The sequence below is a fragment of the Ammodytes marinus genome, assembly GCF_949987685.1.
Source record: "Ammodytes marinus genome assembly, chromosome: 19".
NCBI classification, from domain to species: domain Eukaryota; kingdom Metazoa; phylum Chordata; class Actinopteri; order Uranoscopiformes; family Ammodytidae; genus Ammodytes; species Ammodytes marinus.
In genome coordinates, this window is record NC_137223.1 from 21,124,967 (window position 1) to 21,197,055 (window position 72,089).

Genomic DNA, 72,089 nt, shown 5'->3' on the forward strand with positions numbered 1-72,089 from the left:
TTATTGTCTTACTGTATTGTTCTTCTATGGTGCTGGCAAGCAAGATATTCCATCCGGTGTACAATGAGGTAGATTTTTATGTTATTCCTTTAATGGTCACAACCAGAAGTGATTCATCATCTTTTTCTTTTTGTTTTGTAGGAACACAACAACATTTTTATTTATACTTGACCCCCTGCAATCTGGCAGCTCAGTTAGTGACTTCATATATTGGTCAGGTTTACACACATGAAACCTACACACACACTGGAATCAGAGCTGTCAGACCTTTAGTGCATGAGTCATTCCATTATGCTGGACTGTCATTCCCCCCCCCCCTCCCTCCTTCTTGTTGTGTTTTGTTTTTAGAAAGCGCTTAGTCATGCTCTACATATGAGTAATTGCACAGCCTTGTTTGATCCTGAGCTCTACAAACGGCCTGTGAACCTTTATTTGCTGTGGGGAAACCTCCTCATAACATAAAATATTATTAAACTCTTGGCAAACAATTGCCTTTTACCACCAGCATAAATTTAGCAACTTCATCATATAGTCGTGTCTCTGGTCACCTGTTGAATGTAATAGATACTCTTAGATTAGATAACCAAATTATCCCATGTTGTTAGCTATGGTGGGCCCCTTTGTTTACATACCCTTTGTTTACATACCATTTTACCTATGCTACCTAACACCAGACGTGTTGTTCTTATTCAGCACACACACAGTACGGACAGGTAGCAGATTGTGAGGAGATATTCACTGATAAAATGTTTTTGTCAAAAAACAATCTCCCGAATTGTTGACTTCACCTTTAAGTCTGTTAAGGGCTTTAGCAACTCCTGAGGGAAATATCTGGCTCTTCAGCTGCTACATGCTCCAATACTTTCACCAGTTAGTGGCTGGCTTTGTGGTGTGCTGTTTTTTTTCACTGGAAGTCTGGTGCAGAAAATGTAGCTGATGATTGAAGCGCTCACCAACAGCCTTAAGACAGAAAGTTGAAAGATGATGTGAGGAGCGTGCAATGCAATTTGTATTTTATTTTTGTACACCCCTCACTGGTTGCCTGGTAACATTGCCCATGATGACAGTTTCAGAGAAAACCAGATTTAGGCCAAGGTATATAGATCATAGCACATATTGATTGTATTACCTTTGTACTGAGCAAGCTGTCTTCCTCTGCTACGCTGAGTTGAGCTTACCGTCTCCTTTGCATCCATATTCTAGTTGCTCACACGGCATGCAGAACAGAAACTGCTCACATAGGCTATGCAGTTTATGGCCCACTTATATGGACCTATTTTGCCATGTAGATATAAGAAGGTGTTCCCAGTCCTGGACCACAATCCCCTGAGCCAGTCCTTCATCACGATATCGTGCACCAACTGTTGGATGGCCTCAGTCCTATATTTATGTGTCAGTGGAGCAAACATGGCGGCCTGTGCCAGCCACTCAGTCATCTGTTTCTGAGAAACCTGCTGTGGAGATACCCAGACAGAATGCGTGCAGTGATTTGGCCCGTCGGGCGGGCGGGCGGGCCGTTAGTAAACAGTCTGCATACACACAATGTGCCCCCCACCCTCAGACCTTACTGCAAATAGCAGCGGCCGATGAAAAGGCAGGAGCACCATCTGCCATGCACGTGGGGCGAATAAGAGTGGACACTGGGCAGGGAGTGTGTGTGTGTGGGGGGGGGGGAGAGGGGGGGTTTAAGGGATGAAACGTGTTGCGTTGCCTTTTTCTGAGCAGAAGTGGGTCAGTGACGCAGTCGGATGAAGGCAGAGGAAAAGCAAATCCACGCAAAGTTGGGAATTATCAAACAGCCCTCTGGGATGTTAGGCCGGGAGCGTCAGTTTTCATGCACATTTTGATGATTTATCAGGGGAAAACCTAGTCCACATGCACAGATTGAGATTTGTGTTGCTAATCTCCAAGTAGGATGTGGACACTGATCCTCTTATAATAAAAATCCTCTATTCAAAATCTTTAAAACCTCTGGTGCACATAGACTGAGAACGTACTGATTAGGGCAGGGGTGTCAAACTCATTTTGGTCCGAGGGCCACATACAGCCTCTCTGATCTCAAGTGGGCCGGACCAGTAAAATAATGGCAAAATAACGTACATATGTCAAATCCATATGTGCGGTTTTTTTTCAGAATTTATTCAAATCGGCCGAATTGATTCGCGGGCCACATCAAAACGTGTCGCGGGCCACATGTGGCCCGAGGGCCTTGAGTTTGACACATGTGGATTAGGGGATAGCATTTGTCCAGTAGCTGAAATTAAGAATAGTTGCCTATTACTAATTCTGGTTTGATGGACGAGGTAGAAGGAGTACGAGTATAGGAGAAGGTCATTCTAACCAGGCAGATAATTTAACTTTTATTCAAAGCAGAGTGTTCATTAGCAGGTTATCACGACCCTGGACGCTTTAGATTCTCAAAATAAGAACGAAGTTTAGAATGTCAAACTTAAAATGAAACCCGCTCATTCACTTTTAACCGTTTTGTGACCCCCGTCATGCTCACATTTAGGGCTTGTTGATGACACGTGTTCGAAGGCACATGCGTGTCCTTTGCATCTCGAGGCCAGAGAAGAAAAGCAGTACCTCCTGTTGTGGCATATTAATCTTCACGATTAATCGTCACTGTTGTGATCACAAAGCTCACTCAGCTTTTTTATGAAAAGGTGACCTCCATACCTGCTGATGTATCTGTGTTGAGAGAGATGGATGCTGCCATATGTTCATAAGAGTCATGCATTCTTAATGCTCCTTTATATCCACCAGTCTGCATCAACAAGTCACTATTTATGTACACATCCATAGTTGGACATTCGTTATGTTACTGGCAGATTATAACTTGTGCCACTTCCTCTTTTATTGCTTGAATCGTGGTGTAAAAGCATTATTATGGCCAAATGTTCATTCCCACACACACCTAAATGCAAAGCGACCACTCATGATGCATGTACAGAAGGATCTCTCAGACGCTCCCATCTGGATGGGAACTAAATGCTTCTGAAGACCTGTAGTAAAAGCTTGACATCCTCTCACAGAAAACCCCCTTGTCGTAAGTAAATATTGTGGCGTTTTCAAGGCTTCAGCAGCAGCTTCCGAGCAGTCAAGGCCTCTGCTAACTGACACATGTGTAGTGTCGTACAGATGAGGCCTGTCTCAAGGGAGACACTTCTGCTCATACAATGTGACCAATAGCACCATACTCTTTTTCAAAAATTGGTTCTTACTTAAGATGTTTTACATTTGGAATGACATGCACATCATGAGTTTACGTCTGCCAATTGGTTTATTACATAAACATTCTTGTCATGGTAGATATCGATCCGCTACCTATCCAAAGGGTGTGTGCGCTGAGAAACAATCCAATGTTGATAGACATACATAGGCTCTGGAAACTGGCATGTTGCTACAGTGGGCCCCCTTTGTTTACATACCAGTTAACAGAGCCTATGGCTGTATAATATCAACTGGTGTTTTTTCAGCAAACACACAGTACAGGTAGGAGACGGTGAGGAGATATTCACTGATTATGACTTAAATGATTTTGACGACAAGTATTCTCCAGAATTGCAGACTCTACCTTCAAAGAGTGAAATGTTACCATATGGTTGGTGAAATTATAAATGTCCATTGTTTGGACTGGGACCAATTACAACATATTCTTGTGAATACTAAACCTTTATACAATTTCAGTGGTTTAGCATTGAACTTCAAATGTGTCCTAACAACCGAGAGAGAAAACTTGTTGCTGAAGTTGACCACTTGTAACAGCTACGAGGTTAGCCTGCCCTCTATAGGACATACTTGGTTATTACAGCACCAAACTCATGACGATGGAAAAAGTTATTTGGATGTAAATGTTTAAAGCAGGATGTAATGCTTACAGGGCTCTATGCTGATTTTTTATTTTAGTTTTATTTTATTTATGTTATAAAAAGGCTTCACTATGTTGAGAATAAGAACAAACATGTTTATTTAAAAACAAATGTAAAGTAAATGTAGTGGTAGTGTAGTATGAATGCAGATGAATAGATAACGTAATGTAAAATATCATCCCCCTAAAATCCCCTGAACACGTTGCTTGGTTGAAATAGTTATCTGCATCTCCTCTTCTCATAAGCATAATTTAAAATGGTTAATTTTACAGTACAACAGTGTGAGTTTCAGCATTTGCACAGGGGTTCTCTTTTGCAGAACTTGCCTAATGGTTTTGGAGGTAATGTGTAGTTAACAGCTAACAGTGAAATACAGTCTATAAAGCAGGAGGACACCTGCACATTTTGCCCACAGGATGGCTCTAGATTCACAGTGCAAGCCATGTTACATTTAGCATTTTTTCATGATTTGTCTGAGAGCTCCCAGCACTATCATACCTGCTCATTATCACTGTTGGCCACAGACTGCCAAGCTACTGCACATGAGTTTACAGTAATAGAGCTATTCGTCCTGTTTTCTTGTCAACTAGCTTCTTATTGGATTTTTTTTCATATTTATGTATTTATTCTTACCAGTTAGCTTTAAGGAATTGATTTTGAAATTAAAACCCCATAAAACAAAGTATAACAAAAGGGAGACAAATTTGCAAATAGGGACTACAAAGTCTTCCAAAACAGAGATCACAGATGTTTGAATTAATGAACACAAATGAGGATTGGTCTGATACCTATATAAGCCACTTGGACAGCCAGCCTTCCACTTACTGTTATTCATATTGGCCACAACAATAAACCACACTCTGTGATGTGTTTGTTTGTGTGTGTGTGTGTGTGTGTGTGTGTGTGTGTGTGTGTGTGTGTGTGTGTGTGTGTGTGTGTGTGGCATGTGTGCGGTCAAAGACATTTGCATTGTTTACGCTGCCTTTGAAATTGTTGTTGACATTTTGCTTAAATGGATCCCGTCAGGGTGAGTTTGCCTTCAACTACTTCCCTTTTTAACATTTCATTCACTGGTGTGAAGAGAGATAAGCAGAGTGATTGAGGTCGGGCACCGTGCCCACTGCACGGTAGTTACTTGCTTTTTATGGGCCTCGTAGCAATCCCAGCTATTTTTGCTTTGTGATTTACATGAATTATAACAAAATCATCTAGATTTTCTTTAATTTTCTTTTTGTTACTCAACTGTATGCTGCAATTGAACATGGACAGCTGTTTTGGGTGTGTTAAAACTATATTTAACTTTAAATTTGAGTTCACAAAACAAACATTTTCATCAAACTTTACTGTACATACTTACCTCAATTGATGTTGACATAGCACATGGCTATCACCATCAGCCATATTGGATTAATGATGTCATCAAGCAGTGAATATGTGGAATACAAAATATTAACTGCTGATACAATATTAATAAACACAAATGTGGACACCATTCGTTAAAGGGAGAAGGTCAAAATCAAAATTCTCGTACAGAACATCAAACATGTTAATGACGCTTAATTTACCAAGACCAAGGGGCTTGAGAAAAAACATTAGGCTACTGTAAACTAGTGGAAGATCATGTCATAACAGTACAATACACTGCACATTGCATGGTGTGAAATGAATATGTTTTGATTTGGCAGACAGATTTTCCCACGGGCTCAGATGCGTTTCTGAATATGAAAACGTTTTTCACTTCACTTCCTTCCCTATGCCATCACTTCAATGTTGGGTGTGGTGGGAATGCTTCATAAGGCGTGCTGTCACTCAGCAGACAGGACACTTTTACACCCTTTGATGCCAAACAATTTATGACACAGCTAAAAGTCCTTGTGATCCAAACAGATATAAATCAGACATACAGGAAAAAGTCCCTCTGCGAGTCAAACTGGCCACAGAAATAGCCCCCATGCTGAGCCAGACTACAGGGAGACTTTGAATTATAGAATGAATGAAAAAATGGTTTTCACAGTTTGGTTTTCGGTCCACCACCTGAGAAAAATGTAATGCTTCGTATAAGCAGCTTTGTCACCCTGACCAACAACCCTGTCTGAGGTCAACCTCTTTACCCCATTAAAATATATATAGCTGCATCTCTACTTTCTTTATGATTCTGGTACTATTGTTACAACATTAGTACTATCCACTGTATCATAGTGTTCAATGGACTTATTTTGTATATACATTCAGTTATAATAGTCTGGGGTAATATAATGGCTATAGTATATTGTATGAAGCTTTCATTTACTCTTCAACCACCTATTTTATTTTGTGTTTATTTCATTCAAAGAGTGTTTAAGTAGTTTTTCCTCACATGTGAAGCTTTTCCCTGTGCTGCTGTAACAGGGGTTCCCTCTCTGAGATTGGGAAAGTCTTATCTTATCAAATCCGCATTCCACAAATCAACATTTCAGCTTTCCTTCCTTGTTCCTTAGTTATTTGGTTCCACACTTTTGGAAATATTTACCTGACAACATTAGAACTGCCTTTATTTTTCTCCTTTTTTCTCACATTAAAAACTGGAATTGAGACTGCGTGGTAAGTTGTTTACTCTTATGTGTATGTTAATGGCTATAACAAATTAAGTGTTTTTATTTTTATTAATTGACTTGAATGTTTTACATTCTCCTCCAACTGCACATGCCCTTTCACTCTCATGTTAACAAAAGCAGTAGCTTACTGTAGTCAATCATTCAGTGTCAAGTCTGTACAATGTAAGAACATAATCAGGTCATGAGTGCTATTAGGCCTATAGGCTTTTTGTACCCTAGGTTTTACTACAGAGGTTGTTTCCCAATGGCATATTATATCTGAATTCATAATGATTGGTGGCTCATAAAAAAAGGAAAAAAAAGCAACCCACATATTTGACAATAGTTGGGAGGAGCAGGAGTGTTTGAATGAAGTCTCGTTTGCACGCGCGCGCGTGCACGTGTAGGCTACTACAGTAGTTAGTTACTGTAGCCTACTTGCTGAGTGGGCCAATAAAACAAGGGGGGATCAACATTCCATTAAACATTCCCTCCCTCTCGCGCGACCGACTGTCCCGTCTGAAACATCGCGAATTTTCCTGCTATTTTGTATTTTGGTGGCAGAAAGACAGCAAGCCGCGGAGGCAAGTCCAAGAAAGGTGGAGACTGTCTCCTGGTTAACTTCCTGCACAATAATCTTGAAGCACCACCGAGAGAGAACTGGGGGAGGCTGCCGCTGCCTCTGCTGCTGCTGGGGCGAAGGACGAATGGATATACGGCACTGAATCGACCGAAAAAAAACGGGGGTTTACTGTACGCGTCTACCTGGCTAGTAGCTAGCTAGCGGCGAGGCTACTGGATAAGACATTCCCAGCGTTCGATAGCGAGGCGCTGCGAAGGACAGGAATGGGTGAGTTTTCCATGATGTGGCGCTTGTGTTGTGTGTGTTTCATACGTGAGCTGCATTTTTCTTCTCGACTCAACGCACGAATCAAGTCAAAGGCAAGCGAGTCAATAAAGCAAGTGTCGGTGACATACGTCTTGCTATCAGCTTTTTGACAGCAAAAGTGTCAAAGTCAGCAAGGCAGTTGGCTAGCTGTTTAGCCTAGCCAGCCAGCTAGCTACCCCTTGGTTAACTGGATAACGCCACCTCCATCCTTGGATTTGGTTGCCTCTCTGGCTAATGTTCATATGAGCTACCTCGAAGGGGCCTCTGCACAACCACTTACAGCCCCGAAACTGCTGTAATCACTCGAAATGCCCTTTTTATTCTCGCTGGACTTCTCTGTAGTCCAAAGTTAGGACTGTTTGGAGTTTATAGTATGTGTGAAAGTAACTCCACATACTGGAAACTCCAGACTTTAAGGTAGCGTCTGCTGAGACTGTAGGTGAACTTCCCTTTTTGACAGTTGGTTTTGGTCTGACGTAAGGAAAATGTCCTTTTACGTGTCGTGACTTTACATTCCTTCCATGACAGTGACAGTCTTACTGATATGTTCCCACACCCAAAGACATACATGTGATGCTGCGCTTTTCTCCACTTGAAAATGGACAAACGGTCAGTTCTTGCCTTCTAACGGCTGACAAGTTACACCATCAACGCTTTCCGAAAGTATACAGACCCCTTCACTCTATGTAGCCTACATTTGATTGTCTTGTAGGTGTCATTTTAAATGTATACTTAAATTGCCATTACGAGTTATTGAGTGTAGATTGATGGGCAGACATGTCAAGGTGAAATCTCTTATTTTACACAAGGATTCAGAGCTTTTGCTGTGTTGCTCCTCCAGAAAGTTGTTGTGGAGTGCATCCTGTTTGCTTTAATTTTCCATGAGAAATTTTCCACGACTTGATTGGACTCCACCCGTGGCAAATTAAAGGCACACACCTGTGTGTGTGTGTATATAGGTTCCATAATTCACAATGTATTACAGGACAATAACCCAAAGAAAACCTGCCCCAGGACACCAGTTTGTAAACACTGCTATACTGAGAAATACACATAAAGTTTTGTTGAGCTGATAAGGCTTAATCAACTTTGTGTCTACTCATTTGGCGATGGCATGAATGTAAAACAACATTCATTAATAAGAAAAAAAAGATACACACACTATATCTTTTAAAGTAACATCTACAAAACAATGTGTGCAAAAAGTGAAGGGGTCCCAAGAGCGATTTGCTATCTCTGACGCTGCGTTACAGAAGATTCAACACACAGCAGAAGTGGATGTTCCCATTGTTACTTAGTGACAGAGAGTGGTTGCTGTGATGGTCGTGCTGACTGAATGGAGAGGAAACGCTCTGATCTTTAGTGTTATGTTGCAAAACCTTCTGTACTGTCGTATGAAACCAGCCTCTGAATCTAGATATGCAGTCTGTGGTTAGTGTGGTTGAGTGCAGTAGGACTCGTTCAAGACCTTTTCGCTATGTTGTAAAACTGGTTTGAAGCTCGACCTCGCTCAGCTGCTCTCACATGTGTGGGCTTACAGAAAGTGGTTTCAGACATTCTGAGTCTTGAGATCTGCTTTAAGCAAAACTACTTTGCATATCACCTCAGTCTGTTGCTTCCACTTCGTATTGAATACAAGAGTGAGACGCCACAGTGAGAATGTAGCAGAAAACCTATTATTAAACTAACTCTCCGCTTAAATCACAAAGACAATAACAAAAAGAAAACAAGCTGGTTCTCAGGAGAAAAAACACTATGTCTTTTGTTTTGAGTTTTAGAATATCTGACTATCACACCAAAACAGACTTCTTGATTATTGTCCATTTCTAGAACAATCGCTGTACTCTTCTTTGGTATGTGTATTTCTTCAGGTAGCTTGTCGTCACTGAGAATATCTCAGCTGTGTTTGAACATGTCTGAGTGAGTGAGTGAGAGAGAGAGAGAGAGAGAGACCCTCACATTCTCTGTTTGAACACTACAGGCTACATGCTGCCTGCCACTGGTTGATCGATGTAAAATCCACTAACTGGAATAGTGTTTTTCGTAGGATTAATGGTGGAGTCGGCGACTCTGGAGAATGCTTGTTGTCAAAATCACTTTTGTCAAAACTAGTGACTATCTCCCTCACAACATATGGTGTGTTCCCCGCCTCCACCTTCTTATATTGATAGCAGATAGTAAGGAGGAGAGAGAGAATTATGTAACCAGGTGTCCAGCTAGACAAGAACTAAGAACATTGTGATTACATAGACAACTGCTTAAACCCATCCCATTAGCCATAACTCTGCAGGATTCCATTCAGCCCCCTAAACAAAGGCTGGGCATGTGCCAAGTTGGGTGATTGAATATTAACCTCACTGGCCTCAACCAATATTTACCAGCATGTGGTTGCTGTTGGTTTCCCACCCTGGTTATAATAACTGAACTGATGAAGGTCAGTTTATCTTGCCCGGTTAATGCACCACTTAAAAGTTCATTAATCTGTAAGAAAGGGTAACCTAATTTTGGTCCACTAACAAGGTCTATTATTATCATACTTTATGTGATAAACTAAGGATGATTTCAGTTATGCGGCAGATTATCATTTTCTTAATTGTTTGATCTATAAAACATTTAAAATACAGTGGGGGAAAAAAATGGCCATCAACGATTTCTAGAGCCCACAGTGACATTGCTATATGTCTTGTTTTGTCCTTCTAAAAGCCCAGAACCCAAATATGCCGATTGTCTTCTTGATGAATCATTACGTGTATAAAAATGCTGAAATATGTACATTTCTGAAGCAGTCTTTTCTGGTTCCTTATACTTGAAATATATATTAATCATGGAAAACGTTTAAATGTGGAAATAAATGAAGCAAGCCACGTTATCAAGCATCAGCCATTGTTTGCAGCTGGCTGGCTGTAGGCCTTTTGTTTGCCTATAGAACTAATGCTTATGTAATATGTGAAGCATGGACAGGCTTAATACCTTGAATGACGGTGATTAGATGATGTTTTTTTTGGTTTGATTGTCTAGTTGCCCAAACCTAGCTTCCAGGTATGTGTCAGGGCGTTGGTAAACAGTACACACACACGTTAAGGTATTTCCTTCACAGCATGCTGTCGGTGCATAAAGGTGGACTGGAGAATTTCTTTAGAAAAGCAACCGCACACTTGATTTGCCCTTCATATCAGCTACCTCTCAGATCAGTGGGAAGGAATGCAGTTATGGGTTTCCTCCTCTCTGATTGTGTGTGTGTGTGTGTGTGTGTGTGTGTGTGTGTGTGTGTGTGTGTGTGTGTGTGTGTGTGTGTGTGTGTGTGTGTGTGTGTGTGTGTGTGTGTGTGTGTGTGTGTGTGTGTGTGTGTGTGTGTGTGTGTGTGTGTGTGTGTGTGTGTGTGTGTGTGTGTGTGTGTGTGTGTGTGTGTGTGTGTGTGTGTGTGTGTGTGTGTGTGTGTGTGTACTTTAAAAGGCATCTTTCTGAGGACTTAAGCTTTTAACCATCGGAGTGAAGACATGTTTAGAAAGGGAGGACATTTTTTCTGGTCCTCACTTCTTCAAAGGCCTGTTTGAGTCTTAAGTCTTGGTTTTATGGTTCAGGTTAGAATTAGGTTTATTTTAGGGTTAGTGTAAGGGTTGGGATTAGACATTTAGTTGTGATGGTTAAGGTTAGGGCAAGATGTTACGCAAGACATTCTGTCAATGGTGGTCCTCACAAAGATAGAAGTACAAGGGTGTGTGGGTGTGTGAGTGATTGAATGAAGCACAGAGAGCTCACTGATTTAGACAGTCTGCCTGGCAGTCAGGTCGCCTGCGTGGCCTTGAGTATTTCCCCCCTTTTATTTCTTTTCCTTCCTCTCCCTCCCCTGTCACATCCTCCTGTCTGTCACGGGCTTATACAAGAACTATGGTGAACAAACTATTTTACCTGGAAGTATTGTGTGAAGAGAGGAAAGCCTGCCGAACCCAGACCTAGCAAACACACACACACAGGAAGTGAGATCCCGAATTTGCTGTGTGTGAAGAAGATAATGTATGAATTAATCAAATACATTGGATTGGAGACATGTTTAGTCAGAATGAAACTCTCATCTTAAATACAGGTCATAATAGTGAGCAGTGCTTTGAGTCACCATTGTTCCACTGTGCGGGTAGAGGGGAGTAAGGAACTGTAATAATTGTATCTGATAAGGACACAATTCCAAGCAAGGCTGGGCACGACAAAGGTATGCTACATACATAACACACACAAACCACGCCTACCAAGTAAGGGTACCCTCGGAGTCGGCAGTGGAAAAGCAAGCCAGACCTACGTGTACCGTGCTGAACCAAACTGTGCTGTCAAAATGAGGTATACATTTTCTGAATTGTACACTCTGTCTTTCGCACAAGAACATATGCAAATAAATGTAACATTCCGGACAAGTTTTGTCATAAAAAATTATGCACAGTAATTTTTACGTGTCAATGGAAGCCCCTGACAGGGTTGCCAGAAGACATGAGAATAAGATCCATAACCATAAGGGGGTGGGCTGTGTGTCCTGCAGCAGCCCCTTCTCCTCATGGCCATGTATCTCATCTCATGGCTCGTTCAGTCTTTTGACTCGCGCTCTTCTCTTATCATCTGCTTCACAGCACATCATTTAGTGGATGTGCTTTTGGCCATAGCTCTCAGCTTTTTGACCCAATTTCTGCATTTTCTACAGAGAAAACACAACAACTCTCGCTGTGTGTGTGTGTGTGTGTGTGTGTGTGTGTGTGTGTGTGTGTGTGTGTGTGTGTGTGTGTGTGTGTGTGTGTGTGTGTGTGTGTGTGTGTGTGTGTGTGTGTGTGTGTGTGTGTGTGTGTGTGTGTGTGTGTGTGTGTGTGTGTGTGTGTGTGTGTGTGTGTGTGTGTGTGTGTGTGTTTGTGTGCTGCTGTGGATTTGAATCATTTAGCATTCAACAATGTGCTGAGTTTCAAATGGAAAAAGTCATTATTGATTGATTTAAGGATATGATTAATTTCACATCATTGACTTTTTTTTAAAAAGTCCTTTTTATGTGTGACAGAAGTAACAGGATATTTAAGCATCTCATTCTGTTGTACATTGTGACATCATGTAGGCCAAGTATTACTAGCAGACCTGCTGACCCACATCCACACTGATACACAAAGCTAGCCAGTTAGCTTCCTGCCCTCAGCCATTGCACTTTTGACACATTCTTCATACATGCAATGTATTTTCCTTGGCTTGAAAAGCTTAATAATAAGCCACTATAAATGTTACAGTAATGGTCGTTTAGCTGTTCCTGGGACAGCGGCCAGCACCGGATGAACAAAGTCATTTTCCCCAAAGCTCAGGGTAAAGCCTGATTGAAGGCCCTTATGTTATCTGACCTTATACAGCTGTAGTCCGGGGTTACTCCTCTGTTGTCGTTAGAAAGCTTTTCTTCACTTTCATTACTCAAGAAATGGTCTCAGGTTTGCCTCCTGCTACACACGCACACACACACGCAGGGCACAAACCACCTGTACGCTGACTGTTTTTTGGCTGCGTTTAGTGTATTTAGAAAGGCATTTCCTCTGAGGAACAAACCAAGCTGACTCTGTCCACTGCCCCTCAGCTGGTATTTCACAGGCCAACACCCATCAGTCACTGCTCTCATTCAGCTGCAGCAGCCTGAGTTAGTGAGGAGAAGGCCTGAGGTGACCATCATCACATCACAGTACATCTATGTTGCTCTGTTATTAACCCAAACACCCCTGCTTTTACTATAAGGGTGAATGAATTTGGAAATGTCGCTGTAGAACACAACTCATGAACCAGTTGACTTCTAGTCTCTCTTTAGGTTATCCCTCTGCAACTTATTCTACATGGCATGATGTACATGGGTCTCTCTCTGCTTAAATGTGCACATTCAGATGTTTCAATGAATTGCATTTGTTTGCTGGTCATTAAATTAATTTTTCCCAAAGATTTAGCTTTGTGCTTTGTTGAGCTTTTCCATCAGAACCACATTCATTTAAAATATGATTTAATATGAATTGGATATGAAACCTACTTTGAGTAAAAAGCCTAGCAGTTATATAGTTTTGCTTTTCTTCCACTTAGGACCACAATAACAATAATTTAAGTAACACTATATCTTGTGGTATTTTAAAGACAAAGTAAGTGGGCACTATCCCACCCATAATGTTTTTAAGCAGTGTGTTTAGAAGGGATTTAATGTGCTAGCGGACTGGCTGCGTTCCTCAGGCTGTGTGTGTGTGTGTGTGTGTGTGTGTGTGTGTGTGTGTGTGTGTGTGTGTGTGTGTGTGTGTGTGTGTGTGTGTGTGTGTGTGTGTGTGTGTGTGTGTGTGTGTGTGTGTGTGTGTGTGTGTGTGTGTGTGTGTGTGTGTGTGTGTGTGTGTGTGTGTGTGTGTGTGTGTGTGTGTGTGTGTGTGTGTGTGTGTGGTTGCTGAGGCGCTGTAATCTGTGTGGTTGCAGAAAGTCCCTCTGCTCCAGGTCCAGTCATCTGGATGATGAGGACTGGCCAGCGGACTGTGAGTGTGTCTGTGTTGTTGTGTTTACTTCAGCAGACCCTATCTCTTCCTGTGGTTACATGCACAAATACTCCCAAATTACTGTCTGGGGCCTCGGCTCAGTTGTGTATTGCTCAGTGTGTGTTAATGTGATTTGTGGGCTTCCATGTTGCCCAGTGTACTGTTCAGTTTAATAAGCTTAACTATAGTCTAATCTACAGTTTCTTTGGAGTGCTGTTGGTAAAGAGTGCGTCCCTTGCATTTACATTTGTACAATGCAGTAGCATGAAATAATGGAGCCAGGTGGTCTGACTCAAAATAAAACGTTTGCTTTTATAAGATTCTTTTTTTGGACTTTTTTTTTTTTAGTCAGTCTTGTCAACACACTGTAAGTCAATTATAATTTGAGCAGTCGAGTGAACAATAATTTCACTTCTGCAGCTGCAAAATCAACAGACCTGTCAACTGCCAGAAAGGCTTGTTGGCAAGTCACCGTCCGACTGTTCCAGCTGCTCTGACATCATCTGGAGGGAGATCTTGCTGCTAGAGTTTACGAGAATGAAAAGGACTCCGGGTGCCAAATGTTCTGCAATACATTACAGCAAGATGTTAGGAGTTGATTTTGAAATGAGAAGATGAATGTTTTAGTGTTGTTTTCTAGTTTTGGGTCCAGCTTCAAAAATAACTTGGATAACACCTATCAATGTGTTGATTTGCAGGTTACCTTATACTTCATATGTGATATTATCTACAGAGCAGATGACATTTAAATTTTTTTTTTATAACTTTATTAGTACAATTGTCCAACCTGCTTCTACATGAACAACCCGAGACACAAATGTCAATCTGCTTTGTCTGTCCACTGAATGCACGACTCACAAACTCAGCATGTTGGCTCGGCACCTAAGGAGCTAATTGTTACAAACAAGCTACAAAGTAATCCGTCTGTATGTCATCTGGATGTGATTTCAGATGGATTCAAGCTGACTATATTAGCTGTGTTTTGTGGTGCTATAAATTGATTGATTTTAATAAGTTAAATTAATGTATGACTTATTTATGTATGTGTAACTGCTGCAGGCTGGCTGACACTTCTATGGTTCTGTTGGAGAATGTCTGTGGAAATCCCCCACAGTTCCAAGTCTTGGAGGCTGGTGATGTAAGAAGCAGCAGTCTTTCCGACTCGGTTCTGTGTAATTATGGTTTAAATGGCATGACTTGAACGTGACATCACCTAAACAAACTCACTGCAAGAACTGGGATAGCTTGGTTATTGCTATCTGCTCTGTTAGCCCTTTCTAATGATCAGTTTGTTATGTTATGGCTAGTGTGTGTGTGTGTGTGTGTGTGTGTGTGTGTGTGTGTGTGTGTGTGTGTGTTGCCGCCATGTTTGTTTTGTCCAGTCAGCAGTAAGACTCCCACCTTTGACTTGAACTGTTGCTGCTCTGATCCTCTTTTCAAAGGCTTACATACCGAGTGTTTGATGGTTGAAGGGAAAACTGGTCTGAGATCAGTGGCCATAGCCAGTTTCTCCTTGGAATATGGCCCAGGTGCACACACACACACACAATGGGGATGCAGATGACTTGTTTAAATGCCACTGCCTCACCATTCGGCACCAGAAATACTGGTCATTTAGCAATAATATAATAATAATAATGATAATAATTGTCCAGCACGTGGAAAAGTTAAAGTTTGGCGTATTTTGTTCAAGAGGGTGATGATGGAACAAGGTTGCTTACTACCTCTCGAGTGGAGCCATGCTGAACCACATTCTGCTTGGACATTTAGACATATACCTACAAGAAGAGCAAGCTATTTAATGGTGGAGTCAGTCAACAAGTCCTGCTTGTTGTCAATTTTTTTGTCAATCAGTGAATATATCCTCACGATCTGCCACCTGTACGTACTGCGTGCGCACTGTGAAAAATCCAGTGTTACACCACAGTCTAGGCTCTGTAAACTGGCATTACAACAAAGGGCATGCAAACAAAGGGGGCCCACTGTAGCTAGTAACATGTCTGTTTACAGAGCCTAGGCATTTTGGTTTTCAGGGCCGACGCAGTACCGACAGTTAGCAGACTTTGAGGAGATGTTCACTGATTTTGACATGTGATGTTGTCAACAAGCATTCTCCAGAATCGCTGACTCTACCTTTCATGGCCCAGGGTTGGTGATGTCACAGGGAGAGAGGAGCCAGACACACACACACACACACACACACACACACACACACACACACACACACACACACACACACACACACACACACACACACTGTGTGTTTGTTTTATAAGAGAGACACAGTTTGTGTCATAGGCCTATTATTTTGTTTTGGCTGTGCTCGGTGTGAACCCAGCCATAGCAGTGGAGTCTGTGTCTTGTTGTGAGTCATCATGTGTTTAAAGGGCCACTGCAGCACGTAGTAAAACAGCTCACTTATTTTTAGAGGCTGCTCAACCTGCTGCACTGGAAGCAGCCATTTACCGTTTGTGATCAGAAATGGATTCTAGCCAAACGCCAGATTACCCACGTTGTGTACTAACATTCTTAAATACCAGTTGTCCTTTATCTGTGTAGGTAATGGAAGAGGTTAATTTTTCTGTTCAGAAGTGTTGTTTTGGATGTTTCTTTGAAATCCTCACCACAGGATTTATTCCCAGCTGTTTGACAAGCAGCCAGCAAACCAAGACAGAAAGTTGGAGTTCCATGATTATTACAAATCTGCTATTTCACTTTGTACTGCAACAACAACTTTAAGTAGAGTGCAGTGTTTCCCCTAGAATTTTTTTTAGGCCCGGTGGTAAGAGCTGATAAAGAGTATGTGCGCCGCGTGCGTACCAAATTTCTAGAAGAAATTGACCAAAACTAACCCCATTTGGGATGAGCCTCTTTTGACAGCGCGTTAAAAATGAGGACATAGGGTTATGCTTTCACATTCAGTACATTTGTACATGTGGTGTTTCTCACAGGATTTTTAGATCCTGCTGGGTGAGAATGGACCTTCTGGGATCTGGGGGCATGCCCCTGCAGAAGAAAACCTTATCATTTTTAAAGTTAAATGCATCAATCTGGTGCACTTTGAGAGGTGAAATCTGTTTAATTATGTGCTCTGTAAACAGCTGTCATATGTCCTGCCTATAACTATTTTCTGTAATAATTTGGAGACACAAGCCATGTAAACTATTCAAGAAAAACACGTGGATTTCAATAAAAAACAATAAACACTAAGATCTAATATAGACAGCCCCTGTCTAGTACTTTCTGGAATAATCTGAATCACCTCACCTTGAAGCTAGCCTATTGATTTTTTTTTTAATGCAAATAGCCTTGTTGAAAATAAATGAATTAACATAGGCTACACATCATGATTAGCCTATCAACATGTGTGCTACATAAGGCAAATTCCCTATTCCGACCATTATATTTCATCTAGCCTATTTCTCAATTTAATACATAAAAATAAAGTAGCATTGAAAATACAAAGAAATAGGGCTACAATAGCCAGCTGTTTTCAAGATAACTTAACAGTTAAAACAATAAGTAAATGAATATGTCCCTTGAAAATAAATGAATGCTTTTCTGAGAATGGCAAAGGCAGTAGCAGTGTGGCACTTCTGTAAACTTACTGAAACGTGTGCATGCCGTTTTTTTCTGCGCCGTCTCTGCTGTTGATACAGATTGGGTGTGTTGCCACGGCGACGTAGCGATTTTAACTTTCTAAGTTTTGCTCAGCACTTTTTCCTGTTCAACGTCCCTGTTACTGAGTCCTTAATATCTCCATAGAGCAGGCGCTGGTTTTATTTTTGCCACTGGTTTTATTTTTGCCACTAGTTCAGCATTTGCTTGCTAGTCATGCTCCTGCTCATTGGCTTCCGTGTTTAACAAATGCGCACCGAATGCACACGCGCATCGCGCCCGCCGTGAGCAAACAGACACACACACATGCAGACACACAGATCAGCTGATGGGATGATCAAACGAGAGGTCGTAAAGACAGGCGCACACGAGGGGTAGACCGACAGTGCCGCGCAGACGCTCGCAAATGATTATTATGGAATCAATGAAAAATGTATTAAAAAAAAATAAAAAATAAAAAATTAAGTCAGGCTGTTGGCCTGGCGGGGGGTCCCGTTGGCCTGGCGGGGCCGCCAGGCCTGTATAATGGTAGGGGAAACACTGGAGTGTCTTGCAAAGCAGAAGCAACACTCTGGCTGTCATATTACCATCTTGACCATTCTTTAAAATAATTTGATGTTGATAATTGGTGATGAGCTCAAACAATAGTTTTACAATCAAGAGGAAAGTTTGTCTGTGTTGTTATATGTTCAACCAGCACTGTATTGTAATTGGCCAGGCATCTCCACTGACCGAGACAGTCATCAGTTCACGGAGCCCAGTCAATGGATTTTTCCTCCATATTTAGTCTAGGATTGTAAGATGTTATCGAGGGTCATTGTGTTGCTTCTGTGGCCTGGAAAACCACAGTGAAGCATTTGTGGCTGATTTGGGGAGGGATGGACATCGAACAATGTTTCAACAAAACACATTGTTTTGTGAACTGAAAAGCCGAAAAATGTATTTAAAATGTAGTGGAAGAAACTCTTGTACCATAAACTTGCTCTGTTTTAACTAGTTTAAAAAAAAATGTAGTCTTCAAATTAAAATTCCCTAAATGTCCTCATCTTATTGCTCCGGCCCCTTTATTCCATTCCTGAAACTGTCTTCTTTTCTTTCCTCCTGTCCGGAGCAGAGGTTGCCGTGGAGTTTGAGTACGAGGCTCTCCATGACGACGAGCTGACCCTGCGGCCGGGCGACATCATCAAGAACGTGCGCTACATAGAGGAGGATGGCTGGATGGAGGGAGACCTCAACGGCAAGAGAGGCCTCTTCCCAGACAACTTTGTCAAGGTGAGACTTTGTTTGTACAACGGAGTATGCATAAGGGCCATGTTTGAGAAAAAAATAAAATAAAGAATTACAAAAAATCCAAAATCCTGACCCATGCACTTTCCTCTGAGGTTTCCTATGTGGTTCCATTAGAGATAATCCTATTGAAGCGGTGAGCAGTATCTGACTGTAGCAGTCTTTAGCTAAGATTAGGTGGAGCCACATCTAGGCCTGTCACGATAACAAATTCTTCTGTGCGATTAATTGCACAAGAAATTATTGCGATAAGCGATAATATTGCCGTTTTGAGACCATTTTCAACTAATATAATGATAAAGGCATGATAATGCAAGTACACCCTTTAGAAGATCAATAAACTTTTATTTTTAAAGAACACTGGAACTGGACGTCTGGAAGACATTTAAAATGTCCAGAATAAATTAACAAAACAACCAAAAACAATAAATAAAATTGACTCAGTCTATTTGTTTTTACCCAAGCTGGGAAAACTGTATCGGGTGATTGTGTTTAAGGTGAAGATTCAGTGTGTGTTGTATTGGCGCGTTTGGTTGATATTAGAAAATGCTGTACTCTCAGCAAGCGCATCATAATTGCGCAGGTCTGAGCAAGACGGCTCCTACTCAAACAAGGCTATTGTTTTGAAATAAATGCGACATGTTGGCTCGCTCAGGTTAGTTGGTTCGCCCCGGCCGTTGGGTTTGAAGCCGATGTGCTATCACACGGCAGCTGTCTCGTTCGGCTTAGACACCAACTTTTTATTCCTCCACATTTTTGTTTTGTTGCTCTCCTCCTCACGGGGCTCTCATGCTGCACTGTCTGTGTAACGCCAGGGCTCTGCCTCCCACACAGAGACCATGCAAAAAGTGACTGACACGTGACAAGGTGGGTTACTCGTTGTGCCCTCAACTCGGCCTTAAAGGCAGCGCTGCAGGAAAGGCACCATTAAACAACACCGAATGCTCTAACCCTGCGCGCTGCCTTGAAGAATTCAGTTTGGGCAAAAAAAACACCAATCCCGGCGAGAGGGCAGATACACCGGAGTAAAAACGTTTGATATCCAGTGTCTTTGATAGAGAGAGACACGAGGAAAACAAACAAGCAAATTATCGCAGCTGGCAAAAAATTATCGCTCATTTTAATTTATCGCGCAATTAATTGATTTATTGCATATCGCGACAGGCCTAGCCACATCTGGGTATATACTATACTGTGTGCTTGGTTTCCAATAAAGTTTTTGAAAAAAGACCCAGAGAAAAAGAGCAGATGGGAGGGACTCACTTTTTACTAGTTTTTCCATTATTATATTCCATGCATTTTCCTCTAATGCTCAGGCTGTAGCAGAGTCTGTTGTTGTCATTCTTAGAGGGTGTGTGTCTGCTGACATCAACTGCGCCCTTTCTTACTTCATGTGCAAATCAACCTTCACCAGTTAAAAGCCCAAACTTGATCATTACACCTGTTCAACCTGCATAAACAGGGACATTTAGAATGCAAAAACAGCTGATTGTTTCAAACAAGCCAGAAAAGCTGTATGTCGTCTAACCGCTTAGCTTAGTTTGCCAGGAATCCCCTCCTCCCTCTAGCATTAGTAGGCTATGTCCAGGCAGGCTCTCAGATACAAGAGGAGGAAGTTACTTTAAAGGAAATAAAATAAATATAGAAAGATCACAGCTTGTTTGCTCACCCCGGTTCCCATCAGCGGCTACTATTTTTATTTTTTTCACCCAGCTGGACATTGTGCAATGCACCAGTAGAAAACACTGTCCGTAGCGTTGCTGCCCGGGCTGACACGCTGCTGTCGCTCTGTGTGTGTGTCGTTATGGAAAATTGTGAGCGTTAGTGAACGTGAATGCATCATACGTAAGTGCTGTACTATGACATTTATATCGAGATATGACACTTTTTTTTTAATCGTGTAAAAATGTTTACCCGATATTATTGTGGATTAAGCGTGCAAGCAAACCAGATGTGAAGAGGCTGTTTGACCTGTGCTTGTTTTGCTGATTTGGATGAAGTGGGTGAGTTGATGATGGATGGCAAAAAGTATTATAAATTTGATGTTGTTTAGATAAAAGCACTACATAAATGCAGTCATTTAACCCAGGTATTTAGAAGCAGCGCTAAGGTAGAGATGCACCTGCCCACTTTTTTTTTAAATTCGATCCGAGTCTGATGCCTAAGTACTGTATAAGTATATTCCCTTCTGTTTTTTTCTTGGCCGGTGCTGTGGTGTTGTGTTTGTCCAGGAGAGGTCCTCGTTGATGTGTACACACTGCTCACCTGCTCCACAGCAGTGTCTCAGATGTAGCACAGTTCACATGACTGCCATGGCTCCAGGTGTCTCCAGCCCTGTCCTTGGCTAGCTCACATATACACAATGAGCATAATAAGATCTGATCTTTGTTGATGAGATATAATCTGGTAATAATGAGGTGACGCCACGGAATTGTTTGCAGACTTTTCTCTATATTCTGTATAGCTGAAACTGATTATTAAAGTGGATACTTTTTTTTCTACTTTGTTTAAACAATCAAGAAATATCCCTAGCTGGGTAGATAAACTAGAGAAAACTATGATATGATTCTAAGAACTAATATTGTTTACCAAACATTGATTTAATCTTGACGTTACATTTTGAATTGAAGGTCACAGCAGTTAAGACTTCTGGCTTATGATGATTGCACCAATTCACCCGTATCAAAGTTGATTACTCAGACTTGATTTATTATGTGTCCTGTAATGAATCTACCATCAAAATTGAGTTTGCAGCTGATGTTACCACACTGTTAACTCTATGCGGCTGTACACCAGTGCGTATACACTGCGTTCGGTTTTGATAGTTAAGTCACAGTTATCTCTTGTTATAATTTGGTAGAAAACTTGAGTGCTCTACTGGGACATTTTCCTCTCTTCCTCTGTGCTTTTGATAATCCCAAAGATAGAACACACTGAAATAAGTGGGTAAAGTTCAGTTTGCTGCTCTCCTCTCTTGTCTTCTCCCCACGCTTGTCTCTCAGTCTCTCTCCTGTGTTTTAACCCCCGCTCAGTAATCCTCCGTAGTGGGATCTAGTGGGATGGCTAATGTGCTAAGCAGCCTGGCCCACTCACTGAGCCTGGAGAGTTAAGCCTCTAAAGGAGCCTGTTGGACTTTGCTCCTGACGCCGTAATTACTGCCGTCTGAGACGTCCTTTACTCCCTGCTTCCTTTTAATTACTGTCCTAGCAGAAGGAACCGGAGAACATGAAACATGATTGGGGGGGAGACGGTAAGAACTGTTTGGTTTGAAAGAAGGAATAAGGATTATCTGTCATATCTGTATCTTGTTGAATGAATGTATTCAATGGAGGATTGTCTTGAAGTTAGATCTTTTTGGCTTTTTGAATACTTTTGTGTCTGTGATCTGCCATAAACTATATCAGGACCGTGTGTATTGCTCTGGGAGAACCAGAGAAACTTCTATTAGTTTAATATGTGCAATTTAAGACTTTTTAAACATGAATATATTAAGACTAGGCCTGACTATAGTTTGAAAATGTTCTTGACTTTTGCCAGTGCGTCTATAATGACCAATATTGAATTTCTTAGGCTAATATCAATATGCAGTATATTACTATTTGTTTTGGATTAACACATACCTTCCGCAATGACCCCACACATTTGACATTCCTCTACTTCAGTCCCTTGTTAACCACACTAATAATATATACATGTGACACGTGCTACACTGTCAGATATTTTGGCCCCACTCTATCACTAAAGTATGATGGGCTCATTTTCCAACTCTAATTAAGACTGCCTTTTTAGTAACGCAGTGCACTCTCCTCCCCGCCTCTTGAATCCCCTGGTGATGATAGACGGTGATTTTCATGAGATGGAATCATTATAGGGATCATTGCTTTCTGATAGAGCCACTAGTAATGATTGATGAAGCTATACAACTGCCATGAGATCTTCCAGTCCAAGTACTTCAGTTCACACATTGACATAGTACATAACTAGAGATAAATAAGAACTCAAAGACATTTAGAGCTTTTAGATGTACCTCTTCATTATTACAACCAAGTTATGAATAGTGTTTCTTTGAAATATCGGGGGAGGGGGGGGGGGGGGAGAGAATTTTATACACTCACTATGACTGTAATCTGTTTAACACCACATTGAGTGGAAATCCATTTCTAAGCTCTCAGCAGAGAAGCCTTCATACTTTTTGCCATCGTCAGTGAACTACACACAGGTATCATGTGAGGGAAGTGTTGACATTGATCTCCTCTACTCTCTTTCATCTGTCTGAACTCTGAAGCTGCAAACCTTAATGTATCGCACTTTGCAGCAGCTTGTTATTATGCCTCTGCGATAGCCGAAGGTCGAAGGCATTATGTTTTTGGGTTGTCTGTCTGTCCATCGTTATGTACGGGCCATTCTAGGGATTTTTTCTTCCAACTTTGTACAGATGTCCACTCTTTCAAGGAAAAATGTATTTGATTTTAGAGGTCAAAGGTCAAATGTGTGACCTTGTACCATATTGTATTTTCTTAGGAACTTTACTGTACTTTCACCGTTCGGCAATAGCATACAGCTCACTGTTTTTTTTACTACTCTTCTTTTGCTCTCATCTCTCTCTCTCTGTCTCTCTCTCTCTGTCTCTCACACACACACACACACACACACACACACACACACACACACACACACACACACACACACACACACACACACACACACACACACACACACACACACACACACACGTACAAACTCACAATCATACTCACACAGCAGGACATCCTCTCAAGTGAAATTGCAAACTCAGCGTGTGTAAACCGGGAAGTGGATGGTGAACTGGGTCATTGTCCAGCCCCACACACACACACACACTGTTAATTACCCCTTCCCTGTGCTCCCAGTGTGGCATTCTTTTATTTATGATGGAAACTGCTGAGCACCAGTAAAAACCTTCTTTATAAGGTCATGATCATTTCTTTATACAGCATTTTTGTTTTGAGATTGAACTAGATCTACCACTTGGCAGTTATTTGCCTTGGTGTTCAGTTGCATACAGTTGCAGAATGGTGAAAGTACAGTGCTGGTAGTCAATGCTTTAAAGAAGGTAAAGCTCCTTGGAAGCTACAATATGGTACAAGGTAACTGCGACCTCACAATATGTAAGGATGCAGTTACCTTTGACCTCCAACTTTGGTCCTCACTTATCAAATGGAGTTAGCTTGTGTCTGTGAGTTTCTTCCTACAGCACAATCACATGCAGGCTAGGTTCACTGACTTTTAAGTTACCCGTAAGTGTTGATGCGAAGTGTGAATGTGGCTGTCAGTATCTATCTGTTTTTTAAAATGGCCTAAAACACACACACACACACACACACACACACACACACACACACACACACACACACACACACACACACACACACACACACACACACACACACACACACACACACACACACACACACACACACACACACACACACACACACACACACACACACACACACACACACACACACACACACACACACACACACACACACACACACACACACACACACACACACACACACACACACACACACACACACACACACACACACAGACAGAGTGGTGTTCTCCATCTGTAAACTCCTGACAGTGTTTAGTGAAGGCGTGATGTTGTGGACTTTGTGCTGTTGTCAGGGAGTATCCGGGGCTGGGAGACGGTGGCAGCTGCTATACTGCCTGACTGGCTGTGTGTGACACGGTTGGGTTCATTAGCCATGGCTACATTTAGCATGAGTGGGCTGTGTGTAATACAATGCTTAATTGAGCTCTGAAGCAGGTTGCCATAGCTATGTTTTACTTTGTGTGTCTTTGACTCAGCAGAATGCATATGTCCACACACATTCCCTATGGCTTACGTTATGTGATATTTTACGTTAACCTGATGCACCTTGTCTTACATGTCCACTTTCTTGATAATGTCGTGATAATCCTTTTTGAGAAAATGTTTACTTTTTCAGCTGACTACCACCATTTGTTTTGTACATGTAGCTGTAGCTCCTGTGTGTAGAATGCATTGTTTTTGTCTTTGATGTGACAGAAGGTTTGCCTCACCGCGTCCAGAAGTGACTGCACTGTGTGTTTTGGCTGCACTGTGTGTTTTGGCTGCATATCTGAGGGAAAGAAGTGGATTTTTGGGTTTATATCCTCAGCTCCTTAATGGGTTCATTTGGGTTATAGGGTTGGGGTAAGACAGTTAGCTTTATGGTCAGTGGTCAGGAAATGGGTCACTCCACTGTTAAAAATATACCATTTATCTTCTGTCTGCTAACAGTCAAACATGTTTCTGTTCTAAATACAAGTTATGCATTAGGGCTATGCCCTTGTTAAAGAGCTGGCTGTGTTGTGTTTTCTAAGAAGATTACTTGTGTGTATGTTTACTGCTGTAGTGAAAACTCTGTTCAGAGCAGTATTTCCTCTCCTTGACCTTTGCCTCAACAGTCTGCAAGAAAATAATCTACAAAATAAAAGTAAAATATTTCATAATAGTAACACAATCCACTTTCTTGGTTGCAGTTATGTGTTTGTTATGCCTTTGCACTGGTGATATCCGAAGGCAGGAGGCATTATATTTTCGGGTTATCCACATACGTACGTCCATACAATTGCCTAGCAGGAATATGGAAAGTATATTATTAGTAGCATGAAGCCATGTTGTTGAATGCTCTCTTTGTAAAATCTTTGGATAAAATCATCCGCTGAATTATTTTTCTTCACAAAACTAAAGTATGATGTCTCATTTGACTGAAAAACAAGAATGGAATAAATTATTGACATGACATTTTTTTTTAGGAATTGAAGAAGGATTCCAAAGAGGTGAAGGAGACAAAGAGCGAGCCCAAAGAGGAGACGGCCCAGCCTCAGAGGAGAGAGAAGAGTGCGGGGAACGTGGCCAACCTGGTCCAGAGGATGAGCACCATCGGCATCCCAACAGGCGGCTTCCAGCCTCAGCCTCCAGCCGCTGCCAGGAGTAAGAGGCGCTGTCGCGTGTGTGTGTGTGTGTTTCTGAGAGTTTAGGTGAAATTATACTTAGAAATGAATGTCAAAGTTTGCTCAGTTTACTGGATGAGTTAGGCTCTCTTAACTGATATAAAAACAAAAGGCATGTAAACAAAGGGGCCCACCATAGCGTTATCAATACTGCCTATATCAGATTGTGAGGAGAAATTCACTGATTTAGAAAAAAATATTTCGACAGCAAGCGTTCTCCAGAATCGCTGACTTCTGCTTTAAGAGACTTACAACTGGCAGTAGGCAATAGGCAGTTAGCAATAAGGTTCTTGCCTACTGACCTTCACTGGACCGATCGAAATCAAACCATGCTTTCCTGTTCCAGTGGTGTTACCTACTGAGCTATCCAGCAGTTATATTGACTGGAACACAAAGGCCTTGAGAGACTTAAAGCCTGTGCAGCAGCTCTGCTAGTTGTTTAGGGCGTGCCTGTTTCCTGCTGCTGGATCACCTTGTAGACTTCCTTGTGGGGGGTGAGGGCTTCTTCTCCAAAGCCCTCCCACTTCCTGGATCTATAGACACCTTAATGCTTTCTCTCTCTCTTTATGTCCCACGCAGCATCCCGCCCCCTTTGACACTGTACAGTAGACACAGAGACATAACGCAGACACGCTCCAAAGCTTTTTATCAATTTCAAAACAAAGGTGACAGGTGAAGCCACACAACAGGTTTGTGGACTAACTGGTGTTTTTCTGTCCTGCCTTTTACCAGAGCCGAAGAAGAGGCAGTGCAGGGCGCTGTTTGATTACCAGCCACAGAACGAAGATGAGCTGGAGCTGAAAATCGGGGACGTCGTAGAATTCATTGAAGAGGTGAATGACTTGATACATTGTAAATATCCATGCAATCTTACAAACTGCACATTCTGATCCAAATGTTTTCCCTTTGGAACGGGTGAGAAAAAGCAAGTGGGGGAATGCAATGTCCTGCGATATCCACATTGACCTTTTAAGTGTTTAGCATTGAAAAAAAACTCCAGGCTTCAGTTTTGGATTGTAATTTAAGACCTGCAGGTGTGTCTACTATTCGAAGCACTTAATGCACTTAACAACTGTAGATACAGCAAGTGTGTTGAGGGCAAGACACAACAAGTGTGAGACGTGGCTGACTGTGCCTCAGCACTGTGAGTTGACTGACTCTGTTTGCAACAAGAAGCGCTAATAGTTTGTTATAGGGAAACTGTGTATGTGTGTGATGGCCAACAATAGACGCATCACATTTATATTGCAATGTAGACATTGATCTTAAACATATTAAATTATACTACTAATTGCAACATGTACAAAACAGTTTTTATTGTGAATTTAGTATTATTTCCCTGACTGCTCAAATTAGTTTTTGTAATTGAAGAATAATTTGATGATGTAGGCCTATGTGTCGATCATATTTCTGTAGCACCTTACGTTATATGTAGCATGAACAGCATCATTAGTTGAGCTACCTACGAGTTCACTCCCCGAGGAACACAGGACTTTATTTTTTTTACTTTTATAAAATTTAGGGGAGAAAAAGCAACATTTCTGTGTGTGACTGGTTGATGAATTTTGTCTCCGTGCAGGTTGAAGAAGGCTGGTGGAGCGGCACCTTCAACGGCAAGTCCGGTCTGTTCCCCTCCAACTTTGTCAAAGAGTTTGATGCTATGGGAGACGACGGGGAGACCAACGACACGGCAACAGCAGACGAGACTGGTGAGAGAGAAACAGCCAGCACACACACACACACACACACACACACACACACACACACACACACACACACACACACACACACACACACACACACAGCCTCTTTAATGTGAAGGGTTCAGCTCGGTTTGAAAAAAACACAGGGCAAGGTTAACTGCAATTGTATGTTTGGTTAGACCGTCACACGCTGTCAGAGCAAAAGCTCAACGCAGCTGCATTCACTGTGATTGTTTTTCTTGTTCTTCATAGACTCAAATGTGGCTGTCAACCTGTGTGGTGTGATTTTAAAATGCTCCTAATGTCCAGGAACACTGTACATTTCAGAAATGAATGGCAACAAAGCAAAGACAAATATAGTAATGGAGCGGTTCAGGTGTGTTTGTAGCCCAGCTGGAACAAGCCTCAACATGAAGTTTGGTTGAAGTTTGCAGTTTGCAGTTGAATGTTTAAAGAGATACAGCAGCTCTTCAAACAGCTATGTGTTTGTGTGGTGGGTGTGCCAATATGAGCTCGAGGATGGATATTGTTTGAACCATTTGAACTTTAAAGAGAGGAACTGTTTTGTTACATCAATTATTATACGAGCTCTTTCAAGTTATTAATATTGTGCAAGTTCTCAGTCTTGCAATGTTTTTCACCAGTGTTTTGGTATACTGTTGACATTCACAAGAACTGCTACTGATGTTTTTAATGAACACATTTTTTAAAGGTGGAATCAGCGACACTATGTGCGCTAAAATAAATTTAGTGTTAACACAAAGCCTAGGTGCTGTAAACTGGCATGTAAACAAAGGTGCCCACCGTAGCGTGCCCGTTTACAGAGCATATGCTGTGTATTAACACCAGGCCTTTTTTCCCAGCGTGCATACATTCCGTACAGCTCATCGTGAAGAGATATCCCCTCCATTTGAGTGATTTTGACAACAATCATTCTCCAGAATCACTGACTCTTTGTTTTTAGCACCCTCTGCAGGACGAAAGGATAATAGAGCGTGTATTTTAAAGGACCAATCATGTATTGTGTACATTGTTGCAGCAGGAGGTGAAGCAGTTAATAGTGATAACCCCCCACCTGTCTCACCCTGTATTATTTTGTCCCCAGATGCCAGTGCAGTGGAGAGCAGCGCCACGCCCACCTCGCCTCTGCCCGCCTCGGGGAACGGAGTGATCGCTCAGCCCAAGAAGATCCGCGGCATCGGCTTCGGAGACATTTTCAAAGAAGGCTCGGTGAAGCTAAAGCCCCGACTGCCCAGCCCCGAGGTAGAGGAGCGGAAGGAGAAAGTAAGTGTGATACGGAGTTCAGTGTATACAATATACACAAGAAATGTTGTTAGCTAATAAACTAGCAGTCCACATCATATTTAAACACTCCCTTTGTCGAACTGATTTCAGGCTTGTTCCATAGCGTTTCTCACACGGGATTAGTTCATGCACAACACCTGTCCAAACAGCCCCGGCCTCACATCTGATTTAGCAAAAACTAATGCAAATCAGATTCACTGCTGCTCTAAGGAAATCAAATTCATTGTTTAAAAAAATTAAAAGGAAAGAAAAGAATGTTACTCTTCTGTGTAAATGTCAATTTAATTTGTGGCAGGCTGAAAAAGCCCCCCCCCCCCCCACAGTCCCATTCACATGTCTTTACTTCATTCACAAATGACATGGAATAGCTCTGTTGTTAATTGTCTACCTCGAGGTAACGCCCAGATTTGTGTGAAGTTTCTGTTTGTTGTGAAAACACTTGTTTTGCTGTCATCAGCACACGCTAATGTGTTAAAGTGTGTATGAGGTCAAAGGGGGAGAGGCCAGTCCCCCTCGTTACCAAATGAACATGGCACTGCCTCTACCTGTGATATGCACACACCCACAGATACCCTGCAGAAAAACCAAATACAATTTTGAATCTGAAATAGCAGCGCAATATTTGGCCTTTAAAGATGATAAGGAAATACCATCCGTACTGACTCACAGTTTGAGGTTGGATTTTGTTCCGTGAAGGATTTAAGTGCGAAAACGGTATGAATTTTAAAATGTGAAATAATTGATTAACCATTTTGGAATGACCAAAGTAAACACAAGGCAGGATGCACTGTGGTTAATAGCGTGCTGATGATAACATACTGACATAGAGGTGTAAGCATTAACACCAGGCTGGCCGCTCCATTTAGTTAAGCATGTACCTGCGTTCTGAAACTCTCCCCTCTTTTCCCTCTCTCTCTCTCTCCTCTTCACAACAGCCCTCACTCTCTCCTTCACCACTAACCTGGCCTCATTCACTCTCCTCCACTCCTCACATACCACCACATGCCCCATGCTCTCACAGCCAACTCTATCTTGATTTGGCTTGGAGCAGACACATAATCCACTCACCACTGCCCTTTGTCTGCAGTTGTTATTGTAGCGCTTGTGACATTTTCAATTATCGTACTACTTTGAGCAGCTTAAGGCGAGACACTGTAGGTGAATTGGGTAAAATTATAGATTTATTAATGAAACTTTGCCAGGTCATTACCTACATTAAAACAATTATTTTTTGTGTGAACATTTTCAGAAATCTTTTGAAAAAATATAATGTTCAAGTCTTCAAATTGCATTTTAAGGCCCGTTTTTAAGGACAAAATGTGTCATAATCAAACAATTAACAACATGTGGACAAATCCTTCAGTAATAACATTCAGTTGATCTTTGGTGCTTTAAAACTAATCTTGAGATAATAGCTGTTAAAAATGGTGTTGTATTGGAGAAATATACAGACAAGGTTTAGTCATATAAAAGACCACAAGCAACATTGACCAGTGCTTGAAACAACTATGTTCTAACCTGCCATGTCTTGCCTTAAACCTGACATGCTACATTTATTCTATTAGTGCCCCAACATAATCACACTTGTGTTTCTTTATTTATTTCCATGTAGTCTTTTTCTTTGCCTGCATTCAAGTTGTAACATCATATATTCCTTCTTTAGCAGAGAAAAAATATACAAGCTGTCCTTTCACTTTTTTTTCCAGTAACCTCTACAATCCCTTCCTACTAACCCCATAATTAACATTCATACTCGGCAGTGCAGACTCGAGACCCAATTATTCCATGTTCAGAAACCTGACCGTCTCACAGACAGGTCTCACATCCACTCATACGCGATAAATCATTTCCATCTGTATGGTTTTGCTTCATTTTAGCCAATCCCATCATTACCATCCGCCGCAAAGCCCGCCCATCCCAACATGACAGACTCGCCGAGAGTCGACGGAGACGGCAGATCAAAAGGTAAAAAAAAACGTATTCATCGGAAAAGAACACTTTTCCTGTTTGACCTTGTTAGCATTATTTGCATCTGTCAATAGTTACAGCTCCACTGTTTGGTTTGGATAGGATTAAAACATAGCTTTCGCAGGCTAAAAAACTACTGTAGAATTTGACCACTTTGACAAAAAGATTAAAGCCTCCCCCCCCCCAAGTAGGTGAATTTTAAGCATTTGGAAGTGTGTGTGTTTATGTCCCGAAAAATATATCGACAGTCAGAAATACCAGCTTGAACGTGTGCTTTCAGCTGTATACATTGTCCCCAATCAGAAGCCATTGTTTCTGTCCCCTCAGCTAAAGAGTACTGCAAGGTCACCTTTGCTTTCGAGGCTACGAACGAGGACGAGCTGACCATGAAGGAGGGCGACGTCGTCCACATCCTCAGCAAGGTCAGTGTTTCACCGTGCGATATTAGCCTAAATAGCCTTCTACATCGATTGGCTTTTGTCACTGTGCATTCCTGCTCACAACTGCACCACTGATATTACGGTTTATCTCATAGCCCCAGAATCATCACCATCAGCCTGTCCTAGCCTCTTCTGTCACTGTGTGAAGCCCAAATGGGAAATGTAGGCTCCTCTTTTCTATGACATTGGCCTCTTTTTAACATTAGCATACTTTAAGCTTGTTGAAATACAGTAGGTGCAGGCAGCCCAAAAGTTTTGCCAGTTGAAGCAAGGCTGGATAGTTTGTGTGTTGGGCTATTTTATTTGTTTATTTCTGGATGTATCTATTCAGGAGGAGTATTTAAATTTGACAGGCAAGTTGGATCAAAGCCTGTCCTCCTGTGACTTTTGCTGCATGTCGAGAGCTGATAGTATCCTGCTCGGGACTTTGATATTTTTTGCTGCTTTTCAGACGGATGGGGTCGACGTAACTCTATTTATAATTTATTAGTTAGCTTTTGGACTTTTTGGACTTTGACATAACACGTGTAGTTCTTTCCTCTCCTCTGTTCCGCCGTGTGTGTGTGTGTGTGTGTGTGTGTGTGTGTGTGTGTGTATGTGTCTGTCTGGAGTGGTGCGCAGCCCTTCACAAAACAGGAGAGACTATAAATGCACAAAACAATTCAGTAGACACTGAAACATAAATAACATTAGCGTTGATTAGGCATTATCGGCTATATAGAATTTTTAAAAAAAACTTCTTGAATTTCAGGGAGGGTGTAGGGCTCCGCTGCTTTCATGTGTAGACGGCTGTTTGTGTGCACTCTGCGAGAGAAATACGGCTTTTTGCTTTTCATTTAGAATCAACCGAAATAACCTGTTTTCGTCGTTGAGTCTTAAACAGTTTACAACATGTGTGGTCGCTGTAAAGCAATGAAGGGCCTTGTTTTAATTTAGAAGTTTTTCTCACTGTAAAAGACCTTAATAAGTCACTTTTTGTCTGTAGTTTAGCATCTTTCTTTCTGTGACCGCTCAGCTGTTGTTAGGCCTGCCTTAGTCTTGGAATTGACCCAGAAAGTTGGCCTTGAGATTTCACGTCAATCCGTCTGCACACAGAGATACTCGCACTCGGCTGCCTCAGACATGTTGTTATGGTATGATGACTGTGACTCAGGGCTTGAGCCAGTCATAAGGACAATGTTTACACAGAACCATGACTCCGTCGGCTGCCCTGACCAGACTGTTTTATAAGAGCTGCCACCATCTAGTGGAGAGAACCGAGAAGTGCTTGTTCAGTGACCACACGGGCTGTTATTGTTATTCTGCTTGGTGGGGTTATATTCTCTTCTGAATGTTCCCTTTTGCTGCAAAATGAAGGAAATCACAGGCCCATTATTAGACAGAAAGAGATAAGGCAGATATGATACAATTTAAGTAGAGAATTATTGTCCCCATTCACTCTTTTCTTTTCATAACGCTATCTCACAGGACACAGGAGAGCCCGGCTGGTGGCGAGGGGAGATCGGGGGCAAAGACGGCGTCTTCCCTGACAACTTTGTCATCATGCTGCCCGAAGCGGAGAAAGAGGTGATACGATATGACCATTCACACAAATGCAGAATGTCAATGTCAAATTGTTTTTTTGTTTTTTTTCATTGATGTAGGTTTTATTTTTGAATCACTCATTGTTTAAAAAGCTCTAAAAAAAATTCCTTCAGCGTGGAATATAAATTTGGAGCCTGGAAATATTTCATCCTTAAGTCCTTGCACCAAAATATCTCGGCAGATATGAATGATTCTGAGAGAAAAAAACTTGTAAAATGAAACAAAACGTGGAGTGGGCAATAATGAGTCCATTTCTCGCCCTGCTCATTTGATCTCAGCTCTTGACATATGTCGTGCTGGACCTTCCATCATCTTAATTAATATGATGGAGCATTAGGAAGGGCTTTTTCCTGAATGAGTCACCGGGGGCCTCTTGATAATCGTCACTCTCTGTAAGTGTGTCTCTTCTGATGGAGGCCACCTGAGTTCTGATCCCTTCTGTTCTGCATGTTCACCTCAAGAACCCTTGGGGTGTCATCACAGAAAGTGAATTGAGATTTACATTTTTTTTTATTCACTCTCTACAGATCTCATTCCACAATTAATTACATTCTGTGTAATGTCCTTATGTTCATATTTTAGACGCCCACGCCGAGAGGGTCAGTGAGGTCATCGGCCAGGCAGGAGTCGGAAGAGGTAAGCCGTCAATTCCTCTGATTGAAAAGACACCACATGACAGGATGTTACTGTAGGTCTGCGACACACACAGGCAATGACCACACACCACTAGTCTAGTCTTTATCAGTGAAATTACATTTTGTTTTTGCCATGCATTTCTATAATTTATGTTGAATTATGCCATCTTTGTTGCGGGTACATTTACCACGGTTACAGCCAGGTGACAACAAGTGTGTGTGTGCGCGCACCAGGGATGGAAATTAACACCCGCCACACGCCAAATGCGGGTAGATTTGCGTGCTGGCGTGTAAATTGTGTCACTTCACCCGCCACTGTGTCGGGTAATACTTTCCAGTCAGGTCCGATCTAATTTGCATATTTAATACATTCGTCATGAACATGATGACAGGGCGCTACACAGTTCAACAGTTTCTTTTTGCCTTTCTAGTCGAACTGAACTACGGCGCGATCCGCTCCGCTAGGAAATACTATCTGCGAGTTAACGTGTGGAGGCATAAGTCGACAAATCAATCGACTTACTTTGCCCCCTTTTTTTCTTCCCACAGCAGAGGTTGAGGTGCTGAAAATAAAGTGAAAACTGCGCTTTTCCTTTAAGCAGCAGAGCTGCCGCCGTAATGTTACAGTAGCCTATTTACATCAAATCCCTAATGGTCATACAAATGAGAGGCTTTATTTAAACGCTGTCCGTGCTTAGAGGTGATTTTAATTGTGTCGGCTGAAACAGAAACTAACGGAGGGATTCAGCTCACATACAGTCCCTTGAGTCGCGCAGTCAGTTTGTCGACATGGCTTTGTGTTTTAAGGCTCGAGACATACAATCAGATCGCATACAAACAGGGAAGCCTTTCCCATCGGTATCGCTAACGGGGAGAATATCCCCGGTTATTATTTGAGCCTCAAACCACAGAGTTCTTCCACGTGCGGTGGCTCGCGCACTCACTAGTGATCTCACGGTGAAACGCTGCTTTGCTCGGACGAAGGCATCGTGTGTTTCTAGATGATTTAACGTCATAGTCTCAGACGAGCGTTTAACATTATGCTGCATCTTTTGCACTGCGCTGTTTTTTATCAACAGTGAAAACATGGTCCCACAGCGGACTCTTATGTGTAGCTGATTACTTCATGCACGCACCTTGCAGAAGTGACGCTCCTGCAGCGCGCTCACGACCAGACGTGACACGGTGACATCTCCCATTAATAAAACGGCATAACTCCCTGATTTTCATATTTCTATTTTTAAATTCGACTTGAGCGCAAGTGGAAAACCGGTCATTGTGTCGACACATTCACATCCCTAATGCATATGGAGAAAGTGATAAACACTACCACACCACAAAGACTGATCAGACCTGCATCTCTTATTAGTTAATTATATGAAATGTTGATATTGTGCACAAAATCAACATTTCATATCATTAACTAAAAAGAAAAAAGAAATCTAAAGGTAACTTCAATACTGTATTATAATTATTGACTAAATGATGAAAAAAAGGTGTCTGCAGGGCCAGTGAAAATATACAAGGGGCCAGTAAAACTCGGATCTATTGGCTAAGCGGGCCAGTTGGGAAAAAAAGTTGCATTGAACCCAGAGTATATATGGAGTTCAATTATACAATGTTTTGAAATAAAGATGGCGTGTATTGTGTATCATATAGTAAGAGTGTACCATTTAATTTGCAACTCAGTTCCTTGGTAGCACCTACTTACAGTACAAATTACTTCTGATGGAAAACATTTGTATGAAAAACACTTTCATTAGCTATTCTTACTATTGTATTGTTTAACATTAACGCATATATAAAAAAAGATATTGCGTATAAAAAGTGTCTGGTAAAAAAGATGAGTGGCTGGTAGGCAAAAAAGTTAATTTCCATCCCTGGCGCGCACACACAGACACACACACTCAGACTTAGACTCAGACTCACACACACACACACACACACACACACACACACACACACACACACACACACACACACACACACACACACACAGTGTTCATGTCAATCACCTATGCAGTGATACAACAGACTGATTGCATCAGTAAATCCCAGTTATTTCCAAACTGTAGCTGTTAAAGTGGAGATTTAATTATCAGATAAAATCAAATCAGTTTTGAGACGTGTCTTATTAAGTGCACCATCTCTGCAATAATGACTGTTAATGTTGACACTTTGTAGATTCAACTTGTAGTCAACTGGAATAATGTTGCTCAGCCAATATATGTTTGCCCCTAAAAGGGAAATAATAATTCTGCTGTTGTGAGTACGTGACCACACTCTACAGCCCATAAAGCCTGTCAGAAGTTTGTTAGCTCACTCATACATCACATTATATTCCTCAGCCTCCAACCAGGCATATAGAAAGCACCAACATACTGTTTAACTGAAGGCAAGGCAGGGTTATTTGTTAATAACTGTTTAGCATATAGTCAATAAAAAAGAAGAGGTAACACTTTATATTAATGGAACAATAATCATCATGAATTCATGTCTGAATTAAAGTGTAACTAAAAAAGATGCTCAGGTTTTTAAAAAGTCAAATAAAAACTAAGGTAAGGTAAGATAGAATAGTGGAATGCAAATGACAGCATGGAGACAGTGCTGTGCGAGATATTATCTTAGGTGAAAGGCACTGCTTTTATCTGCTGGTCCCAGAAAACCTGAGGTGTTCACGCTTTCCGGGAGATTGTATCAGATACGTAGCACATACAAAGTGAATGCAGATTCTCCGTGTGTAGTTTTAATCATGGTAACAGCAAGAGGTCCCAGACTATCTGAGAACTGGATGGTTTATAATGCATTAGCACATCAGAAATGTACTTTGTAACTTAACCATTTAGTGCCCAAAAACCAACAGCGGCCTACTAATAACGTCCACATATTTTCTGTAAACTCTTAGAATCCCACCCTGTTTTGAAGTCATCCTATCAACATGTTGTCATCGACCATTTTCAATCACTGAAATATAACAGTCTGTGCATAAATACAGTACAGTTTGGTTTGCACGAGATGCTCATTCAATCACAATATAACGCGATCTTCGTTTTATTGGGGAATTATCTGCATTCCAGCCTTATATATAGATTTACTGAACTTGCTAACCCTTCCAATTCTCCAACCATCACATGTTTGAGATCTAGGCCATAACCTTGGGTAACATTAGTTTTTCCCGGGTAAGACCAAACCTAATATGTTGTCCCAATCTCCTTCGCTCTGGGACATGCGCTCTGTAAATTGAGATAATGAATGTCAGTATGTGTTTGTGAGTCATCATACACTTTGACTCTGACCTCCCTTTTTCCCTCTGTCAGAAGCCGAAGAAGCCTCCTCCGCCATCAAAAAGCATAGGTAAGTGCAATGTTGAATATGTTTTACCTCCTGCTGATACAAGAGTCAGGAATCTGTAATTGTAGAATTAAATAAAATTTAAGTCACAGCACATTTCACGGTCAAATATTCCTTCATTTTGAATGATTGAAGTTCCACTCACATCCTAATATGTATGAAAGGAAGAGCTGGATGTTAGGAGTTTAAATAAATAAATAAACATTGGTTACTCCCTGAAGGCAACAGTACAGGAAAACTATAAATATTCCTTTTTTTATCTCATCCGGGACAAAGTTTGCCAATTAAAACTCAGCCGAAGGCAATTTGAGCTGGAAAAAATAAAAACCTGGATGGTCTAACTTCTTAGGTAATTGATTTTGAAAGCCTTAATGATGCTTGGAAATATTCTGAAATTATGAGGAAAACAGGAGATGCAGCAATATATATATATATGTATATATATATTTTTTTAACACTACACAATGAAAGCAGTTTCTACTAGAAAACCAACTTAAAATTTTGAACCTGAAAATAATCACAATATTTGCCCTTTAATACTTGGTTAGATGCCAAGGATAGCCCGGTTCTGATATGCTGTTTTCTACTTACCGTACTTTTCGGACTATAAGCCGCGACTTTTTCCCCATTTTTCGACCCTGTTATTACACAGCACAGTATATGTTCTGTAGCTACTAGGGATGGGCGTTAGTAATCGAGTACTCCTCGTTTCAAATGAACTCGATTGGTGGATGAGGAAAATCGTTTTTTTTTTATATATTTTTTTGTCTGTAGCCTTTAGGCTGGCGGGCTGCGGCCGCCCCTATTTTAAAATGTTATATACGTGTACAAAACGGCACAAAACGGATAAAATAAAGTTTAACAAAATTCAATATTTTGATGTAAGTGCAATAAACTGAGCATTGTGTCAAACATCAACTGCAAATAACTGCAAATAACTGCCACCTCCGTGCCACCGCAGCGCAGCCTGTGTTCTCCACAGCACCGCGGAGCTGAACACGGTCTCTTCTTTCTTCTCCAGAACATTTTCAGGAATATAACTGTCCAATTATTTCAAAGCAGATGATAAAGTTACGTTTATAAAATGGGGAGATGACACCTGTTACTCAGTTAGTAATGAGTAGACTCCATGTGAGCATGCAAGGTGCTCTCCGCTTGGAAAGAAAAGAAGAAGCAAGGCTTACTTCAGACACATTCGCTCCGAGCCAACAACAGTTAAGAAGCCTTCAATAGGGAATATGGGGATAAGATTCAAAAACCGACCGGTGCAACGTTCCGTTAATGAGGAATTAGTCGCGCTAATTATTCACGGACCCGGAGTGAGCATTACGCGGTTGGATATAGGCCTACAACTATCTGCTTTGGTGAGTTATTTATATGTATTTAAATTGTAGGACAATCATTTTATATTATCTGCTGCCCTTCTTATTTTAAATGGTGACTTAGGCAATTTTTTTTGTTACAACTACAGCCCATGCTTTTTTTCTCTTTTTTTCTCCCCATCGCAGACCTACTGGATCGGTTTAAATTGTGGCCCGTCTATTTAATTACTTTCAGTGAGGAAAATGTGTTTTAAACGTGGAAAAAAATCCTTAATATCATATGGCAACTGTGACTGTTAGACATAAGCATTGAGCGCTTTATTGCGGTCAACCGTTGTTCTGTAGACAGATGCGTTGCGTTCTAAAAATAGAAAAAAGTTTAACGAGGAATCAATTGATCCTCGAGGAATGCAAGCGATAACACGAGTAGCGAAAACACTCGTGCCCATCCCTAGTAGCTACTATTGCAGTAAATGGTAACACTTACGTATGTTATGCAAATATGCAACTTGTTTGTTGAAATGTTAATAAATGGGAGCTTCCTCAAGCAGCCATCTCTTTCCCGACAATCCCCTCTGTGCACAAACTCTTACATATGGTAATCAAACATTATAACACCTGCGGCTTATATTGCGGAAAATACGGTAGAACATGAAAGTCAAATGCAGACTATTTTCGTTGTGGTTGAGTCTTACTGTAAAAGAAGCGATGGTGTTCCCTATCAGCACCAAGGTCTACAGTTTGCAAAATGCACACTTGCACAATTGTTTTCCTGTCTGCGCAGGAAGCAAGAGTCTGCCTTCATATGCTCTACCGCTGCATTGTGTTGCAGTTTGGTGTGTGTTTTGTGTTGTGTGTTTGGAGACATCAGTTAATATGCGTCTATACATGACTTCCTGTCAGTGTTTAGATATTTTTTGAAAAGTGTACACAAATACGTGCATGTAACTTAGCGATACATAACCAGTGATTATCAGCCATCATGTGTATCTGTTTGTTTCTGAATGTCTGGGAGAAGTTGTTCTGTGTGTGTGTGTGTGTGTGTGTGTGTGTGTGTGTGTGTGTGTGTGTGTGTGTGTGTGTGTGTGTGTGTGTGTGTGTGTGTGTGTGTGTGTGTGTGTGTGTGTGTGTGTGTGTGTGTGTGTGTGTGTGTGTGTGTGTGTGTGTGTGTGTGTGTGTGTGTGTGTGTGTGTGTGAGAGCATTGGTTTACTTTGTGGTTTTACATATGAAAGTGTGTCTGTGTGTGTGTGTTCCTTTTCATTGTCTGGTGAGTCTTGAATCAGTCGGGTCGGTGACTTACCGTGGACCATGTTCCGTTTTTCAGCTCTCAAGCCAGAGGTTCCCAGCGCCGACAAGAAGCCTCATCCCATCAGGCCAGAGGACAGAGGTAGGACCCTCCCCCATATGTTTTAGGGCCCGACCAATATGAATTTTTGAGTGCCGATGCCGATTATTTTCAGAGAAAAATTACGATAACGATTAAATCGGACGATTATTATTATATTTAAATCCCCAAAATATATATTGAAAAAAATAACTTTTTTGAACCTTTACATATATATATAAATACTTGTTACTGTCGATAGGTGTACAGGAACTTTTTATTTATTGAAATATGCATTATCTAAAAAAAAAGATAGTGTTACAAATATGTCTAAAGTGACATGACGCATTTTTAAACTCAGACATTAAGCATTTTATGTAACTGCACCCAACCCTCTGGAACTCCCTCCCTCCAAACATCAGCATCTCAGACTAGATAAACTCATTCAAAAGTCAACTCAAAACTAACCTCTTTAAGAAAGCATAATTACACCTGACTCCATTCCAAACCTTATCTTTAATGTGTCTGTATTTTATTTTTCTATAAGTATGATTTTCTATATGTATGATATAAAGTGTCTTTGAATGACCTCCAATAAAGCACTATATAAATTCTATCAATTACTATTAACAGTCAAAAGATGACCAATGACTCTGCTATTGGTGTCAGGGGGAACTGTCAAGTGTGAATTAATCCAATGTATTACAACCAGTGTTGGGAATAACGCCGTTTAAAATAACGGCGTTAGGTAACGCCGTTCTTTTTTCAGTAACGGGGTAATCTAACTAATTACTTTTTCCGTCGTTACAACGCCGTTATCGTTACTGAACGTTAAATGCGGTGCGTTACTATGAATTGATTGAATAAACTGTGTAATCCGAACGCACCCCTGGCTCCATACTACACAAACTGCTAGTGAGGAGACTGGTGTGTTTTAAGGCCAGGACACACCAGTCCGACTTGTTTCTACTTGTTCCGACTACGCAAAAAATGGGGTCGGCCGTTTCAGGAAGCTCCAGGCTTCCCGTCGCGGCCAGAGAACACACCAAACTGACTGCTGACTTTCCGTACGCTCTGTTGCTTGCGCGGGACGTAATGTCTCCATAACAGCAGGCGGCGCTAATCTGTATTGTGGCCCGAAAAAATACGAAAGCCGGAAATGATGGGACAACTCTCTAGAGCATAAACATAGATAGAAATACGTATTTATATTTATGGACCATAAGAGCACAATTTTTAGCAGAGAGTGTCGAGCATGGTGTCGAGCAGTCAACAAGGGTTGATGCATGTGAGTACTCTCAAAACGAAACGAACAAACACATTAAAACGATGGCTAGCTGTTGTTAGCTGTTTGTGCTACCCGCCTCACTTCCGGGCTTCACTGATTCGCTAGCCCTCCACCAATCAAATTGCTCCAAATGAAAGACGGTCGGCCAGCCTGTCGCCGCCGATTGAACATGTTCAATCGGCGGCGACAGGCTCAAAACAAGCCCGACGACCTCTACGTCGGCCGACGTTACGGCACACACCAAACAGATTCGTCTCCCGACCCCCTATCGACTCTACGACGGCGATTTTCGGGCTGGTGTGTCCTGGCCTTTATTCAGTGTGGATGACATTATAACTGTCAGTTAGCGCCGTCACGTCAGTCAGCCGGAGCGCCTGTTAAGTGAAGTTTCTTTTTCTTTCTCTCTCTGTTGTGTGAGCTTGCACGTTGCCGCACTAACCACCTATCAATCCACGGTTGAAACGTGCTCTCCCTGAGTTTGTTTGCATCGCCCTTGTGAGTAAGTGCATGGAGTTTCCCGATCTCTATAAATTGTAATTTATGCACGTTATTAAACGGCCGCGATTCGCCGGTTGCATCAGCTGTTTAGCGTGTCATCACGAGCCGAATATTGCTATTGTTCTTTTCCTGGGATCTGTATGCTGCTGTGCATGTTAAAGAAGGAAATAAACAGGATAAATCCTCTCCTCCTCTCATCGTCTCATGCTTCATAGTCTGACGTTTTTGGCTGTTTTAGCCGACACCCCTGAAGTGAATCCAGTGATATTAGCAGATCAGCACGGTACATCCAGCAGTTTCCTCTACTACTTTTGTTGAGAACAAAATAGGCCTACTTGAAGTGCAGGATAGGCCTAAACCTCTTGCTGTCTGTTGATGTGCAATAAATATTGAAGGTTATGTAGCCTACAAGTAGGCCTACCTGTATGTTCTACTCATTTCAACTGACCTGTGAAAACTGCTCAGAAAAATCCAAATTGAATACTTTTTTTTTTTTTTTTTTACACTAGGCTAACGCAAATAGTTACTTTCCCTGGTAACTAATTACTTCTATTGTAAAGTAATTCAGTTACTAACTCAGTTACTTTTTGGAACAAGTAGTGAGTAACTATAACTAATTACTTTTTCAAAGTAACGTTCCCAACACTGATTACAACACACCTGCTGCTGCTGTTAATAGGCTATAACTTTAATGCTATGCATGTAGGCTACTTCCGGGGGAGCAATGCATCTCACTCAACATGATTGCTTAAAAAAAAAAAAACAGCCATTTTTTGCCGATTGCCGATTTTTCGGAGATGTGCTATAATCGATATATCGACATATGTTCCCATGTCCAACTTAACACTCGACATCTCATTCTAGACTTACAGCTCCACAAAACAAAATCTTGGGCTTAACTGCCGTTAACGTGAGAAGTTGACATACAAGGTTTTATTTTTATTTATTTTTTCCTATTTTGCTGTTCTTTGAACAAGTGAACGCTCCATATTTTTTGGTTGAATTTTTTTTTGTATCTACTGAAACACTTTTTAAAAAAAGCAATCACGTGTTGTGAAGTGCTACTCATTTCCAACATGGTAGTTTGTAAGTAGAAAATAGCAGTGGTTGTTCATTGATTGCAGGAAGCTTCAATAGCTGTGGTCAGTTTATTAAGATATGTAATCACATCACATGTTGTCAGGTCTGGTCTGTTAAGTCATTGTTGGTGGCATGCTGTCAATGCAGTTTCTATCTTACTGAGCCACACACAGGCAGGAAGTGTGTGTGTGTGTGTGTGCGTGCACGTGTGCATAAACGTGTCTGCAAGATGTTGCCAAATACTGCTGAATCGTAGTCACATCCTTTGCACCTTGCAAGAATTCCAGGCCTGTTTAATTGTCTATTAAAAAAAAATGTATATAGCTTTTTAGTAACATATTATTAATAATAATTGAAACCATAGTAAATAATTCATGTTACGTTATGAAATGCTTATGGGTAAAATATGCCAGAAAAGGTCTTGACTACGGCTGTCAAGCGATTAAAAAAATTAATCTAATTAATTACAGGCTCTGTGATTAATTAATCTAAATTAATCGCATACTTATATGACACTTTTATGCCTGTTTATAAACAACTGTAGGCTACCGTTCATCTCTCTCTCTCTCTCTCTCTCTCTCTCTCGCTCTCTCTCTCCCCCCCTCCCCCCCTCCCCCCCTCCCCCCCGTCTCTCGTAACTTCTGTCTCCTCCTCTCAGCAAGGTTTCTACATGAAATAAATTTAGGAACTACCAGTGCCGAGAAAAAAAACACACAAAAAAACAAGCTTGCTAAATGACGACTGTCTATCTCCCACAACAGACAACGCTGCACTGCCACAGGTGCGGTGCGCATAGCCTATGCCGATTCATTCACCGTCCTACTCATAGCCAAAAATATTGACACAGACACACACACACACACACACAAAGGAGGAAAAAAGACAGGCATATGCTAGGAAGAGTGAGAGGGGGCGGGTGTCGATCGTAGATAGCAAACAAAAGTTTGGAGGAAGATTGAGAGATACTGTTTTAAACCTACATTGTTAATTAGGCACCCACTAAATCAATAATGCACAGACACTGCGGAGAATAATATAAGACGTATTCCTACCTTCATGCTTATGTGCCCGGAGCAGCCCATAACACATCCATAGAGCCCTCAGCCCCTTTCCCCTGCTTCTTTATTTACTCTTTAATCCCGTGCGGGCCGTGTCAGCAAGCTACAGGTGCAGCTCCGCTATCGCCTCACCTCTTTTGCACCGGGTCAAAGGGCAATATAGAAGTGCGATTTCAATCAGCGTTAATTTTTTTAATTTTTCTGTGATTAATTAATCGAAATTAACGCGTTAATTTGACAGCCCTAGTCTTGACACAACATATAAAAAAACATTACCAACTTAATATTACATTTTGAAAAGGTCATACAAAGATGAGTGAAATACTGTGAGTTTTTTTTATTTATCTCACCCAATCGCAGTTAAGTAATTCTGACTACATGTTTCAGTCTTCTGTGGGGTTCGCTGCTTTAGCCCAGTAGTCATTAGGCCAGTGACGCTTATCACTCTTGATTTTTTTAAATGTCAGTATATGCTAAGAATCCCTTAGGGATGCAAATTAGATGGAGCATTTAGAGCATACAAATCACACAATCATCTAATGTGACAGTTAATAACTGTGGGCTAAAGCAAGATTAATTCAGCTAACTATCTTCCCTCTTAAGTTTGAGTGATAGAAACTCTGTTCATATCAAATGTAGGAAGAAGTAGAAATGCTGCATATTTCTTCCATGTCGCATTTGACAGCCCTTCAAGGGGTTCCGCTAGCTTCAAATAAATGATCAACAGTCCGATTTGTTACATCATACGGTGCAACTAGGTTGGCCTGGTAGTGTGAGGCAGCATCCACACTTACCCGACCAGTCTTAAAATGCATCTTTTCACACCAACGCTGCTCATTTTACCCTCTAAAAGGAGTTTTTTTTAAGGCCCCTGTTTAGCTGAACAGTTAAGGCACATGCCACTGAATAGTTAAGTCGCAGCATGTTATGTATGTATGCTATGTATGCATTAACTTGTTAACAGCATGCAACGTGTCACTCTGACAAGTATAGCTGGCTAATGATGAGCAATACCATTATAAAATCTCTATCGACTACAGACATTATTACGTTGTTATTTGGTTTGTAGAAAGTCCTGCACTCGTTCATTGGGAACGTTTTTTAGCCTGTAATCTTCAGCTCGTCCACATTTGCTGTCACCATGGAGACCTATTAGAGGAAAAAAATAAATGTCAACAGTAGGTAAACAAGATAATAGACTAGACTGTTGACTAAATGAACAGCTATATCAGCAGACAAGCTGATAAAAAATTAATTTGCCCACGCCTGCACTAAAAAATAAATAAAATAAAATTTGTGACCTATAATTTATAGTAATTGTACCATGGACCTTTCCATTGTCTCCTGAATAAAGTCATTATTATCAATATTATAATAGCAGTTCGTCTGAGCTATAGTGTAATTGTGTTTGTTCCACTCAGCAGATAAACACACCACCACACATTCATGTGGGGCAGAAGTCATCATTGAGAGGGATAATTTTTTGTGTAACTATAATTTCTTTTTTCATTACAATGTTGCATAGTATGCCTTTTTTAAAGAGAAAGACACTAAAATGGAGCGTTTCAGGCAGAGACTGAGAAGAGGAGATTCAGCAAGGGTACTATGAGAAATATAAAGGTTTTTTTATGATACTCAACCAGGAAAACTGTCTCTAGTAGAAACCCAAATAACAATTTTGTACCTGAAAATTAGCACAATATGTGACCTTTAATGCATGGGTATAAGGACCTGTTGGTGCATATTTGTCTAACTCTATTCGACTCTTTGCTCCCTGTTTCAGTGGAGAGGTCGACGCCGGATCACAAACCCTCCAAGCCTGCAGCTCCGGTGGTGCCGCCCAAGAAGCCGGTCCCTCCTCCCGGGAAAGGCAGACTGGGAAGCCTTCCACCAAAGAGGCCAGACAAGCCCCTCGCTCCTTCGCCAATCCTCAAGTAAGTCTATTTATTCTCTAATCTATTCGTCTCTCAGTCAAACACAGGTTCATTCATGGACAACACTCATGTTTTAAACTAGCAGCTCAATACTTCAGTTCTTTTCTATCCATACAGCACCAGTGCAAGTCTAACAGACACTTGTATGAAGGTATTCAGAAGAAATAGCATTCTATTGAAAGGATTTAGTAAAATGTATTATATATGCAATAGGAACGTATGACTGATGACGTGGCTTTTGTAGTGCAGTTTGTATTTTCCTGTAATTTCCATTTTTTTTTCTTCTTGTATTTACACTGAATGTTTTCCCTCTCATCTGCAGACACAATGGGGAGGTGCCTTCGACACGACCAAAGTCCGATTTGGAGCCCTTGGTGCCCACCAAACCCAAAACACTGTCTGGGGAATGGGGGGAGAAGTCCTCGGAAATGGGTATGCATGCACACAGTAATGGCTGTGACCTTACCTTAACTTCACACACTATGTAAAACTACAGTAAAAATTCTAAACAATTTGGTGATTATTTTGTTAGTTAGTTTTACAGATTGAGTTTTTTAAAGACATTGAGGATGAAATAGAATGTCTGAAGTCTGAATTCAGATACCACATTTATTAATCATTATGTATTAACAATTAATTAATTAATTAATTATTTTTTTTGCCACAGGCAATTTAAATATGTTTGCCGTCTCGTCTGTCTCTGTTTATAAACACAGTCATAAAACTAATTGTCATTAATAGTGGTCTAGGAATAATCAAATATTTTAATAACTTTAGAATTTGCTCGACAAAGCTAAAATATTTTGCTAATACTTATTGCACACCAGCTGACCAGCACACACTGCAGCACATTACGAAACCTCAGGCGACTCTGGTCGTCATTAAATATTCTCAATGCTTCTAGTGTCGCAGCAGAGTGGCTGTTTTTTTTAACTGCTTGAGACAACGACATTGACTGACTATTGTTAAAAGTTGGAGGAAATATTCGGCAATAACTTTTTCCATCAAAATTCCGCACATCAACCCACAGAACATTGCCAATCATAAGTCTGCTTCTGTCAACTTTTGGTGTTGCATATCTCAGCCATTATTGTGAGTTTGGGAGAATATGACAATCTTCAAAACAAAATACAAATGCACCTTCAAAACATGGTGGAAGAATTTTAATTGGCGTCGCCTCCGATAAAGAAAGCAGAGCTCAGCGTAGGTCAAAGGGAAGTCAAAAAGAGACACGAGAGGGTAATAAAACTGTGGAACAGACTTTGAGAAGATGAATGGTTTAAGAAGTTGATGGTTCAAGAGTTGTTCGAGAAGAGTTTAGTTTTAAATGGAGGCACATAGGAAGAGATAGGGAGGTAGAAAGGTCACAGTGAAGAGACATCAGAGATTAAATTAGTAGAGCAGACAGAGCTGAAGGTCGACCACTGGACAGCTTTCTGTTTGTGACAGACGCTACAGAGAGGCGATAAGGTGCTGTTTAAAGACCACACTACTCACGGAAGGCACTTGACACATTGTGCCACGGAACACGACAATTCAATCATTCTGCACAACAGGCAATGTCTTCTCTCTGCAACAGTTTACCACCGGAGCTGCAAAGTGCTGTTGCATAAGGGCAGTGGGGAATGACGTATCCTTTTTCTCCGTTCAAGTTTGTTGCCAAAAAACTTTTATTAAGTCAAGTTACCATGTTATTATTACATGCACATAGTAAACAGGTGCATTTCAAAAAATAATTATTAACTATTGTTTTAATTTAGCTAATTACGGTTTACAGCTCATGATGTTCCAAAATCCAATCCAGTATCCGCCTTCCAAAAAGCCCAGTCTAAATCAAATTAAATCATTTTTATTTGTATAGCCCAATATCACAAATAGACATTTGCTTCAGTGGGCTTTACATTCCATACATTATGATACCCTGCCCTTACACCCTTAGCTCGGCTGAGAAAAAACTCCCAGTAAAAAACCCTTTACCGGGATTACTCTGATTGGCCCTGAATCTAACTGCCGGTTTGAATCCAACTGCCAGTTAGCCTCAGGGGTGTCTTGCGTAGACGTGCAGAAAAAGAGAGAGGGTTGTTATTTCTTCCTTTGGGAGTCTCTAGTCACACAGCCAGGGACCCAGTGTTGCCAACCATTAAAAAAGTGCATTTTGCATAATCTGACTATTTTAAAATATGAGCTTTATAAATGTATATATTGCTCTGCTGCTCTGTTTACCGACATCATCTGGGCCTGAGCTGTTTACCACGCATGATCTTGCATTCAAATTGAATGGAATTAAATTGAAGTTTTGGTTCACCCATGGTCGTTCCCTTAGACACGGCTGACATATTTAAGTTATGAATTTAAATGGACAATTTTCTCCCTCCCCTTATCCACAGATCTGATGAGTTTTGATGAGCTGTCATCTACCTCGGAGAAACTCTCTCACCCCACTGTTAACAGACCAAAGATGCCTGGCAGGAGGCTGCCTGCCCAGTTTGGCGGAGGACATTCGGTGAGCACACACGCAAGCATTCACAGCTGTATCGCACACAGATTATCACGACACAATTAGTAGGGCTGAATACATAACAGATAGCCTGTGCAAATCGTCAAAGTATGACGACTGTGTGTACATGATGGGATGTTCTCAATACGCAAAGTGAAATCCTTAAAGTTTCTTTCCTACTGGCTTTTTAGTGCGCTGGAGATTTATTGTCGGTGTGTCAGTTTGTTCTGGTGTATAGCCCAGTATCACAGCCAATTTAGCCCTACTGTATAAAAAACAGTGTTTTTTGTATTAACAAAAAACAAACGTTTATCAGTTTAAACAACCCATATGATGTATTTGTACTGTTTTAAATGCACTTCAAAAAGGATTAGGAAATTCTGTTCTATTCACATATTTTACATTATGTCCCAATTATTTTCAGAATTGGGGTTGTAGAAACAATTTAATCAAATAATATTTGGTTAGATGGCATAACTTCAGACTCATTTCAGTTGCCTCCAAAAAGGCATAGCAACACCAAATTCTCCACGTTTTCTCCAACGTGGTTTGTTTGTTTATGCCTCTGTCCCTTTTTTTAATATCACTCTCTTCTCCAATGGATGTGCCTTCGCATGGACTTCCTTTGTTTGCGATGGCCCCCCGCCTGTCACCTCCCTGCACTCACTCAGCAGTTGCACATTATCGAAACATGGATCCACACTTTGCACTTTGACACATCCTGTCCATATGAGACGTGGTGAAAAGGCCACTTTAGGTCTCTGCCTTACTCTCCTCTATTCATCCTACACAGCCATGACCTGTCACGTTGTCATTGAGATTTACTCCTCAGATGTCCTTGCGGATGGGCAGAGGATGTTATTTGTATTATTATATTTGTATATATATATATATTTTTTAAGTTTGTCAAAAAATAAAAAGAATGTTTCCCCTTTCAGCCCACCAAGGATGTGAGCGTGGAGAAAGTCTTCAAGGTGGATGAAGAGGATGCACCCAAGCCAAAGCTAACAGACACCAGAAAGGTAAATCACATACTTGCAGATGCACAGGACATGATTTTAGTGTTTGAGCAACAACCTACATATTCGTGTACAATATTTTGAAGAGTCATGAAAGCCATTTGGTAATTAAATAATTACTTTACCTTATCAGCGGTAGGTTCCACCTTCATTAAACGAAAAAACTAGTTTGTAAAATAATAGAATCAAACGTAGACAATAAATAATAATGATAATAATAATGATACAATTATTATAAATATAGTAATTGTTGTAGCGCAATAGTAAAAAAGTAGAGAGAGACGGACACAGAGGACCCGCCATCTGCTGTTGGGTCTTACCGTTCATAATTTCACTAATTGCTTTAGATTGTATCTATTCCGGATTGGTCATGGTCAACCCTGAATGATTGGACCAGTCTGCTCAGCTCGGGGGTACACATCTGGCATCAGGCGACTCCATTGTTTAAGAACACACACAAACATACATGTAGACATGCAGACAGAGCAATCAGAACAAAGCTTACCTTTTGAGATTTTGTAACCCAGGGGCTCAGGCATCCAGAGGTCAAATTGAACTCTGAATTTCCTTTTTTTTTATTGTTTTAAAATGAGATTGTGACCTCTGTAACATCTCCTGTGGTGACGGTGGGGGGTGAGAGAGGAAAGAGAGTGTGTGAGACCTCGGGGCGGGAGAAGTTCAATACATTGAATTATTTATGGGAACTGAATAACTGGAGCTGAAAATGAGCTGTATCATCAAGTAAAAAAGAACCAATACAGAACAAGCGACAGATATTACAAGCATTACGTTCTTTCCCTCAGCCAGCAAACAGTATTAACCACATCCAATGTTAGCCTTCGGCAGACTCTCATTGTGCCAGTATTTTTTACTAGCCCGTCAGCCCAAGACTACCCCATATTTCATCAAATGTTTGTTCAAATTATAGTGAGGGAAAGTATATCAATACTTAGTTTTAACATTTTAATTGCCCATCCCTACTTTGCACTGTAACTGCAATATAGCAGACGAGTGACGATATCCACAGTCCTCTGTCCCGAAAGGCTATTAAAGTCAATGTAACATACCCTCGGGTGTTACACAAAGCTGGAGCAAATGTCAAGCTCAAAGTAGTAGTAGCCAATTAAAATAGCTATAGTGATCCAGGTATTCTTGTAGTGATTTTTTTATGTCCCAGCAATAGACCTGCGTTCCCTTTTCAAACTCTAGCCCTAAAGACTACGGCTTACTTGGGGACATACCAACTCAATATGATGACTGCTCATTAAAGCTGCAGCTGAATCTTGGTATCCTGCCTAGAACAAGCTTGTGGTTTTTTTTCCTTCCTGTTTTAACGGGAGGCGATTGCTTTCTGGCCAGTACCAGGGATTTAACATCAAGGCAGTACATATAGCATAAGGATATGATATCAGACCTGTTCTCGAAGCAACTAACATCCTATTATGCTCTGTCCTTTCCTCAATTGATGGGCCACTTTTTTTTAATAATTTTTCTTATTTTATTGTGTTTTGAGCATTTTATGCTTATAAGTGAAGAGCATTCATAAACTATAGTAAATCTAAAATGATAAGCAGGCCCAGTTGACATTGATATTTTTAATGAAGATGGCAAAAGAAAACACTTCTAGTGAAGAGGGTCATTGTTAGGGAACGGATGGCAGGCTTCTCCACTGTCAAATAATACATTTAAAAAATCTGCACACTGTCTCATTACTCGCTGATCACATAGAAAGGAACCAAGGTTTCTGTCAACAGACCTGCCTGATGGTCTGTTGACCGAAAATATTTTTTTCTCGTTTAATGTTAAATTATTAAACGAGACAGTGTGTGGGAGTTTTTGCCAATAGTTTTGCTGCACTTTCCTTCAACACACCTGTCATCCACTCAGATGTGCAGAGATTGCACTTCCATTGTGGATACAGGCGCACAATGCCCTGCACAAATGATCACTGAATTATTTGCACTGTATCATAATGCTATCGCCTTCAGTTACACAATCTGTGAACCAAAAATACTATTGATCTCTCCAGGTTGTCTGACTCTATCAATTTGTTATCCTCCCTTGTGTCATCTCCACAGCCTTCCTCGAGCAGCATCACCAGCTCGCCGTCCTTCCACAAGCCGGCAGAGGCCAAGCCGAGCCACGTGCCGGCTCCTAGCCCCGTGGCAGCAGTGGCCCCCAGCCCGGACGGCCCCTCACACGGCAGCAGCAGCAGCAGCAGGGCCCGACTGGAGCCTGAAGACCAAGGCTCCCAACTGGACGAGATGAGGAGCCAGATGAAGGAGCTGCTGATGTCTGTGGAGCTGCTCAAGGCACAGCAAATGTAAGGAGACTCAGTGTGGAGGAGAAACGGGCTGTGAAATGTGCAAGCCCTTAAAAAAAAAAACAAGAAAACGTAAAGCTAAATGTGTCATGCAAGAATACCAGCTTAAAGAAGTGTGCTCTTACTCTAATCTGTCATTCGTTTTGCACAGAATGCAGACTGTTCATTTGGTTAGGACAGCTGGTTACAGGAATGATTTGAGTGACTTTATGAGATCTGACAGAAGATTCAAGCCTTAGCTTTTTCTGTTTAGACTACGGGTGCACACGTGTACACGTGTAGCCGGTTAGTAAATCATAACCGTTTAGGAAAAATCAAAAACGAAAACCCTTTTTTTTTTTTTTTTTTTTTTTAGTTTGGAAAATTACTTCATTTATTTCCAGGAGTGGGGGGCGATATTAGCTACTGTAGGCTACTAAAGCAGATAACACAACTCATTATTGTGTTAGTTTACAATATTTATTCATTTAACTATTTAACTGCTCCACCTTCAGTTTCACTTTTGTTTTCATCTCCGGCTCAAACAGCTGGTCCGATCAGCTGTTCGGCTCAACGTCCCAACAGCGGGAGTCAGTCTCAAAACAGATGATCACTAGGCAGTTATGATCACTTTTAAGTCAAAAAGCAAAATTATGAAATAAAGACCTCTCTGTCTATCTTTCAGCCGGTCTTTCTCACAGCACACTGTCACTCCAACGGCATCGGTAAAAACTATTTAAAAAAGCTCCCCCCCCCATATTAAATGGTTAAACGTGTACACGGAAAATTGCAGCCGTGTGACCGTTTAGAAATTTTTGTAACATGAACCATTAATTGAGTTTTGGGATTTAGCTTCATGCTGATAGTATTGGAATTTTAGTTTGTCAGTTTTTTTTATTTGTTATATCTGCTGCAAGGGTGTAGACGTGCTAATGTGTGTGTGTGTTTGTTTATCTCCAGGAAAGAGATTGCGGAGCTACGGGGGGAGCTGGATGAGGAAAAGTTGAAGCGCATGGCTCTGCAGGTAACTTTGATCCCCACAGTAACTGCTGTCTACACTCATTACTGTCATTAGTTTAGCTGATTATTGATGCAACCTGAAGACCAAAAGTCACGTTATCTCAGCAACTGCTGCTTCTATTGTGTTTCCTTCTATAATTCTGTTCTTTGTGAGTCACCCAACACGTGCGTAGGACATCCTAAAAAGCTCCATAACAGATAGTATATGGAACTATACGTTGGTGACTGTTTTGCCTGTTGCTTTTTCCAGGTTCAGAAATTAACTTTTAAACTCTGAAAAATCTTGATATAGAAAACATTAATTGGCAGTTGGTTCAAGTAAAGATACAAATTCTAATTATATTATATTATGCAAAGGAAAAACCAGAGGACATTTTTTTGGAATAAAATAATGTAATTTCCAGTGATCATTTTAGACCTTGTTTAACTATTCATAAGGCTTTTATTACAGACCTTTTACCAAAACAAGTAACAGACTCCAGACAAAGTTAGTTCTGTTAGATAGCCAAGGTTGTTGGCACAGCACCAGATTGGCATCACTTTCACCATTGAAATGCGTCAAGACTTTCCCTCACTGCAGTGGACACTATCAGCCTCCCTGTAACCCGGCATCAGGAGTCTGATCATTAGATGCAAGACAAGGCCGGGCTTCTTCCAGCATGGCACCAATATAAATCGCATTACAGTCGGATAAAGCCCTGCAGAGAGCCCCAGGCTTACACACCGACACACACACACACGCAGTACACACTCACACACGCATACGTGCACACGCAAACCTTATCACAGGGTTCTTAAAATGCCTAACAGTTCATTTCTACTTCCACAGATCTAGAAAGAGATGATATTTTATGTGTAAGGACAGAAAAGGAGTGATATCATCACACTATGCAAGCCTTATTGCTCCATTCAGATATATCACTCGGATCAGATTGGTTTATAAATGTGACCAGCGTATCACATTCCAGTGTGAACTCTACATCGACACACATGAGTACAAAAGGGTTCGCTTTAGGGTAGCTGGTTTTGGTTTGTCTCCATTTACCCAGACGTTTACTCCCTATCTCCTCTGGATCCTACAATTCCCATAATGCAACTCAACATTGTTTGACTCTTCCTGCCTGGTAAACACCTACATCTTTCAAATATTGCAGTTGTGCTGGTAAATGTGTCCCCAATTCAAGACATCCTAAATCCCGTATTGCCACCAAGAAATAAGGCGCTCCATTAGTGACTCTCATACAGTCACACTGTCACCTTGTCAAAGACATTTGCTGCTCAGCTCAGGTTCTCCTCCAGTTCGTGTCTTCATTGTGATTCCAGTTCTTCCTAATCCCTGCTAATATATATATAATACATATATATAATAAAGGATACAAAGTCATCCCCTCCACAGTAGGACTCTCCCTCTCTGCGGGGAGGATACTGGCTCAATCCTGGGCTCGACTTCCTCAGGCAGATCCAGCACTCCAGTACATTCTCATGCCCAGTTAAATCGGGCTACGGTTACGGCTCGACTAGGCCATTTAATTGGACAACAGTCCTTGTCCCATAATTAGGGCTGTCAAGCGATTAAAAAAAATAATCAAATTAATTACAGGCTCTGTGATTAATTAATCTAAATTAATCGCATACTTTTATGACACTTTTATACCTGTTTATAAACAGCTGTATAGCCTGCTACAGTTTGTTTCTCTCTGTCTCTCGTAACTTCTGTCTCCACAACAGACAGCGCTGCACTGCCATATATGCCTATGCCGATTCATTCACCATCGTCGTACTCGTAGGCAAAAATATAGCTACAGGTGCAGCTCGGTGCTGCTCACCGAGCTGCGCACCACTTTTGCACCGGGTCAAAGGGCATTATAGAAGTGTGATTAATCTGCGTTAATTTTTTTTAATCGCGTTAGTTTTTCTGTGATTAATTAATCGAAATTAACGCGTTAATTTGACAGCCCTACCCATAATACAATCACACAAGGGGAATCGATTTATACACAGAAGTATGTCCGACTTTGGAAAGACAGGTAGAGATGTGTCCCCTTTCAGCCGCTTTCAGCTCCTTCATTTTTGACCCTTGGCTCGTTGACCTTTTGCATTGATGTGATGCTAACGGTTAGCGAGGAGTAGCTCGGCTCCATTTCACATTATTTGGGTGTTAGCTTGATTTTGAGAAATTCTGTTTATTTACGATAAACCAGACTAAAATGTTTACACATATTTTCAAATTCCGCTTTCAGTTGGACTTGTGCAATAAATAGATGTTCTCTTACATCATGTAAATTTACTGACTTTGTATTGTTCTGCCATAGCTGGTTTACTTTTATTTTTTTAAATGATTGGTTTGCTGTCCTCACAGATGGAGATAGATAAACTAAAGCGGACCATCCACTCAACGTGAAGCCAACACTCCAATCAACAGTAAGCCTCAAGGGTCAGCTGCTGGCCCGTGGACCAATCGCAGAGCACGGAGGGATAGTTCAATGGACGGAGAGAGGGCGGGGAATCGGACCAATCAACTCGGGCATAATCCTTTTTCAGTGATGTACAAAAAATAAACTCTCCCCATTATTTGTAAGATTTACATTTTGCACATATATAAATTCTTTCTTTTTTTCAAGCTAGATGTAATTAAATCACAGATGTATATTTTTTCTCTTTTTTTTCTTTTGCCTACACAAAAAAAAAACTGAGGCCTTATTTTAAACTACTGCTCTGGACTTGCTACTCTGCCACTCCCGCTCTCTCCCCATCACTCCAGCGTTGCTTGAACCCCTCAGGGAGGATGCTCGCTCGCTCGCTCTCAGTACTACTGACTTTGTATAAAGCAGGGGGCGCTTGTTTTCCTCAACCGATTTTTTTTATGATGCACAAATAGTTGATTTAAAAAAATAAGATTTTTTTTTTTGATTTGAGTTAACATCTTTTGATCCTCAAAAAGTATTTTTTTCTTTTTCTTTCCTTTCCTACACGGTGACTGTCAACAGTACTCCACTCCACGGTTGAAGCGCTTCACAGAGAGCTCTGCTTTTGTTTTTGTTTTCTTTGTCTTTTTATATGGTTTCTAGCATTCCTATCCAGGGGTAACACTACTGTGCCTGTTTAAAAACAACAAAATTATATTAAGTGTTTGTAATGGGAGCGTACATATACCATGATGGTGTCTGGAAATGTTTGCAGCATGATATTGTATATCTATATATTTTTTAAGTCTACTGACATGCCTAGTCAAATTCTATATAGAGGGCCTCTCTTCTATGGCTGGTCTCTCCTATTTTTGTCGAAACTGTTTCACACACTGGGTTTGTTCTCAGAGGTTCAGCCAGAGTTAGTCCGCAGGCAATGCAGACAGAATCCACTTGCAAAAAAACTAAAGAAAGACAAAAGGACAAGGTTACTGAGCACATATTGGCATGATAATCAAAAATGTAACCTCTCTGCAATCTGCTTCTCCTTTATTGTTTGTAATCTGGCCATCATCCCTTTAATCCCGTTCCACCTCTTCCTCTCCTCTCTCCCAGCCATCTCTTAATTGAAAGTGAAGCGTATGATCTGAGAGAAGCCTGCTCTCTCTCTCTCTCCACACTCTGTCATGGTTTATTCAAGAGGAACTTGTTCTGTCCCCATTGTACATGTCTTTCTCCTGGTCTCCGTCTCTTCCCACATTCCATGTACACAAGTTAAACTAACTGGAAGCACAGAGTAGAGCGCTGCAGCAATAATGATGAAATGAACACATATTGTCCTTTATTCAAATTCCGTGTAAAGAGCGAAAGTTAAAGACCCCCATGTGTAGAATTAGTGTGTGATTATATATTTACATTTTTATCTGGGTGGAAAGATTTGTGTGAAGAAAAACAACAATTGCAGTGCAACAAGAATGATGAAATACTCCTAATAGGCCCCTTAATTTGTTCTTGTAATGCCACCAACAGGGCAAATTTGCAATAATCCAATGAATTATCTGAATTAGCGGATGTACATTTTAGCAAATGTTAGCATGCTAACACACTAAACTAGGTTAAACGTTAGACCTGCCAAACGTCAGTGTTAGTTTAATGGCTATCTGAATTTTTGTGGATGGGATTAACATGAGATTTTAGAAATATGTAAACAATATGTCACTGAAATATTTTTGATGAACCCCCTCCCCCAATCCTTACCCAGATATACACTCAATCTGGACTTTTACAGTTCAATAACATCATTTGTAATGTTTTTTTTTAATCTATGGAACATTTTGCTGAAATTGCAAAGGATAGCCTCACACCGCTGCTAGCATGGCCAACTCTTATGACCACTGGAAATCGCTAATGGCTAAAATATTCAAATCCTACACATAGGGGCTTTAAAATAAAGCTCAAAAACAGTATACAAAATGTATCACTTACTTACTGTTCAAAGCACTTTGAGCCCCACAGAGCTACTGCTGGCAATCTTTATTTGACCACCCAGGTCACTGGATTGTTATCACTGCTGGGAAGGTTCAGAGCAGCAGATATGCATATCAAGAGTGCGGTCAAACTAATGCATTGTAGGATTGGAGGCTGTAGCCCTGTGCTCTGAATGGACAGTGTGATTATGTGCTGGTGAAATCTCCGAGATATTTGAGAAACTGAGACCTGTGCAGTACCAAGTGTATTGTCTTCTCACGTCTTTACGGGTTGTATAGCCCAGAGTATCTGTCACAAAATGTACAGCCGGTTTCATTTCCATATAAAATGTTGTATAACTGTTTCACATCTACTGCTGTGTACCACAACAACAAAGAACTGGTTGTTACTGTTATTCCATGCATTGTTTTTTTTTGTTTATCAATTTTAAATATCGTTATACATATCTCACCGATGTCTTAAAGAAGTGTTTTCTTTGCTTTTAAAATCCTCCTCAGGCTTCATTGCACGTGTGTGTGTGTGTGTGTGTGTGTGTGTGTGTGTGTGTGTGTGTGTGTCTGTCTGTGTGTGTGTGTGTGTGTGTTCAACTCTGAGCTCCAAAGTGCTTTGACCAAGTTGACAGTGTGTATGTGACCTTTTAAGAGCACAGCGTTCCTGCAATGTGAGGAGACCTGACACAAAAAAAATAAAATTCCTTTTAGCACGGCAGCTTTTACAGTATGGCTGGGCAATGAAATAATCACAATGTGGGGAAAGGGCTAAAAGATGGGGTTGGTGAGCGCTCTTAATGTAGTATATCTGTAATACGGCTTCACTTATCCACATATTGTACATTCCAGAGTTTGACACCCAAGAAAAGAAGAAATCTGTGCACACCTATGACATATTTCCAAGTGATTTTGTTTACAAGAGCTGTAACCTTGCATGAGCTGAGATTCTCCAAAAAATGAATAAATATCAACTTTATTTACTGTCACAGACTCACTACTTTGTATCCTAGGCCTTTTGAAACGGGATTCACTTGAATGCTCCAAGCTGGATAACAAGCTCAGTTTATTTTTTATCTCATACTAGAGCTTCTAGAATCTTAAGCATTCTAGGAAAGATTGGAGATATCGTCCATTCAGAGGAAAGCGAGTGTTAGAGGATATGCAATTTACATGGAAATTAGCATTGGGAGGACGAGTCTCCCAATGCTAATCTTTTATGTAATCTGACTTCTGAATGCACGGTTGTGATAAAAGGGGAGCTCAGCTGGACGACAACGCTTTTCATTTGCCAGTCGATCTACGTTCCCAGACCCCCCCCCCCCCCCCCTTTGGGAAATGACCTGAAGAAGAATGAGATTAGACACATTTTTGTATCCGATATAACTATAGGACTTAATACAATATACTGTACAGTTGTGTTCAAAATAATAGCAGTGTGTTTAAAAAAGTGAGGCAAGATCAAAATCCTTATCATAGCTTTTATTTCCAAACACGCAAATGCATTGGGGACATTGCACATTCTATTCCAAATCCAAATATGAAGAAACTTGTCAAATGTTTCTTCATCTTTACAGAAAGTGAAGAAAGCATAAGGCAACATGACCTCTTGAAGTATTTAAATGTAACCAAACTGATCCATGATCCATGGTATGCGATAAATAGACCCGACACCATAGTATGAGAAACATCCCCATAACATGATGTCTGTGCCACCATGCTTCACTGTCTTCAAAGTGTACCGTGGCTTGAATTCAGTGTTTGGGGGTCGTCTGACAAACTTTCTGCGGCCCCTATTCAAGCCACAGTACACTTTGAAGACAGTGAAGCATGGTGGCACAGACATCATGTTATGGGGATGTTTCTCATACTATGGTGTCGGGTCTATTTATCGCATACCATGGATCATGGATCAGTTTGGATACATTAGAATACTTGAAGAGGTCATGTTGCCTTATGCTGAAGAGGAAATGCCCTTGAAATGGGTGTTCCAACAAGTCAACGACTCCAAACACACCAGTAAGCGAACAAGATCTTGGTTCCAGACCAACAAGATTAACGTTATGGAGTGGCCAGCCCAATCCCTGGACCTTAATCCAATAGAAAACCTATGTGGTGACATCAAAAATGCTGTTTTTGAGGCAAAACCAAGAAATGCAGAGGAATTGTGGAATGTAGTCCAATCGTCCTGGGCTGAAACACTTGTTCACAGGTGCCATAAGTTGGTCGGTTCCCTGCAACACAGATGCTCAGAAACAGAGGTTATACAACTAAATATTAGTTCAGTGATTCATAGGAAAGCTAAATCTTCATGCATTTTTCAGTTGATACAGTAAATGTTTGAGTTGTAAAGAAAAATGCAGACACTGCTATTTATTAACAGTCTAATATTCCTTTTTCTTCACTTTCTGTAAAGATATAGAAACATTTGACAAATGTTTCTTCATATTTGGAATTGGAATAGAATGTGGAATGTCCCCAATGCATTTGCGTGTATGGAAATAAAAGCTATTATTAGGATTTTGACTTTACAAAATGTTTTAAACACACTGCTATTATTTTGAACACAACTGTATAATATCGTGTACAAGCGATATCAACATTTTAAAGGTTTACAAAAAGTTTTTCTAGTAGATACCAAAATTACCATTTTGATCCTGAAAATGGGCACAATATGCTTCCTTCAAAACCCCTGAACATTTTAAATCAGAATTATTTCTCTTTATACTCTGAAAAAACACAACAATGTATTCAAAAGATTAAGAAGTGTAGGGGGAAACAATTCAGTTTTATTATATCGAATCCATTCTGGAATTATTATGAACAAATAATATAGATGTTATTATTTGAGCTCTTATTTTTTCAGTTGCCGATCTTATGTTTTCACATTCAGAAAAAGAGAAGCAAATCAGGTGTTTGGTGTTGTTCGCCCCTTCAAGGCAGCGCTGGTTAGATCTAAAGGTGAAGTAAGCAATTTATTTACGTTAATATAAGTGTTAAATCACTCTTTATTGATACAGTGATCACTTACATTGTGTGCGCGTTTCATAAAGCCGATCTCTCAGTCACCCGCTCTGCATGTAATCGGTAAATAAACTTTTCGGGATCCCGAAACTGATATCCAATCAGAAGAGAGAACGCTACAAACCGGCACCCGTCTCACTGCCGGTGCACGCGCAGAGCGACAGATCGCTGAATGTTTATGCGCCTACCATGGCGGAGCAGGTAAAAAAGCCTTCCAAATGTCTGTTTTGATGGTTTTTATAATTATTTATCACACTTACTTATCTGAGATGATGCTAGATAACTCGCTGCTTGAAGACCGCTGTGCATTAATGTGGTGACGTGAAGGGACTGCTAACTGCAGTCAGTGACAAGAAGTTAGCTAAACTGACCATTCCCCTTACTGAACCTTTAAAACTCTGTTGGGGGCACACAACACCATTTGAGCAGAAAAATAATCAATAAAACTGTAGAAGCTAAGTGCATCATTAGCCTCACCATCCAGGGATGTGGTGCCCTGATAATCCCGCCCTTGACTTCAAGCTGATATTATCCCCACTTTCGTTCTAAAAAGAAATATTGCACTTACAGGGGGCCCTTTGTTGTTTTGCTTATTCAAAGCTAATGTACTTGTGTGAGTGTTGCAGTTCTGAGTTTGTGCACTCATTTTGGAATGCACTTTTTGGAAGTTGCTTTAAATAAGTGTCTGCTAAATTAAATGTAATGTGATGTAATGTGACAATGTTCACCCATAATAATGAAACTGAATCTTTACAGGTGTGGGTGTCACCTTATTGTTCAGCTGTTTGTGCTGCTGGTCACAGTCAAGGTCAGAGTTGTTATGGCAAAATAACAGACATTGCATAATTGTACCGTCAATGGCATGGCAGTGCACTCACGTAAGTGCAATTCCCTAATGGAAGGACAGCAGTCAACCGAGACTGACACCTTATGGATAGGCTCCGCTTTAGTACTAGTTATGTACTAGAACGTTTATGAATTTGAAAGGCGTTTGATGGCAGAAGTTAAATTGTATTGAGCACACTTATGGTCATTACTGACAGTTTAAGACTACCACACATTCAAAAAATATCTTCACTCAGTGTGATCTTAGATACACATTTGAACGTTTATTTTTAATAGATTGCTTATTAGCTATATGTGTTCAGCTAATTCACAGTCACTGAGTCACACAAACAAAACAGTATTATTTCATCTGTAGCCTTCCTCATTCATACAGCTGGCCTGCATTCAATAAAGTCTTGTGCTTCACCCAGAGGCCATTCTTGGGTTTTTACCATTACCATTGCATGATTCAATTTCTCTGAATCACTCTCTCTCTCGAAACACTGACGTTTGTTTGTTGCTTTCCAAGAAGACTGAAAAGGGGCTAATAGAGCTTAACTCTCATCTGCACGGTTTTTAACAAGTTAATATCTACGTCATGTAAACATCCAATTCAATTTATTTTTATTGAAATTGCCTCGAGCACATGTGCGTAACCCCAGCCTGTTCCTTGGAACTGCCGCATAAACAGTGCAGCTCCATCGAGAGAAAAGAAGTTGCTGAAAAACGATCATATTTGAAAAAATCGGTCTTTTATGTGACCTTTGTCGAATGTGTCATCTCCAAAAAGATTATCATGAAGCCAGTCAGTGTTGTTGGTAATACCAGGTTTATTGACTGTTGAATTAAAATAAAATAGAAAAAGGGTCATCAACATGGGAAGTCGCACCATCAATCATGGCATTAAATTCAGCAATAATCAAAGGAGATTAGTTGCAGCTGGGGACAGGGATGGAGAAAGTAATTTTTCTTGTTAGGTGCTTGTGAGGTGCTAAAAGTTCAATTATCACTTCCTTCAGAGCCTCCCACTGCTTTTCGGTAGTGGTGTACAATAAATCAATTCTTGAGATTTCTTCAGGAAAGAACACGTTGTTATAAAACAATTGGGGGGCCATTTTCCGATCAGATTTCCATCAATGTACATCCCTGGTTTCTTCCCTTCACCTGTGCACCCCGCTGCCATGTCACGTGCACCTGTCACGTCATGTGCTGTGGTTCACATGCCAACATCACATGGATCAAACACAGCTGTAACTTAAACGATAAATCTCAGTTGTCTAGGTCAGATAGCACGCACCCCTGCAGGTTCCAATCCAAACCACCCGACCCTGACAAAACCTTTTGCTCCTATGCACATATCGACCAATCATTAACCTCTTCAGCCCCACTGACTTTTACAAAAACTCAGCAGGCATTCCATTGTGAAATGTCAATATCTCTGTAGATTTCACTCTTTGACTCATCTAGGGGTGTTTGGTTTAGGAGTTTCTGAGTAAGCAGCATGCTGTCTTGTGATCAGTTTTGAACTTCTGTCTACTTTGTATGGCCTGTGTATCTCGTTGGTCTGAGGTCATGCAAGTTTTTTTTTTTCTTTTTTGCATTTTTATGCTTTATTGATAGTGTAGAGACAGAGTTGAAATGGGGCAGAGAGGGGAGTGACATGCAGAGAACGGCCGCGGGCTGGAATCGAACCCAGGTCTGCTGCTGGCCGAGGCCCATGGGGGGGACGCCCTACCAACTGAGCTAAGGGCGCCCCTATGCAAGTAGTTTTTGAGTAAAATAAAAAGTGTGTGTGTGTTGACGCTTGGTGTGTGTCGATGTCATCTCCGAATACAGCAACATCACAGCATGTTCCTTTTTACATAATAAGATATATTTAATATCACAATTCTAATCATTGTGGGTCTACTTCTATGGAGCGCAGAGCAAAGGTTTGGTAAGCATATATGAAAAAAGGAGATGCAGGTTGTAAGACATGGAAAGAGACACGGGAGGTAAACTGGGTCGTAGATAAAGGCTCTAATCCACTAGTCAAACTTCTCGTTATAACACTAATAACAACATTTCTAAATGCATGCAATGGGGTGTAATTTATAGCCTAGAGATGATATTTTTATTAATTTCCATGACAGTAAATTAGAAAAAGAGATTGTTATCCATTCATTCAATGATCGGATCATTACCAGTGATTGAGATGTCACACTGCACAATTATAATTGCCATAAAATAGCCCTCCTTGTTCTTGATAAACATTTTGCTTCCTGCCAAGCTGTGAACTTCCCTCCTATTTCCACTTCTACAGGTTTCTCTTCACCAGCTCCAGACACGTGGTGTAATTATACCAGTGATTGGAGAGCAGTCCTGACAGTTATGTCCCTTTCCTCAGTAAATTGACTCGTGGATCGACTATATAACAAAGAGGTCTATCGGCTTTCGAATGAGGACATCAGTTTGAAGTCAAGTGATTATTCTCGATCTAGCAATCAGGTGCTAACTGGCCATGTCAGGTAGAAGTTGTTAAACTTGTTAGCTTAAGCGGCAGGAGGCAGGTGATTGGCTGAAAGGTGAGAGGACAGTTACAACACCACTGTCATAATAAAGTAAGTGACAATGAAGAGAAGTGGTATTGAGAAAGTTGGCTTTATGAAATTAAAACTGATTATTTGTGAATTACTTTAAGACGGTTTTAAAATTCAACTTTTTACAATTGTTTTTATATTATTGAGAAGAGTTTAAATGTTGTAAAATATTTTACAAAGTAGTGTCTCATCTATAGCCTATACAGTTTAACACAATTTGTTGATGTGATTATTTATTTCCTAATTATGTATTGAATGTTAAACACATTGGGGCGCTACAAAATATAGAGGCACTTAAGGTGCATGGAGGAAAATTAAAATCAAAGATTGGAAAAAAAGATGTACTTAAAATAGATCTCACATAACTGTTTGAATCTAAGTGGAGGCACCTCTAAGTCAGTTCAGCACCATGTGAACAAAACATGCACAACAATTGAGCACAAACACAATAGTGAACAAATATACTGTAAATACGTTGAATAAGTGCTTGGCAGCAGGCACGTTTTTTACATTAGTGAGAGCTCTAAAGAGAATATTTTCATTCTTGTTATTAAGCTCAGCCAAGCTCACATCAAACTGATTTGAATAAAAGGTGGAGTCATTTTCAAAACATAACAAAAAGATAAATAATAAGAAAATGGCAATGCAGGGGACAGTGTGGGTACACTTATTCAGCCCTTCAGACACTTTCAACACAGTGATTAATGCTGCAAAACCATGCAAAAAATGTAATTATTGTTTTTCTTTTCCTCATCATTTCCCCTAAGCATTTTTCCTTCACTGTCAAAAAGCTAGTGGAGATCATTTTAACTGGATAGTTTAATCTATAACAATAAATCATTTCTGATAAGCTCCTCATGTGTTACACGCAACATCTGTAAAGTAACCAGTAACTATTGCTGTCAGACAAACATTTAAGCAATAGCTCACGACAGGATGTGGAATGTGCTCATTACATCAACATTTCATCACGTAGTTCGGCCCGACGCGAAGCTATAGTGGAGTATATACAGTGATAAGTTAATAAGTAAGTAAGTCAAATTTATTTATATAGCCTAGCGCTTTTCACAGACAGGGTCACAAAGTGCTTTACAATGTGCATAGAAAATAAAAGAATAGTAAAAAATACGTCTATGAATTAAAAGACACAACAGATAAAACTAGCAACATATAAAAGACAGTAGTTACCCAAAAGCTGAACTTGCAAAGTTATTAATTAGCCAATGCAAAAAAGTGAGTCAACTTTTTAAACTGGTCAACTTTACAGGGTTCCAGGTTCCATTCATTCACACACAGTCATACTGGTTGTGGTAAACTATGATAGTAGCCACAGCTGTCCTAAAAGTCAGGTATCCTCACCTTGTTACAATACTTGGGTAAATTTACCAGCATCATCAGTTTATTGTTCAGTCCCTAAAATGTCAAAGGTCGTCCATAGAAACAACAGCTTTAGAATGTTATGATAATGAGTTTCTTTAGGTTGACTGAAAATACTAAGAATTCTAGAACTTTGTAAAAATGGGGTGACATCACAGAACAGTCATCCCTGTGGTTAGGTGTTCTCTCTGTCAGTCAGTGAGCATTCCACCAGAGGAGTGAACAGTGCAGCACACTTTCTGAGGAGGAATGTCTTCACAAAACTTTCGTAAAGTTTCAGAGGGAAGCTAACAGCTACCATCATTTCTACAGAGGGCGAGGTAAGCTATCTTGTGTCTGGACTTCAGTGACTGCTGGTCAAACACTGGTGTGACAGTGAAAATATACTTTTGTTTAATACAGTTTTTGTAGCTGTAAACATGATCATGTATAAGTACTTTCAAAAGAAATTCTACAAGTTTTTTTCTTTTGTAAGTAAATCAGGCAATATAATATAATTGTATTTATTTTTTAATCCATGAAACCCACACAACAGCCTTCTTCATTCAGTATGATGGACTCCTTTACATGTTATTAAGATTGAAACATATTTTTGAAAGTGTAAAAAAATGCCAGTGTTTGTTTTGAATTTCAAAACGGAATCTTTTGCCTCCGTGAGAATGGCGACTGATACACTCATTACAATCAGGTGTGTGGGGCACTGATTGGCAAATTGAGCCCAGGTGTGAAGAGGTTATATATGCCTTGAGACCCCCAGTGCTCTGGCTGCTCATCGTCTCGCCCTCTGGGATAATGAGATGGGATAATGAGATGTTCTCCTGTAGTGCCTGCTGTGTTTAGAGTTCCCAAGATAACTGTGGAGTTAATTGTGCCTTCAACTGCTTGGCAGTGGTGGTTTAGTTAATGGTTTAGTGTGTTATAATAAAGGTAGCCTGTGTGGCCCTTACAGTTCTGTGTTTTTTGTCTTCTCCCCTTCCCGTTATTCGCATTAGCGATTTAGTGGTTATCCCTCCGGGGATAACTTTACAGTGCCCAGGCTGTGTATTAACACCAGATTCATATCAGTGCACACACAGTACAGACAGATAGCGGATATGGTGAGGAGATATTCACTGGTTTTGACAAAAAGTGACTTTGACAAAAAACATTATCCAGAATCGCTGACCCCACCTTTTAAAACCCTACACACTCCTGGTACTGTCCACCTGCAACAGTTACCACACCTGCAAAGAAAAAAGATGTTCAGGTATTTGCTGCATTTGCTTCTTTTAGACTGAAGTGAGTGCATAACCATGACAGAACAAACAGCCCAGGACCAATCGAGGCCTGCTGCAGCATCAGTGCTGTCACCTGATACTCTACATATTTACCTGCCTAACGCTGATCCAGATGACGTTTCTTTTCACATCGATACATGTTTAATACAAATGACGTCACAGTAAGTACTGCAGCTTGAAATACAGTATTTACAAGTATTCTTATGAGGGCATATCAAGTCATGGTCGTGTTGTCATAAAATAAGTGACAGTGTTGTTTCCACTGAGCGGTACAGTTTGTTTCAGTATGGCACCGGCACACAATTATTTGCATTTCTACTGTCTACATTTTGGAAGGGTACCAGAATAAGCGCACTGGGTCATACCTATTTTGTCACCCTTTTGTTGGGGTACCAAGTGTCTCCAGACGGTCCCAAACAGTTGGACCTACCTAGACCACACACAGCAGACTGTTGATTGGTCTACAGAATCGTCATTTTTATCTTGTCAAGTTCTTCCTCTTAATTGAATTAATTGGCGAGCGACACTGTGTCCCGCTGCTATGATGTCATGAAAGTTACGTAGCTAACAGCAGCTGTCAACATCCAGCATATATCCCACCTACCAATTACTAAACACAAGCCAGATCTAGCATTATCTTTTCATACCAACCCATATCTTACCAAACCGAACTGTACTCCTCAGTGGAAACTAGGCTTTAGAGACACAGAACTCCACTGTGTAAAAATGTGATACATAAGTTACATAAGAGTGTTTATGCCACAATTTTTACTGTGTTTTCTTACAGGCATTGTGTGCTGATAACGGAAGGCTTTGTGACCTGCGCGATGATACATTTGCTGGCCAGTTCTTGCATAGACATTATCCAGACGTTTGCACAGGCCATCCTGGATGTCGTGCTGCCCCAGGTCTTGAGATATATGAGAATCTACGGCACCTTTTCTCCAACTATCCTCGGTCTAACTGAGGACCGAATCCACACCTACCTTGGGGATTCTGTTGAACAGGCGCTGGCTAACTTCTTGAAGATTGAAGTGCAGGATTCCATGGCCACGAAGGGGTTCTCCCAGTTGCTTTTGGGAAACATTTCAAATACGGTCAACTCAGTCTTGGCCTTGTTCACTCAGACTCCCAACCCTGAATCCAGACTACCAGTGCTTTTTGTCAGCGGTTGTAAGACTTCCATTAGGGACCTTAGAGATATGGTTTGTTACATTGCCGTCTTACTGATGAAAGCTCTCCGAGCTCAACAGTCAGCCCAAAGATCGACTGAAGTCCAGTATAGCCACACTGAATTATCCAAACCCTCTGAAGAAGTGGATTCTCTCGTGTTCTGTATAAATTCTAAAAATCACTTAAAACAAGTGGTGAAGGCTTACATCATTCGCATGGTGAAAGTCCTCAAAAGCAAAACTCAAATACCACGCTGTGATGCGATCTCTAGAAACCATAGGGATGTCTGTATTAGAGTTGGCACAAACACACTCATTTTGACTGTGGAGGACAGTGAAGCAGATCGACAGAAGTCTGCCCCATCTTCCTCAAGTGGCTTGGACACATTACCTGGTGCTTTGCCTGATAGAGAGGACACAAACTATGATTCTGAGAGATGTCCCTTCAATTCAGTTACAGTAATTGGCACAATGGAGGAACACTCTCATCATTTGGGTTCTTATGAAATGGAGTCCATCGAGAACATTGCACATGAACTGGTACAGGCCTTTTTGGAAGACGATCTCCAGGGTTCAGCACAGGCTGACAGTTGTCAAAGAGATGGTTGGCTGGACGTGGTTGACAACGTTAAATTAGGAGAATTCACAGACAGGATATTTGCTTTAGTAATGCATGGACGTGACTACCAGATGCAGTTACTGCCTTTCGGAACAAGAATGTGCGACACTGTGACCTATGGAAAGCTGAGGAGAGAGGACGTCAGCGACTCAGGCATCGCCGCTCAAGCCCTCTACATGAGGACCGAGGAGGTTGTTGCTCGTTGTGCTGTGCAAGTTCTCCTGTGGTCGTCACTGTACCCCGATGGGTCTGACTATCCATCTCCTCTCACCTCAGACGAATTGTCCAATGAGCCCGACTATGTGATTGTACAAAGACAGGCAGCCGGGGACTGTACAGAAGTCCTCAATGGAACTCCTTCTTCTCCTCTTCACAATTCTGCAATGTTGAGTCAAGAATCTGGTGACACATATGACGTAAGCTCTGAATCGTCAGAGCCAACAAAGTCACAGTTGCTGGCGGGCATTGCACACACATCCCTGCTGACTCTGCTGGTTGGGCAGATGCTCACTGCCATCGGCATCAGAAGCAGCAACCTTATTTTCGAGATGGTAAGGACAGCGATTGACCAACTTCAAGATGTGGACCCCAAGGTGTACGACTATTTCTATGCCTCCCTGATGGGTCACAGTTATAAAGACATGTACCAGACCGCCATCAACGACCTCCTGCTGGAGTTTGGTTCCATACAAGCGATGCAGGAACTGTTGAGATCAGGGGATCCCCGATTTGAGGAGGCTTTTTTGAGAGCACTGAGGAAACACCTGGTAGTTCCTTTACCTCCAGCGCGTCATGGAGAAACAACATTTGGTTTCTTCAAGAAATTCAAAAGACTGCGCTGCAAACAAACTAAGAAGGCTGACAAGGCCACCACTGTCATCTCCCTGGCCAGAGACCATGACGACGGTGAGTTACAGGGTAAATAACTCAACCAGGAATTAGCATGTCACAGGGTTAGCTAAACACTGTTCATTTCGGAGCTTCAGAATGAGATTTAAAAGGTGTAGTCAGTGATTCATAACATTGTTTTCAAAATCACTTTGTCAAAATCAGTGAATATCTCCTCACGATTCAGCACATACAGTGTCATCAGGTAGCAGATTGTGAGGAGGTATTCACTGATTTTGACAAAGTGATTTTGACAACAAAGGTTCCCCAGAATCGCCAACTCTACCCTTAAAAGCAGAACCACAGACCAGCCTGTATATCTCTGGATACGTCTGTAGCTGGCACCTTATGCTTGACATCAGCCCTGACCTGTCTTTCAGTTGTTTGTATCTGATTTAATTAATTGTGACAGTTTCAATCCTGAATTAATTTAGCTATATTGGGATTTGATTTGGAACACCGTGTTGAATTGTTTATTGAATTGCTATGTTACTTCTTATCATAATTCTATTTATTATTATTAAGTATATGTTCACCAACATAACATTTTTCAGGGTGATAGAAGTGATGTTAATGAAGTGAAGTTAATGTTCCCAAAAATCAATAAAGATTTTTATTTATTTTATTTTACAGACAATTTGAGAAAAGAATCCCTGAAGGACCAAACAGAGCACTGCCGGTGTGCATTCATGAGCAGGATAGGTGCCTCCACCAGAAACATGTGCTCCTCCACAAGGAAGATGTTTTCCTCATTTGCTAAAACACTTGAAAGACCATTTGTGGCTTGCTGCGGCCCAGAAAGCCAGTAATGTTTTTGGGGTGGCTATTGATATCGGAAGTTCCTTACACCTTCTGGCTTACTGGAGGTGAGGATCCAGTAAACTGAATGAACAGTGTGCACTTAATGTGCTTTAGCTGTTACAAGTACATTTATAGATCAGGCAGTTAGGTGATTGTAGTAACTGATTAAAACATTGAAGAATCATTGGATATCTCACCAATTATTTCATGATAGGTGGTTGCTTATGGCAGAATGAGTTGTTAAGGTTTGCTTTCAACACATTGAATTGTATTTTATTGCTCATAACTCTGCAGGCCGACAAGGGGAGAGAGGAGCAGCAATTGCTACCCTATCGGATTAGCCCAAGTGTACTGGCTCTTGTAATCATTAGGATGTTTCTTTACTCACAAAATAAAATTGCTTAAAGTTGACAGGCATCAATGTTTGTCCTGTATTGCTTCTATATCACCTCAGTCCAACTACTATGTGTATGTACAGTATCTCACAAAAGTGAGTACACCCCTCACATTTCTTCACATTTTTCTTTATATCTTTCCATGGGACAACACTGAAGAAATGACACTTTGATACAATGTAAAGTAGTCAGTGTACAGCTTGTATAACAGTGTAAATGTACTGTCCCCTCAAAATAACTCTACACACAGCCATTAATGTCTAAACTGCTGGCAACAAAAGTGAGTACACCCCTTAGAAAAAATTTACAAATTGGGCCCAAAGTGTAAATATTTTGTGTGGCCACCATTATTTTCCAGCACTGCCTTAACCCTCTTGGGCATGTAGTTCACTAGAGCTTCACAGGTTGCAACTGGAACCCTCTTCCACCCATTTATGACAGCATCACAGAGCTGGTGGATATTAAAGACCTTGCGCTCCTCCACCTTCTGTTTGAGGATGCCCCAAAGATGCTCAATAGGGTTTAGGTCTGGAGACATGCTTGGCCAGGCCATAACCTTTACCCTCAGCTTTTTTAGCAAGCCACTGGTCGTCTTGGAGGTGTGTTTGGGGTCGTTATCATGTTGCAATACCACCCTGCGGCCCAGTTTACGAAGGTTGAGTGCACGTGGTCAGCGTCGTACACAGAGGTTGGCTTTGGAAAATAGACGTATGAGTGCTGCCAGCATTGCTGAAGGGCTTGAAGGGGTGGGGGGTCAACATGTCAGTGCTCAGACCATACGCCGCACTCTGCATCATACTGGTCTGCATGGCTGTCATCCCAGAAGGAAGCCTATTCTAAAGATGATGCAAAAGAAACCCCACAAAAAGTTTGCTGAAGACAAACAGACTACGGACATGGATTACTGCAACCATGTCCTGTGGTCTGATGAGACCAAAATACATTTATTTGGTTCAGATGGTGTTAAGAGTGTGGAGCGGCAACCAGGTGAGGAGTACAAAGCCAAGTGTGTCTTGCCTAGAATCAAGCATGGTGGTTGGAGTGTCATGGTCTGGGGCTGCATGAGTGCTGCCAGCACTGGGGATCTACAGTTCATTGAATTCTAACATGTACTGTGACATACTGAAGCAGAGCATGATCCCCTCCCTTCATAAACTGGGCCGCAGGGCAGTACTGCAACATGATAACGACCCCAAAACACCCCTCCGAACGACCACTGCCTTGCTAAAGAAGCTGAGGGTAAAGGTTATGGACTGGCCAAGCATGTCACCAGTCTTAAACCCTATTGAGCATCTTTGGGGCATCCTCAAACGGGAGATGGAGGAGTGCAAGGACTCTAATATCCACCAGCTCCTTGATGTCGTCATGAATGGGTAGAAGAGGGTTCCAGTTTCAACCTGTGAAGCTCTAGTGAACTACATGCCCAAGAGGGTTAAGGCAGCGCTAGAAGATAATGATGGCAAAACAAAAAATGTACACTTTGGGCCCAATTTGGACATTTTTTCTTAGGGGTGTACTCACTTTTGTTGCCAACAGTTTAGACATTAATGGCTGTGTGTCGAGTTATTTTGAGGGGACAGTAAATTAACACTGTTGTACAAGCTGTACACTGACTACTTTACATTGTATCAAAGTGTCATTTATTCAGTGTTGTCGCATGGAAAGATATAATGAAATATTTGAAGAAATGTTAGGGGTGTACTCACTTTTGTGAGATACTGTATGTATGTATGTATGTATGTATGTATGTATGTATGTATGTATGTATGTATGTATGTATGTATGTATGTATGTATGTATGTATGTATGTATGTATGTATGTATGTATGTATTAATAATACTACTAATCATTTCATATAGAATTCAGGGAGAATGACAAAGCATTTAAACCCTCATCATGTGGCATATGTTACTGTATAAGCTTTCACCATCAAAGGAGACTAAACAGGGAATGGTGGGGTTGGTCAACATATGGGTCTACCTGGGTGTTGGGAGAGCCTTTTCGTGAACCTTCTTCAAAGCTATTTACCCATTCACTCACCACTAATGCCTTCTAGGAAAACTCTTTTATTGTGTACTTGATAGTCACTACAAGACTATGCATGTGTTTGGACTGGACTCCACATCTCGTAGTATGAAGATATTTTGTTTTTTCCAAAAGATGCCAAATTTATTTTATTTTATTTAACCTTTATTTATACTCGAGATAAATAGGACAAAGACAAATAGGATTAGGGGCTGTGTCAATCGAATCAGTCAGATTTACCATTGTGACCTTTATAATGTTTCCAACACCGTTGCAGTTACTTCAACTGTAGACAGTATCTGATGTAGCTGTGCGCCTCAGGTGATCACTCACACGCAGGTTCAACTTTGATGTTTGTGGAATGGGTACAAATGAGAAAAATTTGTTTTTACAGAAGTGTTGTAGATACCGTGCAAATGTTACGGTTTGATTTGATTTGGTAAAAATAGACAAAAAAGCAATTTCCCTTTGTTGCTGGGTCGTGAAGGATGTTCCCCATGAAAGTCACTTCAATCATATATGTGTATTCATTGAATCAAAACTCAAAGTTGCAAAGTGTGTGTTTGTTTCCATTAATATTTATTTTGCATCGCACAAGGTGAAGTGTCTGAATGGAATAAAATCA

The 72,089-nt window shown here is 40.9% G+C and overlaps 1 protein-coding gene across 1 annotated transcript; it reads left to right on the forward strand.

The window, feature by feature from the left end:
• Positions 1-7,064: 7,064 nt before the first annotated feature.
• On the forward strand, positions 7,065-57,467 carry cd2ap (CD2-associated protein). The gene is made up of 19 exons (XM_080047464.1): positions 7,065-7,295; positions 18,573-18,730; positions 25,574-25,751; positions 26,504-26,604; positions 27,351-27,480; positions 28,580-28,758; positions 30,657-30,744; positions 31,075-31,169; positions 32,655-32,753; positions 33,354-33,407; positions 36,724-36,760; positions 39,405-39,467; positions 45,112-45,262; positions 45,585-45,694; positions 47,650-47,765; positions 48,698-48,781; positions 50,857-51,101; positions 52,041-52,104; positions 54,460-57,467. The coding sequence occupies exons 1-19, from the start codon at positions 7,292-7,294 to the stop codon at positions 54,499-54,501; spliced, it is 1,998 nt and encodes a 665-aa protein (XP_079903590.1). The 5' UTR covers positions 7,065-7,291; the 3' UTR covers positions 54,502-57,467.
• Positions 57,468-72,089: the final 14,622 nt, after the last annotated feature.

What these genes read in the sequence shown, in the direction of transcription:
- cd2ap (XM_080047464.1), top strand. An exon ending in TAGAGGAGCGGAAGGAGAAA is followed by an intron (nt 28,759 to 30,656) that starts GTAAGTGTGATA and finishes GCTTCATTTTAG; the next exon opens with CCAATCCCATCATTACCATC. An exon ending in CCAGGCAGGAGTCGGAAGAG is followed by an intron (nt 33,408 to 36,723) that starts GTAAGCCGTCAA and finishes TCCCTCTGTCAG; the next exon opens with AAGCCGAAGAAGCCTCCTCC.